At 39.7% G+C, this 58,949-nt stretch overlaps 1 protein-coding gene across 2 annotated transcripts; it reads right to left on the reverse strand.

Annotated features, from left to right (window-relative positions):
- Positions 1-16,231: 16,231 nt before the first annotated feature.
- On the reverse strand, positions 16,232-57,882 carry LOC139743087 (uncharacterized). Of its 2 annotated transcripts, none has more exons than XM_071653595.1 (2): positions 57,578-57,882; positions 16,232-17,622 (listed from the first exon to the last, which is right to left on the reverse strand). In XM_071653595.1, exons 1-2 carry the CDS (start codon positions 57,671-57,673, stop codon positions 16,822-16,824), a joined length of 897 nt encoding a protein of 298 aa, XP_071509696.1. In that variant the 5' UTR covers positions 57,674-57,882; the 3' UTR covers positions 16,232-16,821. The 2 variants fall into 2 exon arrangements, with proteins under 2 accessions (XP_071509696.1, XP_071509697.1); XM_071653596.1 differs by lacking the exon at positions 57,578-57,882 and adding an exon at positions 26,792-26,871.
- Positions 57,883-58,949: the final 1,067 nt, after the last annotated feature.

A 58,949-nucleotide genomic window follows, 5' to 3' on the forward strand; every position in this document is an offset into this window, starting at 1 on the left:
ATTTTCGCGAGATGTTGTTTTCGCAAATCAACGCCGATGCTTACGTTTATGCTCTATTAACAAAGCGCATGGAGACAATTTCGCGTGTTGTTAAATTCGCGATCCAACTGTGATTCGCAAAATTCGCAAAAGTTAAACCCACGTGAAAATAACAGCTTATATATTATTATCATTATCACTCTCACTGATAACCACACACATATGACTATTTGAAAGAGATGAATGACAACTATTAAAATAAATAATGATGATAGTAATATACTGTACACTATTAATTTAGCAAAATTTAAATCCTCTATTTGTGCGTATACACTTGCATCATCAATACACGGCATTTGATAATTAATGATCTAAGAACCAAGAAGGCAATAATGTTGCAACTCAGTTGAAAAAAAAAAAAAAAATCTTCAACACTGCTCTTGCCATTATCACAATAATACTATTGTGCTCATCATTCAGGACTTTCATGATATAAAGAATGGAACCTGAAGGGGTTTATACAATCTAAGTATTGTCGTTTTTCTTTTCTGGCACTATTCCTGCATGAACCAATCACTCATGTGGAACTATAGATACACAATTCCTCTTCCCCATTATTTCTCATTGTGGCATTCATTCAGTAACATTGTCTGCTGAGTTTTCATTTATTTTACTTTAATAGCCACAAAGGCTTTGCATCACTAACTTTTTTCCATGTACATAAATGTATATCTGGGAAAACAAAGGCACAAAAATATGACAGAAACAAAAACCCAGCTTTAAGTGCTTCAAAATAGTTTTTATATGTGAGTTACGTAGGGATAGAAATAAGAAGTAACAAGGAAAAGTAGAAATTACGCGGTGCGTAACATATGTCCCCGCCGGAAGTAGCATTTTGTAACAAAATGTGCAATATAGGTAAAAAATCAAGGTCAAAGGTCAAAGAAGTCAAAGGTCAAAATTCTGTGTAGAAGTTTTGAAGCCCTCACCTAGTGCCATCACATAAAGCAAATGGAATCGAAATTGGGTTAGAAATGGCGAAGGAGTAGCATTTTGTAGCCAATGTACAATATAGGTCAAAAATCAAGGTCAAAGGTCAAAGAAGACAAAGGTCAAAATTCTGTGTAGAAGTTTTGAAGCCCTCACCTAGTGCTATCACATAAAGCAAACGGAATCGAAATCGGGTTAGAAATGGCGAAGGAGTAGCATTCTGTAGCAAAATGCACAATATAGGTCAAAAATCAAGGTCAAAGGTCAAAGAAGTCAAAGGTCAAAATTCTGTGTAGAAGTTTTGAAGCCCTCAACTAGTGCCATCATATAAAGCAAACGGAATCGAAATCGGGTTAAAAATGGCGAAGGAGTAGCATTTCGTAGCAAAATGTACAATATAGGTCAAAAATCAAGGTCAAAGGTCAAAGAAGTCAAAGGTCAAAATTCTGTGTAGAAGTTTTGAAGCCCTCACCTAGTGCCATCACATAAAGCAAACGGAATCGAAATCGGGTTAGAAATGGCGAAGGAGTAGCATTTTGTAGCAAAATGTACAATATAGGTCAAAGGTCAAGGTCAAAGGTCACGACTGAAATTCTGTGTAGAAGTTTCAAAGCTCCCATGTAGTGCTATCATATAAAGCAAACAGAATCAAAATTGGCTCATAAATGACAGAGAAGTAGCAAATTGAAGATTTTGATCACACACGGACGCACACACGGACACACGGACACACGGACGGACGGACAGACGGACGGACGGACACACGGACACACACACGTACGGAGCCCGTTTCATAGTCCCCTGCTCGAACTCGTTCGGCGGGGACAAAAATGTTAATATCATTATAATCAATGTTAAGTATTGATGAATATACAAAATGTGAACAATAGTTATCAAAACAAATTTTCTAGAATAAACCATCAACAGTTATAGTATAGTGAAAAAAATAGTGATATATCCTTATATTTGTGGCTTTATTGCAAACTTTTTCATATGGTAGGACGTTTTGTGATACAAGTGAACTATACATAAATTATTGTACAGTCAACCTCGGATACCTCGAACTCGGATAAGCCAAATATCGCTTACCTCGAAGGCAAAATGAAAGTCCCGATTGTTCCTATGGAGTTTTCGTGTGTTAATATTCGCGTAGCTCGAAAAAACTAACTCGAAGTTCGGTTACCTCGAAGGGAAATCTCATGTCCCGATCTTAATTAACTTATTGTTTTTCCCAGCATGTTGCTCGAATTGAAATTGCAAACATCACTCAGCATTTCCGATGAAGCGCGCGTGGACAGCGAAGACATGTCACAAATCTTTTCACACTCGATTGTAAATATTCTGAGCCCCAGAACGATCGTGCACTCAAAGAAATACCCGGTACACAGCAGACAAGGAAAATCCCCAACACCTACTGTACTTTCGTTTTACACACGTACACGGTATGCATATAGCAGCCGTGCAAACGGAGTGCTTACAATAGCACTACGCTCTGCCCGTCATCTTTCTAGGGGTGCGTTTATAAGATTTTGCGGGCCTAGAATCACTGTTTTGAAACACTGTTTTGAAACACTGTTTCGAAACACTGTTTTGAAACACTGTTTCAAATCACACTTTTGTCAGGAGAGCGTTTATAAGATTTTTTCTCCAAGCGTGTTGGCGGGGCTCTCGCTCTGACTGTGCCATTGCGCAACTCACTCTGCGCAGATTTTCCTCGGCAAAAGGTCAAACAGGGTGCGCGCAAGGCATTGTGACGTCACATAAACAGTGTTTGCGATCGCGGCTGCGTTTATAAGATTTTTGAAACACTGATTCTACAGAAACACTGTTTGTAAACGCACTATTTTGTGCGTTTACAAACACTGTTTCAAAACACTGTTTCAAATCACGGCGAGCGTTTATAAGACTTTTTTTCGAGCTAGAATCACTGTTTGGCCAGAAACAGTGTTTCAAAACACTGTTTCTGGCCAAAAGAAAAATCTTATAAACGCACCCTTTGACCACTCTGTTTTGATTTGCGATCGCGATAGTCATGCCGTGCGCGTACATTTCTTAACCGTCGTGGCGCACCTGCTTAGGTGTTGACAGTTATATCTTTGGCATTAATCACGGTCCACTGTCAAAACATCAATCTCCCGCTAGTGTTTTTTTTTTTTTAACTTTTTTCCTTTCACGAAGTTTGTTTCATTAATTCTCCCCCGAGAACGCAAGCTCTGAATATTTTTTTTTTTCCAGCAATGCGATTATGAAAATAGTGTGGTATATGATCTGGAAGTATATGCCTAGCATAATAAAGAATAGTATAGATATGATTTAACAACAGTTTATTCTGATAAATTTCGAAGTAACGGAATAATACTCTTTTACGATTTTCAGACAAAAAAAAAGAAATCATCATGTAGTTTTCGGTATTTTTTTTTCTTTTCTTTTCTAGCACAATTGTCAAGGCCCCCTAAGATTGTTTCGCTTTTTTTTTAAAGCGAACAATCCTCTTCGGTAAATGTTTATGATTACAGTAATAGCACTGTCCTCAGAAGCCATAGCCGGAATCTGATCTTGCAATATTACTCACTACTCAAGTAGCCCATCCTTCATGTACTGTGCTGCACTTATTCAGGGTTCGACACTTACAGTGGTCCGGGGGCCACCAAAACGCACGTCGGGCCACCAAAAAAAAGTCGGATGTTTGCCTTTACTTTTGGAGATGAACAGCAGTAACAATCGGCCCCGAAAGTTGCTACAATGAATGTCAGATGATTGCTTTTGATTTTGGAAATGAATAACAGTAATATTCGACTCCATACGATACTAAAATAAATGTCGGATGTTTGCTTATACTTTTGGAAATGAATAACGGTAAGATTCAGCTCCGTACGGTGCTTAAATTAATGTCAGATATTTGATTTTGCGTTTGGAAATAAACAAGGATAACATTCGGCTCCGAAAGATACAAAAATAAATGTCAAACGATCCCTTAGACGTTTGGAAATGAATAACAATAGTATACAACTCCGTATGATGTTTGCTTTTATATTCGAAAGTAAATAGCAATAACATTCGGCTCCGGAAGATGCTAAAATAAATTTAGAATGTTTGCTTTGACGTTCGGAAATAATAATAATATTCAACTCCGTACGATGATAATATGAATGCCGGATGTTTGCTTTTACGTTCGAAAGTACATAGCGATAACATTGAGCTCCGGAATAGGCTAAAATGAATGTCGAATGATCCCTTTTACGTTCGGAAATGAATAACAATAACATTCAACTCCGTACGATGATTAAATAAATGTCGGATGTTTGCTTTTACTTTCGAAAGTAAATAGCAAGAATATTCGGCTCCGGAAGATTCCAAAATAAATATCACAGTCATGATTGCTTTTACATTTGGAAGTGAATAGCAGTAACATTCTGCTCCATACGATGCTAAAATAAATGTTGGATATTTGCTATTATACATTTCAAAATTAATAACACTAACATTCAGCTGCGTTTGATGGTAAAATAAATGTCTGATGTCTGCCTTGACGTTCAACAATGAAAAACAGTAACATTCAGCTCCATTCGACGATAAAATGATTGTCACATAATTCATTTCACTTTTGGAAGTGGACAGCAGTAATATTGGGCTCCGTATGATAGTAAAACGAATGTCGGATGTTTGCTTGGAAATTTAGAAATGAATAACAGTAATATTCTGCTCCGTATGATACTGAAATAAATAACTGATTGTTGCTTTTACATTTGGAAATGATTAACGGTATCGTCTGCTGACTGTGAGTGCTGCTGGTAGACACATGGAAGACCGGTGCGTAGCGGTGCGACATTGCCGTCGCTCCCTGTAGCTCTAAACAGTCTTGGTGAGCTACATGTACACCCATAGTTGTGCGAAATTTTAATAGTTTGCAAAGCTAAGACTGTGATTCTTGTGTTGGATATTGTGTAAGAGATGATGACTTAGAGAGAGAAAAGGAGGAAAAACGAATAGTGATCGAGAGGGGTACCTACGCCGACGCGACAATGTACATTCAGCACGCATGTTCTGCAACCCTGTCTTGCACTCGATTACGTACCGGTATTTTCTTTTTGTTTTTATCGTGATAAGTCATTTAATTGTCCACCAGAAAACACTGATGAAAGAAGAACATCGATTTTCATTCAATTCATTCATGTTAAAGTCGATTCAAATCCAATTGACAAGCATACAAACAATAGGTAGGCACTGTAACAGATACCATGTTGAACATCGACAAAAATCGGATAAGTCGAAGAAAATTCGACGTACGCGTACCTCGAACCAATTTCTTCAGTCCCGACGACTTCGAGGTATCCGAGGTTGACTGTATATGTATCAAATGTGATAACTCGGAACATTTTTTTTTCTTAAATCACTGCTCCCAATGGTATACAGTAAGGACCTTGAACACAGCGAGTTACACCATGGAATGAAAAATTCATTTACATTTTATCTGTGTCCCCTGTGCCATTCACACTGTGCTCAGCAAATTGTTGCAAGGATTTCAAGAGAAATGTAAGATCTAAAGATTCTTGCATCATGTTTTTTGTAGTCATTAATGTTGGGATGAAATAATTATCACACCTTCTGAAAGAGCTGAGTAAAGTGGTCTTTCATCAGAAGCGGATCTAGAGGGGGGGGGGGGTGGGGGGGGGGGGGGGGGGTTGCAACCCCCCCCCCAAAAAAAAAAAAAAAAAAAATCCGGGGACCATCTTTTTTTTATCTTATCTTTTTCTTTAAACTTGTAATTTTATTTTTGGCAATGACCTCTATACCAAAAATAGTGGTGTTTTAGATGCAAGAAAACGTCATTTTCACACACAGATTTTCAAAAATTCTCCCTACTTTGGGAGGGGGGGCACCCCCCTCCCACACCCTCCCCCCCCCCCCCCCCCTCCCCCTCGCTCGCTCCGCTCGCTCTGGGCTCGATCGCTACGCTCCCTCGCATACCGCCCCAACCCCCCCCCCCTTTATAAAAAGCTAGATCCGCCCCTGTTCATTATGGTGGAAGAATGAAAATACAAGTACACTGTATGACTTGAAAAGCACTCGGAGAGTGCAGACCTCTGCCAAGCAGTTAATTTTAACCCATACACGCATGCTGAAAATCGCCCAATTTCTCAACACAGAAGCCTTTTGTTTAAATCATCACCTTCTAGCTAAACGGCACCTTGCCCGAGCAGAAAATATGTGCAGCTTTAACTCCTACATGTAAGTTCATTGACCCTATCAGCCTAAAGATAAAAAATCAATAAAAATCAATAAAAATTCCCAGATCAGTATCAAAATTTAATCATCTATTCCTTGTGTCATTATCAGCTTTTCCTGCAAGTTTCATTGAAATCTGTTTACAACTTTTTTGGAGTTATTTGCACTGGTTGTTTGTTTGACAGACAAACAAACAAACCAACGCTGATGGAAACATAACCTTCTTCTTTGGCGGAGGTACAGGTGTAAATATCAAATGTTCTTGGTGGTTAGTCTTGAGGTACAGTAGCTGCTACTCCATGCTAGTTTCACTATTACCTGTACGTGTGTTCTACTACATTGTAGTATGGTTCCACTGGGTGAGATGAGTCATCATAATCACGAAAAGGTTAGTACAGCAGAGACTCCAACCCCAAGCACCTTCTGATCTGGAGATTCTCCCGCCTGAAACCCTTAGCAAACGAGAGACTCCAACTTGATGTGTGCGAAGCGTGAAATTCCCAGGGTTCTAGATGTTTTCTGGTGCTATCTAAGGCTTATTTTTTCAACATACGATAGAAATAAGTAAGAAATCCTTTCCAACGGGAGACACAGAGCCAGGGTGGGAGAAATTAAATCTCAAGCGGGAGAACGGGAGATTTTGCAAAAATGGGTTTTCGGCGGGAGATCTCCCGTCGAAAACGGCAGAGTTAGTCTCTGGTACAGGTAGATCTATAACTGTGAGGGGGTAAACCATAACAATTTTCCATGTTACCAAACACAATTACAAATGCTAATGATGGTCTCATTCTATGCTCTATTAATATGAAGAAAAGATTAGGAATTCCATCATAAGTAGTACATTCATTATCAATACAGCGCGCAAGCCAAGCAATAGAACACCCATGCATGCACAAGCTTGCTCTGAAAATACCATGGCATGCAACTTGCATGGCTTGTGCGCTGTCTGCGCTGGACGCCACGGGACGCTTGAACAAAAGGTGCCCAAAGGCTGGTGGACGGCGGAATTCACAAAGAATGTTAGAACCTGTAATTCTACACAGTGATTAGTCTGCAGACAAATTTGAGTACCTACATGTACCTTCTCTATCAGTGTGGAATAGTAAATTTGGAATATATGCACAAGATCGGGTTAGTTCTGATTTGTAAAATGATGTCAGACTTCAGCTTCATGGGGCTGATTCGTGCATCTAAGTGAGAGCCGCAGAAAAAAGCACCAAAAATTTTGAGTTGGATCAGGCTGATAGATGCAGCAGCCCTGCATTGAGCGAAACTGCTAGCACCTCAGCTTTCGATGGGTCAATGCACATCACTTGATTAAAAAACTCAATTTTTGTAAAAAAGCGCAGACAGAATTTTCTCTCTTTTTCATCTTGGAGAGTGGACATGGTGTGTGTAACAAAAATCACTGTGCGAACAATTTATATATGTCTGATGTGAGATGGATGAGAAGTGAACCGGGGGCCTCATGAGCACCTTGCCAAAAGGGCCTCATGAACATGGCCGGGATACTCATGAGGAGGAGGAATCTTTATGAGCAGGATCTCCCCTCAGGAGCAGTCCTCCCCCCCCCCCCCCCCCCCACAAACCAGGGACACGTGTCTAGACACATGTATAGCCAGTACTGGGCATGCATTCAAGGCCAGAGTAAAGGCAGGGCAGGCAGCACGGTCCCGTTTCATAAAACTTGTGAACAGTAACAACTGCCACAACCTGTTTCTATGACAAATTTGCTCTCAGCCAATCAGAAGCAAGGATTTCAGTAGCTTATAACAACTATCGTAACTTGTTACTGACGAGCCAGTGTGAGTACTTTGGGGCCACACACACATACAATTGTATGTACATTTGTATGCACAGTTAAAGAATGTTTAATACCGTAATTGTAGTACCGGTATTGTACACTACCGTACAAATACAGGGATTGGACTGGAAATCTAACATTTACCCTACATGAAGGAACTGTACGAGTCATCTCTAGCTAGGAACAAAAACCAAATTAACTCCTCGTAATGCCATGACAGATTAACACAGGTGGTCAATGTCGGATGTTTTATACAAAGTGTAAATGTAGGTAAAATAAATTTAAACATGCCATAGACCTAATGTTGATTACCATTATAGTCGCCACTACCTAAAGTCGCCAGACATTCACATCGCATGTAATGTGCGCCGCGATCGGAGATTAGCTGGGGCGATGGATTTTCATCACTCTCAAAAGACATTCCTAATTCATTTTTTTTGTCCATAAAAACACAAATAATTGTAATCCAAATGTACTTTACCATAACAGGTGACAAAACCATTTTTAATGCAAGAATGTTTTCGATTTCGAATGGATTTCAGGTGGCAGATTAAGAAAGTTTTTCAAACGCCATGTTGCACAATGCATCCTACATTGTAGTGTTTGTACAAACACACCCGCAAATATTACGTGGCGCGTTATGGGCGGTGAACTAATTCAGTGCCTATTGTTAGTTCGCCAACCCGGGAGTGCATATGAAATACACGCAAGCTGCGGCTATACGGTAACTGATGTTAGACTCTATTAGGCTCATACAGTTTACCATGATATGCATTTCTCTGCAGCATTGGAGCAGAAAATTACATTAGCTTTCATAGAGTAGAGTTGAAACTAAGGTTAGACAGAAAGATCCGTCTGTCCGGAGGAGTCTTTTATTTTTATGACGTTATCACTCTCCTCCGGAGACATAGGAGGGGATCCATGAAGCCAGACGCAGTCTCCGCAGAACATTCCCCCGACGACCACATACAGACCAATCTTTCGGTCAAAGTTTGGTTAAGACATTATTTAGAGGTCTAGAGTCTTCTTTCTTAGTACGTTTTAGTAGTAATTTACATAGGTAGTCTACTCTCTAGATTAACTATACCGGTAGTAGATTCTAGATCTAACTTAACACTAACAGTTGGTCAGTTGAAAAAATTTAGATAATTTAATTTAATTTTACTTCGATCATGACTTGACAATATACCACAGACAGTCCACATACTCTCCACATAGCATAGACAATGATAGAGTTCTACTACTACTGGCTACTTACAGACTTGACCGAAAGATCGGTCTGTATCTGTATCCCCTCCGTATACAGAGGACAGCGAACGCTGTCTACGGAGGAACGCTGTCTACGGAGGACAGCGTTAATGGCAAAATATAAAAGAGTCCTCCGGACAGACGGATCTTTCTGTCTACTTACAGACTAGCATGACTTAGTTCAGATCTAGACTAACGTTAGACTTTCTACTTCGTTTTGGTAGAGTTGAATGACAGGGTTCAGAATCCACACAGAAAATAACTAACATTAGATTTCAAACAGGATATAAATGGGCAACATCCCACAAATGCAACCTTCATTCAGGGCTCCAATTCCAAAACCACTCAGACCTGTACTGTGCGTCATTTGTATACTAAACTAACAGTTACAGCTGTATTCACATCATCTCGACAAAAACAATGAGCGGCTTCCCAAAGGCCAAGACCATCGCTAAAATACATACCAAGTAGATTTAGTAGTAATGGAAATGTCGTCAGTATGATATCCCCACCACGTACATCGGCTGGCATACACCACAACACGCGTCAACACATTGACGATCGTGTACGATAGAGTTAATGAACGACCACGAACACCAAGTGCCTTTGTTGAAGTTTAGTACATCGATGAGCTGTAATTGAAGCATGCGAACTTTGCGTGTAGAACCCTAACCATCACCACCACTATACCACTACACCTTGCAGACAATGGTCCAGCGATGCGATTAGGTTTCGAGAGAGGGGTGGCGAATTCACGGGAACTGTATATACGATGACGTAACGTTGCCAAGACGGAGAGACACACACATATCACACACTCGGCTCACGAAAGTACCCAGTCTGAGCTGCGAGCCAGAGCACCTGCTGCTGGCGAAGGAATTCGTAGCGAGATGGCGCTATAGAGGTTTTTGTTTTTCTTCAACGTTGAACCAACCATAGGCCCTTCGTTCGTTCTCCTTATCCGCAGAGAGGTGGGTTTTAATAATAATGATAAAAAAATAATAATGATAATAATAATAATAATAATAATGATAATGATAATAATAATAATAATAATAATAATAATAATGATTATAATGATAATAATAATAATGATAATAATAAAAATGATAATAATGATAATGATAATAATAATCATAATCATAGTAACAATGAGAATAATAACAATAATAACAATAATGATAATAATAATAATGATAATAATAATAACAATAATGATAATAATAATAATAACAATAATAATGATAATAATAATAATAATAACAAAAATTGTCCGTTGTACGAAAGACCCGTTGTGTTCGGAATCCAAGTAAACAATCCTATACTTACTTCCGTCAAGGCTGATTTTGATTAGCTCAGTGGTCCTGAAAGGCAGATAATATCAAGTGTTATAATTATTACACCTCTAAAAGGGCAATTTCTGTATGATGATATTACCAGGGAGGTGGAACTCTCTTCCATCTCCCTGATATTACATCGTCATGAGAGTCACTGCACACAAAGTCCCTACAACAGTCACACTTATAGTAATTCATCTTCATCGCATTGCACTTATCAAAGTAAACAGCGAATCGACTGCATGTGGCTGATTCATCTGTACTATGTAGTAATGGTACTTGTGCATGCAAGTCTCCCCCCCCCCCCTCCCTACTCTTGCTTTTTCGTTCTGTCCGTCCCCCCACCTTTTTTTTTCTCTCTCTCTCTCTAAAGTAATACCAGCACATGTTTATATAGTTGTCGGTTTCATATCGCCACTGGTGGAGACGGGTCTCAATGATATCGTGTTACTCATGAGACCAGTTAGACGACAAACAAAATATTGGTTCAACATTTCCTTGAATACAGTTTTCCTAGCCATTTGTATTAATTTTGTAATTAATTCTTTTAAAAAAAATAAATTTTCTCAGCTTTCTTTCTCTCCTTTACCCATGCATTCCAGCTCACTCTCCTCCCAAAAATGGAATAGTTAAAGCTCCTTTTGTTTGTGGAAAAGATGTGTTTTGTTGAGTTCGATTCGGCATCATAGAAAAGGTGTCAGCAAATAATAATAAAAACGATAATGTGAACAATAAATCAATACTCATCAATACTACAAATACACCATTGGTGAATAATCTATCCCTTTTACCGAACTCAAAATCTGTCTGTATTTTTATATGCCATGCTCTCAACTCATACACAGTTGATCGAATTAGTTTGGGTTTTGTCTGATGGTAAACAGGTAAATATGAAATCATTCTATAAATGGAGCCTAGTCAAGTTTAAAACAAGAAAATGTATTTCGTTAGTAAGACTTTTTTTTTGACTCACAATATTGCACCTCAAACAATATGATTATCTAATTAAATCTATAGCCTACTACTGGCAATCAGATTCTACAGAAAACTGTCAAAAATTCTCTTCGAAGGCACAAAGAATTTAGTCAAACTGTTCATCACATTTATCTGAGAGGCTAAATCCTACTCACTGATTTGGGGGTATCAGATCAGTTATTTGGAGAAGTTATACTGAGCTTCAAAATGCATAGTATTGACAGGCGAAATGTTGACTAGCGCCACCTCTTGTCAAAGACTCGTGTATACACATCTGACTTACTATACTCAGTACATACAATGGTGTACTTCACCCTGCGTTTATGTTAATTGTTTGGGGTTTTTTTTTCCATTATTATCTTTTTAATGGTGGCTTGAGTTTTACCAGGAAGATTGTCTATCTGAATTGATTGGGTTTTTCTGGAGGAACATAGCAGGAAAAGAGCTACAGATCTGAATCTTGACCAAAGCCGGGGGAAAAAAAAAATGAAATGCGACTATGTGAAATATGATGTGACCTCTTGCAGTTTATTGCATATCTCTTCCCACCTCCCTGCCGAGATTCATCAATGAAATTCCGACTGTCAGTGTCAAGGAGCCTAACCCTCGCCCGTGGATGACGTCATAAAAGTGTTTCTGTCTTAATTTTGTCTTAATATAAAGTAAATATTTTTTTTATTGTTGGTTGCAGCAATGGTGTATAGGAAGCATTTAAGAGATGAGAGATATTCTGCTTCACATTAGAAAGGCATATTTATGTGTATTGTATATACTAGTATATATATGTAATCATAATCAGCAATGCAATCATTTCTTCACATGTATTATGTTTTAATCAAAGTATGTCGTTATTGGGGAGACAAGACCTCGTATCTGCAATGCCAAATGTTTGGTTGAGCAAAGGGGAGATGGCGGCCGGGGCACCCACATCTAGTGGGATGGCCCTTCCTTTGGCATGCCGTGGTGGCCTTATATTTGGGGTAGAGCAGCTGAAATTGAACGGGACGTCGCTTGACTTATATTTTGTCTGACCAATAGTTTGAGGAAGTCATTTTCACCAAAATTTGAGATATAAGGTCTTGTCGCCCCAGCGACCATAATGGTATTGTGAGTATTGTGATGTATGTTTAGTATAACATAATCTGAATTATAAACGCGGGATGGATGTTTATTCTTCAGTAATCGCAATACGTTGGTATATTTTTAAATATATTTCATGATAAATGGTTGTATATACATGTATATTCATATTTTCATATATTCATATCATCATAATTTGATTTAAAATGTAAATGAAGTGTACACAGTGTAGTATTATTCTCAGTGTAATGATTATTGATATGTATGTAATTCTGATTGTGTTAGGTCTCAATTAACAGTTTTGAAACGCGCTATGAAATGTTTTCCTCTCTCCACCCCTCTCTCTCTTTCTCCTTCTCTCTATCTCTCTCTTTTCTCCAACTTCACACTAGGCCCTGCAACTTTCATGGGCATTACGTGCATTATATAAAGTGAGTAAAATTGTTATGCATCTGATTTCAGTACTGGCGTTGGTTTGATTTGATTTGTTTGTTTTTTGCATGTTTTTGTAATCAAGTATTGTAAGATTTTTTTTTTTGGAATAGATGCACGTGTGGAGGTACATGACATGACCATTTTTACGAAGTTCAATTTCATTGTGCAATATTTTATCGCTGATATTTTTTTTTTCATTGTATCTTTTATTTTTTCTACATATTTCTATGTTTTCACATTTACTCATGTAAAATGTCTGTGATTCAGCCTGCGGGCTGCTATAAATGTTACCAAATAAAAAATACCTTTTCATTATATATATGTATATATATATATATATATATATATATATATATATATATATATATATATATACATATATATATATATATATATATATATATATATATATACATATATATATATATATATATATATATATATATACATATATATATATATATATATATATATATATATATATATTATATACATTCAATATATTTATTCATATACAATACTAATCACACAACAGACAGCATATCGCTCACTTTCTTAAGTTAAAAGGATGGTATAGTTTGGGTTGAGATGGGAGAATTCAAATCTTAACTTTATGTAAGATATTAGAGACCTCTATGAAATATCAAAGCGCATACAATACTATTCTAAGAGGAATCTAGGTTTATCTGATGAAAATAGGACTTTTTGTTTTTTGGATATCTCAGCCATTTCAAGACAAATTTTCATCAAAGAAACGTATAATCCCTCGATTATGCTCTTTTTTCCATAAGTGGTTTTTCATTATCTCACAAAAGAGTTGGAAACCTGAATCCCCGTCTCAACCAAAACTATAGTACTATCCCTGAAATCGTCACTCCCTTTCATTTAAATTCTCTGTCTACTTTTTTCACCCCTCTTTACCTCTCCATTATGCATGACATCATTATCTCCTTTCTCCTTTAATTTGAGGAGAGATAAATCGTCTTATTTCTAATGTATCTGTCAGTATGTCAAAAATGCATAACTATACCTATACCCATGATAATTATGTGCATGCATTAACAATAAGTGAACGCATGTTTATATCTCTTACGAAAATATCCATACATGTATATATTTGTGCGTGTTGTGTCTGCGCGCGTAAAATACTGTAGTCTTCAATTCGGTGTTGCAGCATTATGAGTCTACTACATTATAATACGCATTCATCTGACTCACTTATAATTTGCTTTTAGTTTCTCTCTCTCTCTGCCCCCCCCCCCCTTCTCTCTGATTTAGTCAAAGTAGTGGACAAGAGAAAGCAGCTTCACATTGAGGTTTGCGTATTATTTCGAAGCACAATAATATCGTTTCATACAATGTACACATAAATAAAATAAATGTATAGCTTCATTTTTGGAAACACTTTTACACATACACACAGTGTCAAAAGCTAAATCTGAAGAGAATTTCTTTCGTAGCACTTTACACTGTAGCACTTTACACAATAATCAACAGACCTGCACGATACACCGCACGAGGATCCTGCGTCACTTAAATCACGAAACCTACGAACGAACGGCGGGGAGAGTTAGCCCGCTCTTCATGTAACGTTAAAGATAATTATGATAATCAATGTAGCAGTCATGCAGCGACACTTACAGACAACCTCATTTTTGATTGCCCTTGAATGTCCATCAAACACATGATAGATTTAAATTTTAGGAATGATTTCAAAGATATATATACTCATACGCATGTTAATAAGTGGGTTCGACACTAACTCGACACGTGCTACTAAAATTTTTGAATGTAACACTTTGGTGGTCCGAAAAAGCAATGTAGTGGCTCGAAATGATAGGAAGTATAGAAATTAATGCTGAATAATTTCAGCTGCCGATCGGGCCACAAAAAGATAGCCTTTTAGAGAATTTGGTGGACCAACATCAATTTTTGGTGGCCCCGGGCCACCGCTATAATGTCGACCCATGCGTATATATACATATGTATTGATAATAATTTCATTGAATATGTGGCCAGCACATGCTACAAATAGAAGGCTACATGTTAAGGGCAACAGTTTTCACCTTCAAAAACATTCCCGCGGTTTCGAAGGGAAAATTGGAATGGGCATACGTGACGGAAGAATGAAAGCATACAGTATACGTGTTGTTCAAATCATGAAGCTACAACACATTGCATAGCTCCATGTTTAAATACATGTACAGCATATTCAATTTATTACAAAAAATGTAAGTTTTCATCCCAAAAGTATGTACCTCTTTGGATATGAGGTGATTGGAAAAGGCATTTATTCTATTCAAATAATTCTGAGATATTTAGATTGAAGTAAACTTGATAAATGCTGGTGTCGTTCCGTGCCAAAATGCAGGCGTCGTGTTATAGTTTTTTTCTTCTTCTACTTCTTTTAAACACACACTCTTCGGCTGACATAAAAATATCAGGATGCACATCACGAGACTGACACCCACGAATCCTACAGCCCACTTCACGAGTCATTAGAGCCCATCGGTCATAAAGCCCATGAGTTACACAGCTCATGAGTCATACAGCCCATGAGTTCGACACTAAACAAACAAGGCCCACGAGACTGACACAAAATTAGGCCCCGCGTTGTGTCGAAATCGTGAACTGTTTTTAGCAAGTGTCGAATTCATGGGCCTTATCTATTGTCGAACTCGTGGGCTGTATGACTCGTGGGTGTTGGTCTCGTGGGATGATCCCAAGTATCATCGTCTGACTAACTTGTGAGCAAGAGAAATACGGATGGACGTGCACGTTTTAACTTAGCCTTTTACCGAGGCCCTCTCTCGCTCGGCTGGGCTCGCTTCGCTCGCCCGTTGTAGCCGTCAGATAGCAGTCTTACAGTAAGAGGGCCGTGACAAAAGGTTAGTTTCAATTCGGAACGGAACAGTAGAAGGAGAATGTGGAGCACCATCACACTGAAATTAGAAGAAGAGTATTTACAGGCAAAAATTATCTGTTGTCAAAATTTTTGTTGAGTTGTCCGATAGTATCATAATTTTGATCTTCACTAAACCATAGGTGATGATGATACCGAAAGTTTCATCTCAAAGATAACATATCGTTACTAGTATTTCGACAAAACATCTTTCAAACTTAACTTACAAGACCAATGGTACAGTGCTACCTCTCAACAAATGGGAAAATTAACATTAATTGAACACGATACATAAAACAAAGAAAAATACAAGATGGGTTCGTATATAGCACATCGCTTATTAGCGCGCCTGTGTATGATTCTTCATTTTCAAAAATACCCAAGAGTTTTGATCGTACCCAATCAAAATCTTCTATATAGGACATCGGAATCAACCATTTCTTTCATTCAAAGCAACATATGTTTCTCTCTCCTTTTCTCTCTCTCCTTCCCTCTCACTCTCTTTCTCTCTCTCTCTCTCACACATACTTTTATCTTTCTCTCTTACTTTTTCCCTCTATGCTCTCAATCTATCTCTTGATTTTTGACAAAAATTATGTCATGGGATACGTTTTTAACAAAACAAAAATATACGGTTTATCGTCTAGAACATGAAAATAATCTGTCCTCATTCCTGTAATGTATACAGTCTCGAGAAAAGTTCATCAGTACACTGTAGGCCTACTGAATGCACCCAATTCATCTCCAGTCAAGGGGTTATTGTTCAGGGAATCGTGCACTTTCACTGTCATGCCTAGTAAACTAATAAGTGCCGTATCGATGGAATGAGAGATACCAGCAACTCCTCAGAAGAATCTCACTTCCTGGTCGCTCTCGTTGGCGGCTGGCAAGCGGTAGGCGGGCAGCGAGATTTTGCGCGCTTTACTCCTGTCCTCCATTTTCAAGAAGCCCTTCTTCGGCCTACTCAGACGCAGATCTGCCACCACATCGGCCACCACGTCGTCAACAAAGCGAACGCGATGCTGATGTCCGTTAGTTGGGCTGGTGGACTTGATGACGTTGTTGTTGTTGTTGTGCTTGGCGGGCGATACGACGTCCGAGCCCATCTGGACGGTACAGCGGCGGCCATTTTGCCGCCGGCTGGACATGATCGGCGAGGGCGTCGCGCGTACGGACTCCGCCTCGCTGCTGGTGTCGAGGCTGCTCACGTCGTCGCTCGACTTGGCGCTGCTGCTGTAGCGCTCCTCCTCCGACATCGCCGTCTCCCTGGTGTCACCATGGAGACTGCTGATGAGTTTCTCGTTGGCCCGGTTGAGGGCGCTGATCTGCTTCTCCTGCTTGAGAACCAGCCGCTGCAGCTCGCGGATTTTGCGGTCCTTGTCGCCCATCTGGGTGAGGATCTCCTGTCGCTCCTTCTTCAGGCAACCCTCGAAGTACATGAGATCGGAGATGAGATCGGTGAACTGGCGGTCCTTCTCCTGCGCCTGCGTCATCACTTTGTCCTCGCTCTCTTCGAGCTTAATTTTCCAGCCGGCCAAAAGTTGTCTGGTTCGCGTTTTTTGTAAGTCCATCTGATGGCCCATCTCACCAAGTGTTTGCTGGGCAGACGACAGTTTCTCCCTGAGAAGTTTCACCTCGTTTTCCAACTGCAAACAAAATAATGAAACATAAAACATACGATTAAAAAAAGTTATCAAGAATGTTTGTCTCACAGCTAAAGGTTCAAGCGCTTTTCGTTAAAAACAAATATAAAGAACACTGAATTTAAATCCCACCCTTTAAATGTGATCTTTAAGAGGTCGGGAGGTAAGGGACCAAAAAAAAAATGTTAATACGCCTGCGAACGCTTTACAGTCACCTCAAACTTGGAATAATTTGCCCTCGAAGGCCCTTGTTTTCAGAATTGAAGAGTTCGCGCGTAAAATTACATAGAGAGCACAAATTAATGTGATATTGATTCAGCACCAAGCCTTTAAAACGAATATGCAAGCACACACGCAAATAGCAAACAAGAACCATTTTTTTTCTTTTTCTAGTAAGTATGTCGATACCCCTCGATCAAGCATACATAAGTTATTACATAGCATCGAACAAGAACTATACCTTTTTCCAGGGAATATTTCATACTAATTAGGGCCAAGATTTGTGCTTCCTGCTTTGCATATCGACATCACCTGATCATCCCCTTTGTACAATTTTAACTACGAGATATTGAAATATTTTACAGTGAGAAATACGTTGATCAAAAGGATATTCTATTTCCGAGACAAGTACTACAGTTGTTTTCCTCTGTATGATGTTACAGAGCAAATGGCTCTACTCATAGTGTGCCCTGCACGACAAAACAACTTTCTAACCCGTGGCGCCTCTCTCCAGCAGGCCTGTGTAATCCAACACAAGGGGAAGATCGTTAGTGAAGAAACGGGCAGAGAATGGTCGATGTGTGGAGTGGAATTAAAGTTTCGGACGTCCGTGACACGGTGACCCATCCCTATATAGTTGAGATGGGGTTGACTGGACAAAGATTGTCCAAATAACAAAAGCACCACTGGATCCTTCGTCTCCGAAGTTCAGTCAATACCAAACAACAAGACAAGGATTTTTTTTTTGAACTCATCGTGTAAACGCGAAAAACATTGAAAGAGAGGGGCAGAGATTGAACGGTGACAGAGACAAACAGCTAGGCAGAGATAGATAGATAGATGAGCAAGTCTGTAACCTCCTGGAAGGAAAACAAAGAACGAGCACCCGCGAAGAGATGCCTTCAAACAAAATTCTCGCACGAAGAATCAAATCCTCTTCCAAGTCGTTCAAAAACACATGCCTTGACAGTCTTCCCTTCCAAATCTTTCGTATTCTCTTCGAGGAGAATCAGCGCTGTGGAAACAAAGAGTTCGTCACCGCTGCCTACACTTCAGCCCTCCGGTCTTGCACTCTCGTACTGTCACTAGAAACGTCAGAGTTTCCTTGTGAATGGTCAATGAGAATTCTGCCTTACATTGCTCGTCCTGTTGTTTTTGGTTGATTTTTTTTTTTTGGGGGGGGAGCATGTGTATTACATTTTCCCCTTCAAATTGTTGTTTTCAGAACCATTAGTATCATTCGTAGCGGTGAATAACAATAAAAGAAAGATAGAAAGAAAGAAAGAGAAGAAAAAAGAAGTATCGTGAACGTTCACATTAACTGTAGAATTGTTGTGGTTATATTGTTCGTTTTATTGTTGTTGTTTTGTACTGATTAAAATAGTCTGGGTCAAGTAATGATACATGGCTGAACTATTGTTTACTACCACGCAAGCCCTGCATACATATCTAATTATCATTTGCGCAGTTCCATGTAGATGGATTCAGAACGAACCAGTGAACAAACAAACAAAGACAATAATTTGAAGCTCTACTTCCGTGTACCTCATATACAAATGTATACGTGACCAGTTTGTTACTCTTGACACCAGGAAATAGGTAGATGACAACTATAACAGTTGTATTAACTGGAATCCCGTAAATCGCACGTGCAAGGTTATAATAATAGTAAAAAAAAGTGTTTTCGATATCCGCTCTATCATACGTCTGACGTTAGCCTATTTATACAAATAGCGAGGCTGGTGTCTTTGATTTAAAAAGACAAAAGAAAATTCATTTATCTTTGAAGAAATCCTATATGTATCTACACGTATAAACACACGAACCCCCGCTTCGTGAAAACATCGCGAGGAGTGATTTTTATAATGCATTAAGTTAAGCCCTTTGCCCATCCAATACACGTATAAGAATTTGATTCTGATACATTGTTTTCATGTGCAAGAAACAACAATGATATGTACAGAAATTCCTGCCGAGGACCCTGCAGTGCATGCATGAAATCACTGTTAGAAATACGTCTCACAAACATTGCTTTTGAAGAAAATATTTTTAAAAAGTGTTGTATAATTTCATATTCGACCTGGTAGAATGGGGTCACCCCACGATTCCGACACCACGAGTTATACAACCCACGAGTTCGGCATTGGAAAAAAAGTCAATGAATCGTACACACATGAGTTCCACACTTGGTGAAAACAGCCCATGAGTTCGACATTATAACATGGGGCTTTTCGTGTCAATCTCATTGACCTTGTTTGTTTCATAGTGTCGAATTCATGGACTGTATGACTCGTGGGCTGTATAACTCGTGGGCTGTGTGACTCGTAGACTGTATGATTCGTGGATGTCGAACTCGTGACGTGCACAGCGACCCTACAGTAAAAGTTCCATGTCAACGAAACTATATGCAAGGATATGAATTTGTGCTAAAACTATATTCTTGAGGGACTTCTGTTCCATGCATGTACAGACAGTCAGAAGTGAAGAACAAGACACAGTTCAGAAGTTCATAAGGGAAGTTTTCCTCAAAAATCCTTGGCTGTATTTACACAACGCGGTATTTTCCCATGTATATATTTGCTGTATACCACGAGCATAATGATATGGAGAATTTTGACGTCTGTTTCTCCGTGGATGACTGAACCCGCAACTCGACTGAAGTCACGCTTTGATAGTAGAAATTCTTGCAGAACTTTTATTTGGAGACTCGACTAATCTACGATTCTGATACAGCGGCTGATTAAACACAAATCCAATTCCAAAGGGATATTCCAATAGACAGTAGAAAGGAATTTGTTTGCAAACACATTATAGGGAAAGAGAGAAAGAGGGGGGGGGGGGGGTCGGGAGAGAGGACCGACTGCATTCAAGAAGAAAGCTCTGACTGTGAACTTTCGTGGTCCACCACCCTCGTTTGCCTTCCGCATATTTCTTCCCTGAGGTGTCAATAGCGTTCATCAGTCGTACAAATTTGAGGATTAGATTAAACCAAAATGTATTTCACGTCGCGCTCGATTTATGCCTTTGTGATGTGTATAAGTGCGGCTGTGGTTGGCATATACATCTGGTGTACATGCGTCATTTCTATTTAAAAAAAAAATCGACAGACGAAATGTTATAGTCGCCATTTCAAGCACAATCGCAGAGATGCATCCACAATCTGTACAACATATAGCAATGAATGCTTTAAAGCTTTATTCTGATGATTGCAGACAAAAAGACTCCCGATTTTTCTTTCACGTATAATCAACTGCACCTGACTACGCCTCAAGAGGTTTAAACCGCAGTATATCCTCCTTCTTTCGTGCATAAACACACAATAATTATCATGAATTCAACGGTATATTGAGAATTATGGTATGTTCTATCAAGGTGTGTGATACATCCTTGGTTCTATGTTACTGCGGCCTACGCTCCCACAGACATTGTCACTATTTCATTCACAGGGTATACTGGTCTGCTTAAAGAGAACAAATCACGCCACCCCCACCTCAAACAAAATGAAAAGGAAAAAAAAAGAATAAGCACAAGATGTTGACGAACAGAACAACCAATCCATCGATTTCAAATGTCACTAGGAAGGTCGAACAAGGCATCATCAGTGGAAGTGAGACAGACATTGCAGGAAGCTGGGAATGTCTTTCGACCATTAAGGTTTAGCCTCTCTAAGCTCAGGAAAGAGGATGGTAAAAAGAGAAAGAAAGAAAATAAGTTATTGGGAGGGAGTAACCGAATGTGCCAACCGAGAATGTGCAACAACATTAACCCTCACAGAGCTACTGTACTTTTTTGACACTGTGCGGAGCATTCAGCTTTTATAATTCGAGAATACAATATGATGATAACATGAATACATTGTCGTATTTATGTACGGTGGCTATACATCAGCGTTGCCACTGATCTATGCAGAGGACCCTGTCATTGATATATGCATTGAAAGTATCGTTAATTGTCCAGTAACCATTGATAAACTTGGGTCCGGACAATGTGAAAGCATTTATAGTCCAAAAGTGAAAACACTGGGAGGGACTCAGAACCCAGGTCACTCTGTTTATCCCTTTGCGTATACTTTGAGTGCCAAAATAATGTCACACAAAATCATATAGCGTTGTACACACCGTCAATAGTCTCTGGCATCGAAAGGGCTAAAATCCGGAGTCTTATCAACTTGTATACACTATGGTGCCCTATTAGAAGTTAAGGTTTGTATATCTGACAGTCAAAGAATATGGCGTCCCGACCACCCCTTCCCTCTCGTGAATACATGTCCATAACAGTATAACTTCAAAATACCCCCCAGGATTACGTTCAGTCAATTAAAGAATCAGGAACATCCGTCGTTCCCATATAGAATAATATAGGACAATGACAATGGACTGCACAAAATGGCCCGCACGACATCCTATTCAAGTTCCCGTGCCCAGGGTACATACTATCCCATTTTTATGTGTTTTGTCTTCTTTTTATGCATTATGGTATGGCCGTGGGTGTGCAGTGATTATGATGACGACAGTCAGCTCTTTTGTACACAGCGTTCCATAGATTATGACTTTTGTGAGGAACGGAAGATGCCATTATCCCATCGCATGGCAGATGAGATACAGGTTTTTCGTTAATGGGAAGAATGCTACTATTGTGTCCTCCTCACAGATGCGATTCACTGCTTCAGACATTGAGCGATAAGTTGTTACATTTGTCCTCTTTTTCGATCAGTATGACAGACATCCATTCCTTTTAGCGGAAGTTATCATAGAATAAATATACATTGTAACGAATACATTCGTAGATGATATTATGTCTGGGAAAATGTCAGAGTGTCTGAGAGGGCGCGTTACCTCTCTCCTAGCAAATCACTAATCACGTGATTGATTGTTGGATGGCTTGGTGGGGTGGGATCTCGACACGCACAGTATTGGTGGAGATGAGAATTGGGCTTTTAACTTTTTGTGAGATACCAAGAAAACACTTATGATATAGTACAGAGCATACCATTTTAAGAGGAATTCAAAGTTTATTTGATGAAAGTCGGGTTTGGAATGACTGAAACATCCAAAAACAAAGTAAAACAAAGCGATCGTAACTAAGTGTGGGTCCTACACTTTATCGGAATCGCTTTTTTTTTAAATAATATCTCAGCCATTTCAAAACCAATTTTCGTCAAATAAACATTGAATTCCTCATAGAATTACATGTTCTCTCATATTTCATAAGAGGCTTCTCATTATCTCACCAAAAAAAAAAATGTTAGAAACCCGAAATTAGGTCTCAACCAAAACTATACGATCCCTTTTAGTCTACTGCATGCATGGCGCACGGATGAGTCGGATCACCTAACATTTTGTGTACAAGCAGAATACAGTTGGCAGTGACAGAATGAAATGAATAGAGACAAAAGACTCACGCGGTGAATCATCATATCTTGAGCTTTGTTTAAATCAAAATACGAGCTTTACGGTGCTGTAAATTGATTCATATCTTAATGAGACGGGAGAGAGTTGCTGGTGCCTTTTAAGCATGCAAATAAAGTGTTGTGAACCTATTATTTGCCCAAGGTAACCTCTTCATTGTTAGCACTTCTCTCTTGGAGGACTTTTCCATTATAATTACCCCCTGCTGAAGTGCCAATACCCATTTAAACACCTAGGACCGTAGGTCAAGAGAAATATTATGGTTATAAACTTTGTCCTATAAGGATAAAACGACCTGGACATAATTCGTCGTGGACATGTTAACATCTACAATTTTTTGATTAAAACTGCAGGATTTTTCACAGCGCCGCGGCGCTCCGAACTCACACGCCCAAAAGTGCCATTGCCTGTGATTCCAATTGTGAATGAATTGCACTATTGCACATTTACAGACATTTCAGAGGATGAACAAATCCAGAACAAAGAAGAGGGAATCAGCTAAACGCAATGCGAGAAACAGCTTGATCCGATTTGCTCTATAAAGAAAGTCCCATTACGCAGACTACAGTGAGTGTTTAGGCTTTTCGTCCACTTTTCGGTCACGAAGATTTCATGATTCAAATTGCACTCATCGATCGAGTAGGGCACTTACGTAATGTCCGTTGCTCGACAATTGGTTTTGTCGAACTTCTTCCGTATAACCTCCTACTGTGCCCCTCATCCCCACCCCCATAATTCTATTTCTGCTCCTGAAGATGCCACGTGTAATGTTGTTCTACGGAGGAATGTCGAGATGTGACGAAAACAGATATCAAACGGATTAATCGTGTTTGAACATTGCCCAATTATCTCGATTATCGGTCGGCAAACAGCACAGGACTCTGCAACACGTCTCCTTCCGCAGTTTGATTACAGACACACAACGCAAGGTGCACTCAAAGATTTCAACAAATACAGTATACAATAATTTCTGCTTAACCAAAGTCCATTTTGTCATATCTCATTTACCAGTCTCACAGCGATAACAAAAGGACGGTGCTCAAACAACAATTCAGTATTGTTAAGAGCTGTTCGGCCCTTGAAGTGCAAATAACACTCAACTTCTGCTCTGCTTGGGGATTTCCCTTTAGTCCCACATTCGTACAATCTGTGTTGTATGTTTAACACCATGATGACAGGGATTTGCGAGAAGAGACAATATAATTCCCCACCTTGCTAATCACACCGTCATGGTATCATTGAAATGTTCCGATACCCCAGCAACTGTTGGCGTAAAGGAACATCAAAACACTTTAACCTTTCAGAAGAGGAAGAAGAAGAAAACACAGAACAAAATATGCCACAAATTTACGCGAGGCAATTACATAGGTGGTATGTAGTGACTGATCACTCGAATCATTAATGGTCTTGTTTCCATCCTGGGGACCATGCCTTTATCATCATGTCAGTGACGTGAAGGTACCCAATCACACGCCTTGGTCAAGAAGGACAAAGAGGGTGAAAAATATTCTATCCAGGGGTGTGCGCCTCCACGAACCGAAAATCCCATGTTTCAGAGTTTAGGAGATTATTCAACATACGACATTGTGTTTATACATGTACTGGCCGTCGTCTCTGGTATAGAGCATCCTGCGTGACAAAACATGTTGGCATTCTCATGTGCGCCAGTGACTGATATGGTATAATAAACTTTATGAGATATCACATTGATATGATTGCATGTCAACACGTTTGTTACACCTAAAACGTGATATTCATAGTTCCTCTCCCTTCTGGAATGATGCCGCCTGCACATGATATCGAGATCGCACATTGGAGTTTTTTCCCCTTTTGTATAGGAATACTTTCTTTCCCTGTAATAATACGTATTTATCTCCTACGCGTCAAAGGAGGACCCCATCGTCTTATGCAGCAGATAAATGGGTTCTCATGGTCAGTCAGGATTACGTTGGGTGGTAATAATGGCGAACGTACTTTGTGAAAGGTTGCGCATATACTCTGGCAACACCATCATTACTCTTCTTGACCCGTTTTTGCAAACTATAATAAAAAAACAGAAATGAAACAAAATATACTATAGTACCCAGAGTAGAGACCTCGGAGCACAACTTCACATGACCTACACTGGGCTGGAAACAAACCGATAAACGTTTGTACATGGTGCCAACAGTGTATGTGAGCAAATATTGTCAGACAAAACCCGCAATCAAAATGAATAAACATGCATTAAGTGCGTACTTTATGGCACAAAGTACATAAATTATCTTGTCGTATAAAACGAATAAACATGCATGAAGTGTGTACTTAACGGTGCAAAGTACAAGAATTAAGAATCATCTTGTAGAATATGACTTCGGCAAATGTTGAAATAATATGGCGACGGAAACATTTCCGTCGAACGAATGATCTATTGCATCCGGTGGATCGCAGTCACGCCCAATGCACGTTCTTGCAATCTGATGCTGAGTCTGTATATCTCATGAATGGTTACGCTAACAATTCCTTTGTGCGTAATCAGTTTGAATTCTCGAGGGTACTTTGTTTAGATATCGTTCGCTATGAAATAATTTGGAGAGAGCATTAGTACATTAAAAAAAATGCTCTGGCGCATGTGTGCAAACACTGCTGATTGTCTTTTCAGGATTGTATGAACATTCGCGTACATCGAGTGCTGTGGAAATCAGCAATCTGTCAAAGTCTCATAAAGATGCAATATTGAATCATATTTTGCCTTGACATGCTTTTCTTCTCAAATCCAGAAAGGCAGGGAAGCGGAATGGAACGGGGGTATCATAAATCGATAAAAACACAAATTGATGGAAATGGAGCCGTCTGCATTGGAAGCGGTTCCAAGTTTGTACAACAATGCGCCTATTTCGTCTTTCTTCGATCCACAGTTGAGAGACCGATCAAAAATACTATACCTCGCTAATCACAGCGAGAATATTTACTATACTCCCTCAGTCTATATCTGCCTATATACCGAACGCCATCACCGCCGCGGCGGCAATTTACTCCATTCACGGCGTCGATCTGTATACCGATGATTTGACTGTCTGCGTGCCAGACCTTGGAACGTGTCGAAGATGGCATATCGAGCCGCCAATGGTTCTTTTCTTTCTTATTTTCTTTTCGCAGAAACATCAAAGGCCTTTCTGAAGAATAACGCCACCTGTGTGCCACAGAGGCCAAACACAGTGGAAAATCAATGCTCTTGACGGCTTTCCTATAGCAAGGCTCCTTGGCTGTGGTCTGATGTGCCAACAAACCTTAGAAATGCGTGATTCGCGAATGTCACCCCACGCTTTGAACGAAGGTTTCATGATACGGTTTTCTTTAAACTTGGCTATTTCACGAGAAAGGGAGACTAATTTCAACTGTTCAAAAAAGGCAAGTCGGAAAATCATTATACACCAAAAGGGCGAGTATGAAATCAATCAACAGACAATGTTTGCTTAGAAAAGTGAACACAGTGTAATCTCATGTAAAAAGCAAGGAAAATGCTACTTACTGCAAGCAAGTCTTTTAAAATGAGTCTTACTTACTTTAATTAGGTTCTGTCCAAGATACATCTGTCTATTCCTTGCTCAACGAGCCACATCGTCCAATGTTCAATTGGTGGAACAAACTGCGTACAGCGACCGATAAAATCCCAAAGTTTACCAAAGTCAGGACAACTTAGTCGATGATGTTTAATACTATCACCTCCAAGTACCAAGGTTGATTACAGAGAAGAAAAGCCATGAATCTCGAGAAAAACGATTGGAGCCTGAAAGCAGATAAGTCGCACGGCGAGAAGACAAAGTCCGCAGGTCCGTGCTTCTCGAGGGAATTCGGCGGAGTGATTCGTGCAACAAAAGAGCCGTCACATTTAAACGAGAGCTCATCCGAGAACGAGAAGAAGAAAGGAAGCGACACGAGTAGAGGTGGAAAAAAAAACACACAACAGGAGATAGAAGAAAAAAAAGCCCACACAAAATCGGTCCACGGTCAAACAATGAAGAGCAAGTCAGCAATCCACCATCCCGTAGCGCCACGCTTCCATGAGTCACAACAAAGCGCAATCCAAATACTTTTCAGTGGTTTTCGTTTTATTGTCGTCTGCGTCAATATCTGTGAGTCTAATGATTGTCCCGCGCTCACCCCCTGCCTGCTTTTCTCTCCCTCTCTCCCTCCCTCTCTCTCTCTCTCTCTCTCTCTCTCTCTCTCTCTCTCACTATCTTTCTCTCAAAGATAGAAGCGCCGATCTTCACAAGTTTTCGCTAACAATTAAAACTCGGGGAAAAGATTTAATCACAAGACTCGCTTAACTTCGAAGGTATTTCGCGCGATATTAACAAAATCCCAGGGGAGATAGCAACAGAGAAAGAAAGATCCACTGCTTGTCTGAAAGAGAGTACACATCCGTCATTTCGCAGGGGTAAGATTTGTATAGCTCCATGATTTTGTCGAAATACCTCGTTGCTCGGCGTTGACTTGATAAGTTTGTTTGCTGTGAAAAGTTCGAACGAACGAGACCAACATACCAAAGTCTAGTGTATTGACTTAGGATGGACTTCGTCAAGCGCGTACGCGTACGAGTCCACACTCATGAAACACGCACACATCATACAAGCACACATACAATTTTGTCCTCGAATGTCTGACCACATAAACATTTAATTATTAATAGTGTACGTTTACGCTCACATATAAATACAGTGTAGTTTTTCTCCTCAGTTAAAAAAAAACCCCACCTAAATATGACGCCACTTTCAAAACCTTTTAATTTGCAAACACCCACCTTGATAACCTATCCATTCGTTTGGATTGCTTGTTGTTTGCTTCTTCACTCGTTTTCTATCTTTGTTTTTCCCCAGCGCTTAGAAATATGATATTAAGCGCTTTATAAATGTTAAGTATTATTGTTATTATTATTATTATACGTCTATAAAGGCCGCGTCCAATAGCAGTGTGGCTATATTGATTTCCAAATTTCTTTGTGATTAAGGCGTGATAGGCCTAAACGTACAAGTTGGAACATTTTTATGGTCTCCATTCTGTAGGATTAACGTAAAGAGTAAGCATGACATGCCTGGATTCAAATCAGTGGCTGAAGTCGCGTTCGAAGTTACAGGTGTATTACCGTTAGTTACATCTAAGTTTGATCGCGCGCAGTGCAATCTTTAATCCGTTGATCTTTATACGATTCATCATGGCGCAACTGCAGTGCATTCAAGCGTTCCGAAACCCAAGTACATTTCACACGACATCATCCCCAGCATAGACAAACTAATATTATGTAAGCGGTTTAAACAAGGATGAGTAATCATTAGTGTGCTATTCCGTCTTGTCAGAGCGGCAGAAAAACACGATGAGTCCAGTCGTATAATTAATCGGATTAATCAGGTAATGGGGGGGGGGGGAGGTTTCAGTTTCCAAAATAACGGGTAACAACTTGACGGATTACGTATGTGGTTAAGAGTTTAACAAAAGTAGAGGCGTTAGTCACTCGCCTTAAAGTGTAAAGAACTCCCAAGGAACTAGAAGTAATGGGTTAGTGTGTTACCCCACCTCTATACCGTGTAGAATCCCCGTGACCCAGAAGTAACGGGGAAGTGTATTACCGCAGTGAGAGGTGTTCCGGTGGTTATGCCCCAAAGAGTCATATTCAGGAGTAAATTTTCGAATGCGATTCGGATTACAGAGCTATATATCTAGATAGATAGATAGATACAGAGTCATTAGATATAGGGGTAACATTAAGATTAATGCAGGTAAGCTTGAGGTAACGATAGGTTAGAGTTGGTGTTAGTGATTTAACGTCGGGGTACTGTTGTCAGGTTATCATTATTATCAGACCACCATGGAAGCCAAAATCGAAATGAGTATCGACAGAAGGGATGCAATGAGGGCTGGTAATTCAAGGGATCGACCCCACCCAATATCTACCAGAACAGAATGACATGTCTTTCAACTCATTAAGACTGAATGTTGTATGAATTAGCGACCATTGTGAACTTGCGAAACATATAAAGCAATCAGGCAAAAGATTGTGTTGTGAGACCCCTATAGGGAATTCCCAACAGATAGGCCTATAACAATGATGCTTAATAATGAATAAAGAGTGATAATAACGTCGATCACATGTAGAAGAACACATTAATTTGATGCAGACGACGCCTGTTCATTAAAGATTACCCCTTTCATAATGATGTTACACATTGAGCATACATTATTATTATCATGCATCAGCGAAACAGAGTGTTATACAATGACCTTGCATACTCGTTGTTTTCGAAGACATCGACGGTAAAAGGCTGAAGTACATGCTGGGGCGGCCTGAAAACTTGGTGATTATATTTACACGAGAATGACTATTACCTTCCGGTCGCTTCAAGTGCAGAATATACATCCGAGATAAGGAGATGAAATTACTTTAAACGTACATAGTTCGAGTTTTATAGTCTCTTTTCTAGACGTCCCTGACTAAAGTTGTTAGACTCGTACACAGCATCATTTGTTTTCTTGTCTTTTTTTTCTCGTCTTTTTTTGCCCAGTATGATTTTGTCGCACGATTTTAAAGGAAAAACATATGGGGATAAACACAATAGTCAATCCGGTGCAAGTAACACGCAGAATGCGAAGAATGTGAAAATAATTTAATATTATTTTGATTTAAATATTTGATCTCATATTGCATCTTGAGACAATATCTCGAGACAATACTCTCATATGGACATTCCTCTGGTTTCATCTATTTATCTATCCTTTTGCGTAAGAAACACGGATGAAGGAAGACATTATTTTGCTGTTAAGTCGGCATCATGCCGTAGTCATTGTTAATTCATCAACTTTTCAAGTTCAAAATCAATATTCCAACCCTTAACGCAACACATCGCTGCAGTTTATTCGTCATTTACACGCGAATCTGGGAAATTAGGGCCCTATTCGGAAGGTTCTCCCAATATGCAAATTTCAGAGAATACATGAGTGGAGAATGACATGACTCCCCGTCCTCCGTGAAAATAAAGTGATTCTAGTCTCTACCACCTGCATTCCAATGCCTGCTGTAGATTTTACTTCTTCTTCTTTTTTTCTTTTTCTTTAAGCCAACCAAAACACCAGGGCAATTCTTGTTCTGATATACTCCGGCCAGCGTACAATCATTCATTGTACGGACCCATTCACAAAGGAGTTCTTTTGTTGTTAACAAATTAAAATAGTAATGATGTTTCGTCACTGAAAGGCCAGACATTAAGGTCCGCGATTGTTCGAATGATCAGACTGAAAAAAGTGTGGGGTATATTTAGATTTTTTTTTCTTTCAACACGAGACTATACTCTCTCCCTCTCTCCCTCCCCCTTCTATCTTTCTAATATAATGACGACGTCTTTTTCAAACATATCTGTATAATATATATATTTTACATGTATGTTTGTGAGTGTGTATGCGTAATATATATATATATATATATATATATATATATATATATATATATATATATATATATGTATATATATATATATATATATATATATATATATATGTATATATATATATATATATATATATATATATATATATATATGTATTATGCACACACAGACATGATTTGAGTAAATGTGTGTTTGCATAATGTTGATATCAAAGCCGCAACACACAAGTCAAAATATCCCAATATCATATTGTGTTGCAGCAAGGTCGTCTGAGCAGCAAAGCTGTTAGACTTTGTTTACTTTTTCGCTGAACCGTTTGGTCTTTAATTGCGCCAGTCCATTCACATAAAAAGCAATTTAGACCAGTTGTCCTCGTCCCAGAATTTGATGTACAATAAAAACCCGCCAAATGAAGTGAACACAAAGTTTCTTTTAATGAGAATGAAAGTAATAGTAAAAATGATAATGATCGAGGCACCGAAATATTGCGTTTGATTCATCCCCATGCATTATTATCTCCTATAGAATTCAAATCAGGGACCTTGTTTACTTCCGAAACCATGCACAATGACACCACATTGCAAAAGCTATAATGTGTGTGTGTGTGTGTGTGTGTGTGTGTGTGTGTGTGTGTGCGTGTGTGTGTGTGTGCAGTAGGACACAGGAGGGGTATAAATACTTTTGTTATTTCTTGTGTCAAATATATTTGGTTATCGTATTACTTTGATCAGTTTAGGATTTTGCGTTTGTATACAAATGCAATGTTATTTCGAAACTGGTTTATTTGATTGGTAATAAAAAAAGACCATAGAAAGCATTTGTGTGTGTGTGTGTGTGTGTGTGTGCTACCTGCTATACAAACGCAAACTGCCTAAGATTAACGCACATCGCGTGACAACATCTCCTCCCTTTCTATCCAAGATATGAACTTAGTAAGTATTCGGCAAAAGACGCGATTTGATGCGCTCAGGAGCTAAACTTTCTTATACTAATCTTCGTTGTTGACAATAGTAAATCGTCTTTCTCCAATCTACCTACAGTTTAGTTTAGCTGGTGACCCATCCAGCATTTGAGCGGCAACGGAAAATAACTTGACTGTTGTTCTTTTCTTTCTTGCTCTTTTCCTTCACATGGACCACCTGAATACGCGCAACTAAGCCGTGATGTTTCCATGGTAATGACGCCGTTCTCCCTATCCGCCGTTATTTACAAACTGCACAGGTGTTATGCAAATGATTAATATATGTAATTTATCTCGCTGAGGTTGAAGCCGGCAGCACACATGCAGAATGGGCTAAATTTAACAAAATTATGGTAACTTTACAATCAGAGCATACATTGCAATCAATGGTGACCGTCGGTTAATTTCTTAGGCTTTGATTAGCTATAGAATAGTGTTGTTATCAGTGGCAGATCCAGAGTGGGCGCACCGGGCGCGCGCCCCCTCTTTATTTTTTGTCAAAACAAAAGAAATTAAAAACAATAGCGGGGGTACGTGCGCCCCCCCCCCCCCCCCCCTCCTTTAATTTTGCCATGGCGCCTCCCCTTTACGGAATTCCTGGGTCCACCCCTGGTTATGGTAGTTACCATTGATCGCACAGTTACCAAGAGTTTTGTGCAACGGGGCAATGTTGATTATCACGTATCCACGTTTAATATGGCAAACTAAATATTTTCTCGTAACAAAATGTCACATCTGTATGACAACGTCGGACTTCGGCTTGATTCACTCCACCGGAAAACAAATAAAATTTTCTCTACCGATAAATTTCAGGGTTTTTTTGTAAAGAGAACTGTCGTAAACGTGAGCGTAAAAAGCAGTAAAGAGAGACCACTGTTTGGCAGGGTCTTGCCTCATTTTTGCTGCCAAGATACATTAAATTTACGTAATAATTATGCTTCTCTTCGATGTATAATTCGCGTAAATTTGAGCGGCAACTTGGCACCACGCTTCGCTCATAAACACGCGATCGTGCTGTCATGACACATACCACAATAACATTATGGTGTTCTCTTCGCACCCGAGTAAGAGAGAGAGAGAGAGAAATATTTTTCTTTTCCTTTCACGTTTTAGCGGTTTAGCAAAGATTGCCGCTTTTATATGCCAGGTGCTGAGCTAAGTAAAACGGAGGCTGCACATTATGTATGGGTTGATTATATTACCTTATTTGAGGGGGTGGGTGGGATCCTTGGTGGTTTCATGGCTATTTTGATAATGATAGATTGGTTCGAAACACGGGTAAAGCAACGTGAGACGTATTGTAGCAAGTTTCTATCATTTTATATCTTTTTTCTCTCTGTCTTATAATTTGAAAAACAAACAAATTTCGAGCACAATTGAAATTTGTCACGAAAAGAAAAGGGTGAAAGAGGATTAACCTAAAGTAGATTATACTGATGTTTCCTCTTTAAAAATGAAAATTACATCAATCATGTCAATTACGGTGATAGTGCGTGGTAAATTAATGTGTAGGGAAAAGAAGCAAACAGGGAACGAAAGGGAAGGGCTGAATAAATATGCAAAAGGAAGAAAGATATAAGGAAGGAAGAACGGCACCTGTATTTGAAGAAAGGAAGAGCAGAAATAGGCCTTGAAAAGTAGATGTAAAGAGAAAACAAACATTGTTCCCTTGCTGGTGTCAATTATGAAACGATGCTAACATCAAAAGTACGGGAGAGTTGTAATCCATGCAAAAATGCAAGAAGTATGTGTTTTTGTGTACATGTGTGTGTGTGTGGGAGGGGGGGAGGGGGATTTGACAATCTGAGAAATGCGTGTATTCGGTCTAGACTGGCATCATTATCGATCGCTGGGAATTGATCGATAGCGGCGCTGATGACTTCACAATGCTCCCCTCTCTTTGGTGGAGTTGGTGGTGATGTAAGTACGGGGATACTTCTCCTCCCGACTCGATCCCGCGGAGTTTTTCGTTTCATTTACGATGTGAACTGGGCGTGAAGGGCTAAAACCGTCTTAAATGGCGCTGATAGATTTCCAACACAATGGGAATCGAAAGAGATCTGCTCTTAATTCCTTCATTATGACGATTCGGACTCTTAAGAAAATAAAGCGAAGACGCTGAAATCCCCTCCCTAGACACTTTAAAGGTGTATAAGTACATTGCACCTTTGTATTAACGGACTCTCCACTCTCTGTGATACTTTTGTTCTTTCGTCTGAGTTCATCTAAAGGTGAAATTTGGTATCAGAACATGTCATCTGCTCAAATTCTTGCTGAAACTATAAGAGTTCAGCTGATGGAAAAGGTAGTGTATACCAGTATTCGCTTAACTCCATTTTTATATGATTCCCTTTAACGCCTTCTACTTACCTTAATATGATTATCATTTTCGCTTTTATATTTAAGTTTCTGACGTAACGGTCATACTCCCTGATGTTACCACCACAAAATGGAATACGATCTAGCCTTATTTTCACAAGATATCTGTGCTTTTTGAAGCGAATTGATTCTTTTTTTTTCTGGAGATTCCATGCAATGTGGTAATGTGAATGAACGTATCAACGAATAAACAAACAAACGAAACGACAAACAAATTAGATTGAGGTGTCATTTGTATTCAAAGAAATAAGTAAAAACATCTTCCCCTTAATAGTATCCGTCTACGGGCAAAGATGCTTGAAAGTCCCTATTTAACATTGAATCTACATGTGTTTTTCTCTTCGTTCGAAAACACTGGCATACGGCTAAAACTGTTTCGTAACTAGCGTTGGAGAAGGCTACTTCAACAACAACAACAACAAAAGTAATTATTGTGGCTTATTTCATTATAAATGCAGTGCAATTATGACAAATTTGAAAAACAAATCTGTGCAAACTCGACAGCATACTTATTACAATATCTCAAAATGAGCAATCCTTTTGAATATTCTTAACTCCATTCTCACTGCAGTTCTGTCATTATTACTCAGGTACCTCGGAGTCCAACGAATAACAGCTCTTGAAAGTTGCTTTAACTGTGTAACATAATGCTTGTGGAGAGATCTCAATGAGTATTTCAAAAAATGGGGGCAAAAGATTTTTGTCCATGCCCTCTGACATGGATCTAATGGCTGCGCGTCCTTGCGTCCATCCGACCAGGTAATGTACAATGGTACTTATCCTTCTTTTTTTTAATCTGAAAAGGAAGGGAAAAAAACAGCAATTCTGCGTTGCGCATTACAGTTACAGTCGTATTCTGCGGGCTTGGAATTCCGATCTCAACAGGAAGGTCGTAGCTTTATCTGTCCGATTAAATATATGAAAAAGAACAATCGAGGACTGTACTAGGATGATTATTCTTCTTTTCTATAAGACCTGTGGTGTTAACTCCGCATTTCTATACAGGACGGCCGTCACAACCAGTCAGCTATTACAAATGTTTTCAATAGGGCACCATGCTTTTACACGCAGGGTGACACGTGTGGGTTATTTGCTTGATCCTTGTACCCCAAAAAAAAAAAAAAAGAATTAAAAAAAAAGACTCTCATTTCCCATGAACGAGGAAAAGATAGCATTGCACGTGGGAAAGCATGTGCAATGAGTATAGCTTTATCTCCTTTTCTTTTCTGCCCATGTAAAACAAACATGCAAACATTCAATATGTACTCAGGTTCTTTCACCGTGAAAGCTATCTGATAAAACGTACATGTATGCAATCATGTTCTCGCAGCAGCTGAATTTCTCTTCATAGAGGCCTACTTATGTTTAATCTATCATATATATATATATATTGTTAATCATCACCACAACATTTTTGATAAGAGTGATTGAGTAAACCTTCATATCAAGACTAATTGAGATGTTTACTCCTTTATTTTCGTTGGGTCTATCTGTGGGGGAAAAAAAGTAGTGGCCTACTTGTGATAACTCCGTTAAAATCACTACAACATTTTTTATAAGAATGATGAGTAAACATTCATATCAAGACTTAAATCATTGATAATTATGTTCATTTTGCTGGGTCCACACATTTACGTGTTATCCCAATTGCTGTGGAAAAACTAGAGGCCTGCGTGTTGATAACTCTTAAAAAAAAAATCATAATGTAATAAAATTTTTGTTGAGAGTGATAAGTAAGCCTTCATATCAAGACTTAAAACATTGACACGCTCATGCTTTTATTTTCCGTTCATATACCTACTTAACTTGAGGTCACGATGTCTCGACCTCACACAAAAGTCAACAATTCGCTTGCAGACATTGTGGACTAATGTCCTTTTTTAGCATGAACATGAGAGGATAATACTCTTCAAGAGTTGTGATTTTAGAATTTGAATGATTCAGCAATGGTTACTTTGTATAGAGGAAGGGTTATACGGATTGTTAAAATTATTGACAATGTAATACAACATTTTTTTTTTATATGCACAAACCGATGGGAGACTTGCACGGCGATGACATTGTCTTATTAATTTGCCTTTTTAACCGATATCACCCTTTCCCGCGAAAACTTAAAAAAACCCAGAAAACATCCTGAGCTTTCTATTCTGTTTGTTTCAAATGCGAACTTCTCTTTAAAGGAAAGTTATAGGCCCTAATTGCTCTGACGGCACCATATTGACAGAAGTTGATACATTCAATCTAATTCGAATTAGTAGATCGATAGCATGTTTTGACTGCGTCAATCAATCCGATATCGGTTGCATATTCTGGTAATCAACTGACCACATCAGTCCTCAAGGACAGTTGCTTTATTGTACAAAAGGGGAAAAATCGAAGAAACTCCATGAAAAGACCCATCAAAGACTCTAAATCCCTCTCACTTGGAGACGTTTTCTGACCACCGCCATAAATTCAGGCTGGTACAGCAACCATCAAAATACGAGCGTAAACTCAGTACAGTCCGACCTCTGTTCTCCGGCCATGTCGGGAGCGGCGCCCGTCCGGATAAGCGATTCGGCCGGATGTTGGAGAAACAACGTTTATGTAGGTCCTACATACATTTACATGTACCTATGGAGCCAGTGGAACTATAGGTAGTTAGCGTACACAGCAACATTGGTGTTATCTTTTCTAGCCTCTATATCATTGTCCAGGTGTTTTTTTTAAAGATAATTGAAACACTTAAATGTATAATTCATGAAATTTTTTCTGATTAGAATATCATAAGAACATCGTATGAGTTTTGTACGAGTTTTAGTTGGGTTTAAAATCACTTTTTTTTTATTCGTCTTCACTGCGTGACCACGTCCGGATTAAAGAGAAGTCTACGTCCGGATAAGAAAATTTAATGACCAGAATGATAATCGAGGTCAGACTGCATTGTACAGAAAGAGAGAGAAAGATAGAGAAAGATAGAGAGAGAGAAAGAAAACATAAGTAGAACAAGAGAGGGCGCTATCCAGAATGCGTCACTTGCTACTGCTGATCGAAAGTTCGCCTTCGACACACGGGGACTATGATGTAAACAGGGAGGTCCCACCTCTCTGATGTGTACGACTGACTGATACGATAATGATTTTTATTACAAGCAATACTATCATCACCACTATTACGAATCTCTGTTACGATTACTACTACCTGGTAATATAAAATGAAAACAACAATGAATATGATGACATAGATTATAATGCTTATAAAAGTAAATGGCATGAAGTTATAGGCGAAGAGAAATGATTATCGATTATTATGTGCGGGCGGGGCAACTGGGGCGGGTAATTTTTTATGATTACGGTGAGCCGATTCTTCGAAATTATGGCTCGTGGGGCGGTAGTAAAGGATTGTTCCAGATATCGAACACTGTGGCGTAAACGAATGTCAGTAAATTTAACTTATGGCAGAAGAAGAAAGTAGGAGATTACTTGCGGGAAAGCTTTCTATAGTATCTCTTTCCAAGAAGTGGCTTAAAATCCGGGAATCACTTTAATATCGATTTGAAGGGTTCGGACTTGCCCGTTTGCTTGTTGGTTTTTGTATTGATAGATCGCAGCTCACGCACGCGCGGCAGTTTTTACTTCAAAATCTCCTTCTATTTTTCATACCACTTCCATTTGACTTTTATGGTTATTTTAGCTTTGGTTTTTGTTTTCGTCCAAGTACAAAGTCATCTTCCCCTCCCTGTCCTCAATTTCCTCACATCTAGCAAAAGCCGTATGAGTCATAATCACTTTAAGCAGACTTCTAATTATCTCAAGCTCGCTATTAAGTACGATGATATACACAAAGTTTTGCAAGTCGTCTGTTTTGATCAGCGGCAAGAGAGCGTTGGGTTTGTCCGACATTCCGCGTAACCCCTGACGACGCACTCGGCCTAAAGTGCAGTATATACAGGGCGGGTCCTGGCGAAATAAGAATACTTTTTTGGCAACAGCGAGGACGAACGAGAACAACGCGAAAAGAATAACACAGACGAAAAGTAAGTAGACTTTGCGGGAAGAACGAGAAAACAGGACGTGTAAGCCAGTGCGCAAACAGATTAAAGAGGACGCGAAGGAAAACTAGCTGTGACTACGAGCTTGCTTTGGTAACAATCACAGTCCCGGTGACTCTCTCTTCCCGATTCTTTACAGTGCTCTGGACTACAAAGAACCAGTCCTGATGAGTACGCATATCATCGCAAGCAGTAATTATCTATACGTATAGAGAGAAAACTGAAGTACAAACACAAACGCATGTACACACCCATACATTATACATACATAAATTGAATTACAGAATTATTCGTAAACATAACTGACGCTTTTTGCAAAGTCGCTGACAAGACATATCAGCACTGACTGGCAATGTCATAGAAAGCATATCTCTGACATGATATTGTGTTACCAAAACAAATTAAGAGTATAATATCATGCAGCAATTATACTGATGTCGGCCATTAGCACAGATACAAATATACTGATAAAAAAAACCAAAACACCAAACCTCTAAGTGCATGAATAGCAATGCATGAATGCATTATCAATTAATGGAGGTACTGATTTATCCAGGTAGTATTCAGTTAAGAGCGACGTAATTTTTTCCTCCACCAAATCAGATGTGCTGATGACGAAGCGTCCAGGATCGAACGTGAAACCGTTCTCGGAATTAAACAGTAAGTCTAGATGCACCGATCTAATCATTGTTTCTTATGAAATCAATGCATGCTCACTAGGTAAGCGAAGGTATTAAATGCTAGAGGCATTACCCAGACCAGTGTTTATGCCTCCCAAAAGATCAGATATTGGTCTACACCATCAAAATAAAAGCCCGAAGTGTCACGGCAGCCACCGAGCACGTAATCAGAAAGAACCACGCTCTTACCTGAATCCATATCTCACGTAAATGATAGAACTGTTGCAATTAGAGAACAAAAATGACGTTAGAAGTTGTAAATATTTTGCTGAGAGGGCACGAGCGAATCGACGTCGAGACGCGGAGTGAAGCACCAGTTTATAATTGCTCGCGAGGAAAAGAAGACGCTTCTGTAGAGACACAACATATTTATATACAGAAAAAAACGGGTAGGGTCATGTCTACTGGGAGAAAGTCAAACGCGATGATGCTCATAAATATATGGCACTGGCCACGAGCCAGACCAGCACGTGGCATTTGTAACGCAGTGTACAAGTCCCGGAATCACAGTTTGTTCTATAGGTTTTATGACACCAGTTTCCTTATACTCCAGTAGATCGCTTTGGTTTTATGTTACCTGCTGTACAACAAGGGAAAAGAAAGAAACAAAATGAAAGAAAACAATGGGGAAGAAAGTGGGGCTTTCATGTCGCATACTAGGAACAACCAGTCCTTTTGAAAGTTCGCTAAGAAAGGGGAGGAAAAAACAAACAAACAGGACGACTGATTTCGGATATCAGATGTCACCACTGAAACAAAGTTGACCCCAACAAGGATGCAAATAGTGCGGGACCTTCTGTGATAAACACCTTTGACGCCAGCCCGATGCTCGACTACCAGTAGGTAATAAAAGTCATATACGTCTCACACGTCGTGATAACGGAACTTTAAACACTCGTAACCCAGAATACTACGCAGCGTATGAATTTGACCACACTCCATTAATCCTTGCCATCTCCCTCCCAGATTGCTACAATTAATTCAGTGACCAAGAGCTGGGCAGCTCTTGGTTGCTAAGGACGAGTTTATAAAAGACCACGTAAACAGAGAATCGAGAATACCTTTTAGAAATAGGTTTAACAAAATGGCTATTATGTATTTTAATAATTCTTTATTTACAAAGTAGATACTCAAACATTACATGTTTTTTTAATCTTTTCGAAACGTTATCCGTTTCTTATACATCTGACGAGGAATGTGAGCTTTAAATTTGCCTTTGAAATTTCAGGACTGAAGCATATTAAATACGACTCGAAAACGGGATGGGCAAAACTCTGAATCTTTCGCATGCAAAACATTCGTGTCTTGTTTTGTTTTGTTTTGTTCTTTTTTAAATATTACCTTACGCCTCTGTGCAGGAATTATCACTGATTTCTACAGCGCAGGGATCAATGGGGAGAGATGACATACTGTAGTTATACAGTGTCGGCTACTTTATCGGGATGTTACGTAACTTCAGGTCACATGAGGGCGCTCTTTCAGACTCACTGGAGGACCTGAGCCCTGAATAAGATTACTAATTGTACAGCTTATCGCACAAAAAGGTGACGGAAATGTATTACCAAGGAGATATCAGACACAACTCCTTGGTCAAAGCTGTGGTATTACACTTCTAGCGCGGTGTGTCCCCAGCGTCTGGCCGATTTTGCCAGTGATTTTACTTCAGCTCGCATTTCACGCACGTGAAGTTTTTCAACGACGATTTTAGTACGGTCTTTTAAGGCAAAATATTGATGTCTGTCATCGAGAGCCCCGCTGCGAACTTTCCTGGTGCAATACCAGCATGGACCGATTCAATTTCACGGATCCCGTCCCTGTCGTCTGCGTAAACCTTGACGGGATGACAAGAACCATTGTTATGATTGTCATGCAAGAAGCAGTGATCCTTTCGAATGCCATGCAATGAAATTTGTCGCACAGGGCCAGGAACACGGCTCTGCTAAGTTGCCGATTGCATTAGATGTAAGCGAGGTACAGTAGATGTAAGCGAGGCTGCGCTCATAATAGTTTAATAGTGCATAATGATATTATGCTAAAGGATACGCGAATATGATATTTCATTGTGCTATAAATGAGATACTGGAAAGGCATGCTCTCATGATATTTAGATAATTTACAGCAAATCGTCGAGCAGGATTCTTAAAATCAGTGTTGCCGAGGAAATGTTGAGTTTGGGTTTGGATTCATTTTACTTCTCCAATCAAGAAAAAAAAAAGGTGATTGGACGACAACAAGAACGCAATTTCCCTCTGGACTGAAAACCTAAATTCAAATTACAATAAGAAACATGTTTGCTTGTTGTTTTGTTTCTTTACTCCTGACTGTTTCTATGGCAACTTGATACTACAGATAAAATATCGACAACAAATACAAAACTTTTCGTTCACGACAGTAGACAGAGACTAACGGACTATATTTTGCCAACCCAGAACTCACAACGCCATCAAAGACGATTAGATAGTTACTTGTTTGGTCTGATTCAAAATGATTGCAGCCCAGCTTCGCAGTGTGATAGAGAATCCAGTAACCGTGATGCGGCCTCAGATAAGGTTGAACATGTCTGAAATAAACTGTTATAACCAGATATCTAAATTCATGGCGAAAGTGGTGCACTCGTTTTCATGCTGATCAATAATTATCTTCCTCACTTCATAACCCAAGATCCATACATCAGCAGAAGAGATCATGTACTCAAGCTCACCATCCCCGTAGCATGATTCTAATAAATTCTCATTTTATCCCCGAACCACTCGCATCTGGGACCAGTTGCCAACCATGGCAGTTTAATACTGCCCCCACAGTACCTGCCTTCCAAGAGGCGGCCCTTCCTGTCATCAGAGGGCTGAAACCTCCTGTGGGTTCTATGTTGCTGTAAATCTTACAGAGTTTTTAGTGTGCACGTCACTATTTTCATTGTAAATCTGCTACAACTGCACCATCACCTACTATCACAGCGCATCCCATCCCACTTTAGTTCGGAAAGAGCTGCTTCAAGGATCATCTCATCAAGGTTCAAGGTTCAAGGTTCCCATCTCACTGGTTGACCCCTGTAAAGAGGTATTCACACGTGCTGGTGATACTTCACGAAAACATAGTCTGGGAGTAGCCGACTCGATATCGCGCAAGAATATCGAGCATCTAGTTCTGCTGCTATTCTGAAGTACCTGGGCCCTGTTTTATGAAGGGTTAAAATTGATTATATAGTTGATTTCAATCATAAGTCTATGGCGGCCTGTGTGTTGAGGAAATTTAGAATCTATTATATCTTTTGATACAACGGGACCCTGGTGTTGTAAGTAAAACCAGGCGCGATCTCTGTCGACGCATCCGACGACCACACGGCCCAGCGTCATCTTGCGGTTTTCGCTTGGACTAAAGAGCGCCAACTAGCGGCGACACCCACCCTTGTCACAGAGCTGATAGTTTGGTTTCTCATGCTTTATACAAGTGCATGAAAGAATCTACTGCATGCTCTTTGTCCTTTAGAATTGTGGAAACCACAGTAACAAAAGCATTTGTCTCAGTCAACCTGGCAGACGACATGCTACATGAAAACGAACACTGATCTGTACTGATCTCTCTTGTGAAAGGAACCCTTTTGTTCGGCAGTGACATTGCAGTTAGCAGTTGTAGTACACTGTACAATCCTGAATACGTCAGTAACATTGAAGTTCTCATGAGCGAGGATACACGTGATTAGGGCAACGCGTGCACTCTTCTCAGAAAGCTATTGTTTTAGAACGTCATTGCGGATAAAACGCTTCATAAACTTTGATTAGGAGAATTAAGTTTTTATGCGGGTACAACAAAACTTAGTAAACAGAGTACGGCGTGCTGAGTGATGATAAACTACACTCAATACTTTGATGACGAATACGGCGAATGTCAAACACCACCATTAAGTGGATTTCCACACCAAGTTCATGTTAGTATTACTGAATAGAATAAAATTATGCGTCTTTATGTTATGATTGTATCATTAGTTCACGTCTATCAGTGTTAGTGTCATTATTTCACTTCGGTTAGTGAATTACATTAACAGAACTGAAAGATAATGACAATTGCATTCAATCCAGTATGGTTTCGCTGTGATACGGTGCTCCATTTTGTACATTAGTTGTCTTTAAGAATAAAGTGACAAGAATTCGTCATTGTCTGAGAATCGTGAAAAATGAAAGCTATGCTTGAGCCTATACTCAGACCTGCGATGAAAATCAAAATGATCCATTGATTCATGAAAACATCTCAGAAGTGACGTTGCTTTGGATACTGAGAGACAAATGAATAATTATAGTTACATAATCTCCATCAAGACCTTTCGTGAGACGCTTAAAGTACAACTGCACATTAATTAAAGTTAGCTTCGATAATATTATGAAGAAAGAAGAAGAGTGTAAAATCAGGCGAAAATCGTGGTGGACGTTTCATCAGAACCGAATATAAAAAAGGTTGATATATAAATTTCACATTATTCTCGCCGAAAATTGATTCTGTTGGGCGCAGTGACACACACATAAACTAGACGTCGCCACCTCCTCAAATTTGCAGATGTGCTCGTTCCTAGCATCAGAATGTTGCCAAACATGTGGGACTTTATACTACTTTGTTATGGGGGTGTGGTTGCTCCCCATTATATCATTTCACTATTTTGCTATACTTCCAGAGTCGGGCGTCTTCCACGCCGTTGTAATTGCTTTGTGTTGGTCACTGTTGTTTATAATCCTTCTCAAGCAGGATGCGCAAGCGAAGGACATGATCTAACAAAGATTAAATTCGTCACACAATTCTTTTTCAAAGTTTGCAAATTGTTTGGGTTAACAAAGTCCTTGACTCATCGAGCGAGAGCGTTTAGCTAATGCTATTGTCATGGAGCGTGACTCAAGAAACAAGAAACGTCTTTTAAGGCCAAAGCTTAAGGCGTTTAGTGAGTCTAGGTCAAAACGATTACGTAAAATCCAAGGGCTAACATTCGATCAAGGTTGATCAGACTTCGTGTAAGATATCTCTGTTGTGTTGGACTGACTGGACGGAACCCGAAGAGCAACTTTGTCTTCTCGGTGTAGTGTTCAGGGTGTACCATAATCATAATTTGTAAGAGCACTACAGGACCTAACTTATCATTCTAACCATGTATGTACCATGCGTAGGTCTTCGCGTTTTCACATTATAGACATATACCTTTATCTCCCAATGAATTGTCTTTTAGTTCTTTCGTGATGGTTAATATAGCAATTCTCTAAAGTAAGCCAAAATGTGACAATAATATCACATCGATTTATCTATATGAGAGACATCACCACGTCTTTGTAATCATACGATATTGTATGTATATACTTAACATCGTGATCTTCTGAACGTTGAGATTTTATGTCTTATCTTGTCAGAAAAATGACATCTGAAACGGAAGTGGGTGCATTCTTTCATCTTCCACAAACTAAGTTTGGGTTCAAAGGTACAACGTGAACACATTTCTTCTGTTTTCGTATTGTCTACGCGTCAAATAAGTTTTTTTTCGGAATAATGGAGTATTTGCCATACAATTTTTTTCTTCAGCGAAAACAACAAATCATTGTAATGTTCTCATAAGGTAGATCACATACACAAACACACAGACACATATACACACAGAGGGAAGGGGGGGGGGGAGGGAGTAAACGTGATAATGAAAGGCTCTGCCGCAAAATTTCCTCTCTACTCGGTTGCAGTTACTGTGTACATCAAAGTCGCTTGGGTCCACGAGATGTTTGCATCTTACACTCGTCTAGCCCAGAGGAAAGGTGTCAGCGACCATTGGTTGTCATAGCAACATGCTGCGATGAGTCAGGGCAAATATATAGGAGGACCTTTCAAGACTACGTTTCCGAGGGAAAGTTTTTTTTTTCTTTTATCATTGCCGTTGGGGAATAGGAAGAGGGTGTTTTGCGTCAAAGAGAAGATGTCACCACTGCTGCTTTTTTCATGATGATGATGATGATGATGATGATGATGATGATGATGATGATGACGATGATGATGATGATGATGAGGAGGAGGAGGAAGAGGATGATGATGATCGAAGAATAACTGCGCACACGATAAATTTTGAACCCTGGGACTCACTGGAAACATTTGATATTCTCTTTCTCACCCCCCCCCCCCCCACCCTTCTCTCTTTTTATTACGAGGAGAAATTGTATACGTAGCTTTACAGCGCGGGCACGCTTTCAACAGATCACGAGTACACGAACGCAGCCCTGGATGGCAAGGATGACAGTGGTGACAGACATACCTGCAATGTTGGGGAAAATCGCCCCCCCCCCCCCCCCTCCGTGAAGTACATTAACTATTTTACTACATCTACAAACTTGAACAACAGGGCAGTAAAAGTGTTTTAAGGGTTCAATACAATGATTATGATGGTAGTTGCCATACCGATCGGACAAGGACGCATGGAACGGTATGAAAAAATAAAAATAAAAAGGAGAGAATGGATGTATCACGTGATGAGGGAGCAGAAATTGAACGGAATGGTGACACCAGGGTTCATATGGTGTCACGAGGTACAAAGACACAATACTGAAAACAAACTCGGCAACCCCAGGGGGAAAAGTCACAATTATACGGTTTTGTCGACCGACAAGTGCCCGTCGGTACGTTTCAATGGGCAAAATGAGTGAGAGTGATATAGTGGCCGTATGGAACCAGTAAGGAATCCTCACCATTCTGGTTCTTTTTTCTCTCCTTCTTTCTTTCTTTTATTTTTGGGATGGGGATTTCACACACCACTGGACCGTCGCAGGCATTTTAATCCTCGCGTGAAGAAGAGACGATTGCCCGCCATGTTGCTAGTATAAACTTGTCAATAGCTTGCCTGCCCACTGCGCACAAACCTGCATCTTAAATTAAGCGCTGTAATTTCAATGTCTGTTAGTTCGCCCAGGGGGCATTTCATGAAGCAGTTTGGTCGGATATTTTTCTGACAAACTGTTACAAGCTATCGAAATCCTTGCATGTCATTGGCTGGGGGCAAATTTTTCTGACAACTTTGTCGGACAAAATGCTTCATGAAATGCTCCCCTGGAATTTGATCAGACTCATTAGTTCGTGAATGCAGGAACCAAGTTCTGTGTTACATCGATGACGGACATCAGTTGGCTATTGATAGATCGAACATTTTCTGCCTATCAATTTTATTTTGTATTTGTTTGTTAGTTAATTTTACAGCGCCATGTTAACACCATTATTATTATAAACACTTATAGGGGAATTCCGGGCCACATACAAGTTATTCTGAAAAGAAAGAGGACAATTTTACAAGCACGACAGTAAAAGTTTGATTAAAAAAAAAACTAACGCAGATACGCAATTATGAATTTGTGCTAATTTTTCCAAAGCAGTTCTCGAGCACTTTATATGAATATGCATATGAAAGGGCTGATGATGAAATCACCTCACAATTTTCCATTCATCTTGCACACACAAAATATGATAAAAAGTTTCCGCCATAAAAGTGTAAAACATAACGTCATTCTTGGCTGAATAATCTCAGAGTAATGATTAGTTAGATATACATATTAGGATTTGAAACTGGGGTATAAATGCATTAGAACAAAAAAAAAAAATGACGAAAAACTGAGTTCGAAAGTCAGATGATAATCTCAGAAAAAAAAAGAGAAACATAGAAAGGGAAACAAATTCATGTCCAATACTATTCCTGACAATAAATCTCCAATCCGACACCGGTTGGTATCACAATGAAAGGGCAACCGTCGCCAAACCTGCTTTTTTTTTTTCACTGATTCTGTTTGGAAAAACCCCAAATAGTCGAGCGTAGCGTCGCAACTAAGTGAAAATTTTCAAAACGATATCAAAACTTGGCAAAAATTGGAGGTGTACGATTGTTGTTCTCGCTGGCGTCAAAATGATACTGTACTTGAACAAGCTTCAGCTTCAAAATCACCATCTCTTGCGTGTATAGGCATGAACATGCATATACACTAAAAAAAAAATCAAAATAATTAGCCCTCTTCAATGGTCAGCAGCCACTTCGACCAACGCCCCGTGGAGAAGAGTGACCACTGGACACAGGGATAAGTGGACAATGGAAGTAAGCGCCTCTTGACTCAAGATGGACGGTCAATCGATGACCCCAATCCACCACGCCCCTGAGAGCAATGACCCAAACATTTTGCAGGCCAATGGGGAAGGTGCAACGTACATGTACATCTTGACCATGACAGCTAGCGCTATGCTAAGCCGTAATAAACATTGAGAGGAGTTACCCTATCAAACCCAAGCACATTGACTGTTATTTGAATGCATGATGATGTAAACTGAAAATCACTGGATTACAACGGAAACGGATTTATAAGATACAGCATTGATTATCCAGACATGCTGGAAATATCAAGTCAAATAAATTTTCTACACGAGAACTGCTGTTGTAGTGGGGGGGGGGGACATAAGGCTGCTATCATAGTATTAAAATACTATCTAATAGTGTTGCTGTAAAAAAAAAAACATCTACAGTAATAGCTACAATAGCGTAATTGCTTCAAGGTTTGTTTTTTATTTTGCTTTTTCTAAATTATGTTGGCACTAAATCTGAGGCCATTCAATATAGTTACTATATTAAACTACCACCACCGCGTATTATATTGCTTCTACAGTACGCATAAAAAGATGTTAAGTAGATGTTTTCTATAACCCTTTGTTTGCTTTGAGTGTTGATTGGCGTAGAAAACATCATAGCATGATACACACTGTCCAACGTCCCTGGCACAGAAATGGTTAAGTAAGGGTGGCGGGGTTCTGAACAAGCACTGACCTATGGAAGGGTCTCGTGGTTCTTCCTCGTATTACCCCAGCACTGCGAGGTATCCTGAGTGAAGAGGGTCGTGATTGAACATCTTGTCCACGGATTTACAAACAGAGCCAGGACGCGAACTTGGGCTCTCCTATTTAAAGAATCTACAGCAGTAACCACTAAACCACGAAGTTCTGTTGTCGCTTCTTTTTTTTTCTTTTTTCTTTTTTACAATAGAGTGTCTGACGTGAGCACAGCGTTGATCACTAAGCCGGATTTCACCCAGCCCTTAAATGGCAAAACATGAAGTTGGATTTGCCCTTGCTAAAAAGGTTGCGGCCGTTCCAGCCACTGGACCTCAACTGAATGTTATCCTCTGTAATCGCGTTTATCGATCGATAAGGCCATCATGACCCATGATTATGGCCCTTATGGTGAGTTTTCCGGCGACCCTTTGGCGTGTCAATGAACTTTGCTGTCCGGCGATCATTTGCCGCTAATGAACGAGGACGCACCGCGGCTAATCAGCGCTCACGCCATGCCCTCCTGCCACGGCTGTATGGATTGATGATCGGATTTGCCGGGCTTTTCAGCTGCTATGGACTCCGCTGTCCCATTGTTATGGGATGCTGTTGGCACTTGACTTGACGCGGACGTTTATTAGCTGTCTTTGATGTCCTTATTACGGGGACTTGACGGTTCTCGGCGCAAGAAGAATGTCTCAACTCGTGCGAAGCGGCAGAAAGTTCCATCCTCCCTGTGTTCGTACGTCACAACTTTAACTAAAGCGCAACGTCATTATCCCGCTTCTTATCAAACTATGTATATCAGAGAAATATGGAAGGGACTGCTGTGTGTTCTTTTGTAAATTGTGTCATTGTTGGGTGAATAATAGTTCGAAATGAACATATAAAAAGGCATAATCAGACTACATTATCGGTGATTATGGTCTATGAACAAGCACATGTATTTAGAATCATGAGAAGTCTTAGCTTGCTATTCATATTGATGAGTCTTGTGTTATTTGTGTCTTCCACAAGCTCTCATATTGTGTCATGAAGATGCTTGACCCAAAACACAAATAGAGATCCCTCCCCCATTTACCACTTTGTCATGCATGCTAAAACCAGACGACGCAAACAATCCTATACCATGGTAACGAATCCGAGAGTTCGTAGGTAGCGATGATCTACTCAAGATGAGAACTTACTCGTATCTGTGTGTTTCCCATCCAATATGTAAGGTGCGGAAACCCTCTGAAATTATGACAGTAAAGTCAGAGTGCTTGAATTCGGAGTGAAAGTCAACACACCTCAGCCACACACACACACACACACACACACACGATTTCAGTTTGTCTGCAGTAATATCCGGTCACACACCTATACATCGCACGACGATGTCGCACGAACATTTCCGAAGTGCATATTTTGTTTCGAATTTTTGACGACAAGTTCACATTTATCAACTTTGCTTCAAGTTCAATTATCAGGGGGGCATTTCACGAAGCGTTTTGGTCGGATATTTTTCTGACAAACTGTTACAAGCTATCGAAATCCTTGCGTCTGACTGGCTGAGAGCAAATTGGTCCGACAACTATGTCGGACAAAATGTTTCATGAAATGCCCCCCCCCCCCCCCCCCCCCCGGTCTTAAACGGAGGCCACTTCGGAAAATGGTGTAACAGAGCAGTCATATATATCTTGAACTTATTCGGTTTTATCCTAATTAGATTCTCTATTGCGAAATTCATGCTACCATCCCACCTGGTATGGACTCTTCATACGATGTAACATCATGAGTTTAACTACCACTCGTTTTGTGTCAGCAAACGATCTCACGAATTTCAACAAAATATCGATCAGCTCGCTTATACAGAGATCGAGGAAATCGGTGTAACATGTTGTAATCCCGCCCGACGATTAAGTTACCTCTTTGCAGTATTGTTCAGAGAGTTACAATCGGGTATTTTGTGCCCGATTAACTGGTTGTAAGCCAGCATAACATCCTAGTAACCCGAAGACGACAAAATGTAAATAAGTTTTATTAGCTATTAGGCCAAGTTACAAACAACAAGTTGCCAGTGTTGCGACAGAACGAGGAATTCAAGACAATGATAATGTAAATAAAGGGACTTTTATTTCACCAGCGCGAGAGTGAAAGGAAAAACAATGAATGAAAGTCCTCGCGGGGTGCAATAGATACTCTTTGAAAGTAAACAACAAAGAAAAGAATACAGCTCCCAGCGGGACAGACAATCGATACTATCGCTTTCCTCTACAAGAAAGGGAAAAGAATCCATTCTGAAAAGTACGTTTCACTTGACCGGCTAAAACTAACACCGTAGGCTCCGATACCAAGCCTCGTAACAGATGAGATTACCTGGGGGCATTTTCGAAAGAGATTCTGATTCGTTCGACAATGGCTGAGGTATTGTATTCAGTGTCATTGTTGGGACCTACATTCCTGTAATCGACACATTGGATGTGGAATCTACCAGCTACTTGTCCGGAAGGCCAAACCTTGTCCCTTGCTCGAGGGAACATTCTTTGGAATAAAATGTGTGAAGGTAATGGTCACTCCACTTTGGGGGTACATGTATTGTTCACGAACGTCAACCCACTCTGAAGCTATACTTTGTGTGCTGTATGTCCCACCCTTGGATTTAGGCTAATGTATTAAGTCGGATGTCCGGGGGGGGGGGTGGTAAGCAGGACACTGTTGATATTTACATTTCCCACTGTCATCGGGTCGAATGCATGACTTTAATTTGGCCATAAATGTCCTGCATACATGCATATTATGAGAATCGAGACCGGCGGCGGGATGATGATAAGTATGAACGAACACGCGCGGGGTCTCCGAACGAGACTAAGTTTTCGTTTGCCGATCGTTAACTCGTTCCTTATTTCGTAATCGCTTGATCGCGAGGTATGTAGCGGGGATAATAGCCCAGAAATGGAACATAATTGAGCTTGTTAACCGTGTACTCAGCGATGTCACTTGCGGAGGAAATGACAAGGACGCCATCGCGAAAGAAAAGAAAATGACAATGGAATAGTCATGACAAAGCTAAGAAGCAAGAAAAAAAAAACACACACACACAGACACACGGCTTTACTCTATAGTGTGGTGGAAATGTGTACATCCTCTCTATATACACACATAACAACTTTCAGACGGTAAATATTTGATCTGTTCCGGGCCCGGCAGACGAGAATGGAAAGCTTGATCTATTGCCCGTTTTTCAAATATGACGCCCGCGCGGGTTGTTGAAAATACCCCCCAAATTAACTACGCCGTTCCGACGAAACAATACAGAGTGGTTTGCACACAGCGAAGAACATCCATCACAGGGAGACGAAAAGTGCAACGGAACCTTCTTTTCGACTACAAACTAAACAGGACTTGCACATCGAGTGAATGTATTAACCTTTCGGATGTTCGACTGCAGCTCTTTCTGCATGGAACAACGCATTAACATATAAAGCGTATGCTTCCAAAATGAACATGACTTATGTGAAAAGAAAAAAACGAAAACGTCGTACCACACAAATAGTGCAAACGCAATATAACAACTGTGTATTCATTGCACTATACGACACAATGGTTTTATCATTCACGAAGAAATGCGATCACATTTCGGTATAAAAAGAAAATATTACGAAATATAAATGCAACATTTTTTATTCTATAACTATATCCTATAACATAGGCCAAACGTTTCCATGTCACTTCGTTTTAAATTGAAATTAGTGTTCAAAGTTCGAAAATTTGGCAGGGTCTGTCGTTCTGTGAAAAATTCAGTCTCACACACACATACACACAAAAATATAACTTATATTACATACAATGTATATATATATATATATATATATATATATATGCATGTGTGTATATACCACGCGCTTATTCGTTTGTCTTTCACACTATTTTAGAATTATAGACGTCTTTACGATATAATCGGTGTTTGTTATATCAAATTTCTATATTAAGTGTCTTATATTTCTTGCACACGACACATACACAAATTTTCGAAGCGTTTTTTCCTGGATCAATTTTCATGCTCAGTGGTACACGTAATTTGGAAGTAACAAGTCTTTGTTGGCGCACATGGTATGGGATTACTTTTACGCAGCCAATTAGAAAAAAAAATTATAATAATAAAAGACCTATCCGAACCATAATTACTCCAGTATGCTTATTTTTTTCTTTTGCTATTTATGGAGTGAATACAAAACTTTCAACTTTTGATTCACTTCGCATTTACTCTCCATGAAGAAGAAGGAGGAGGAGGAAGAGGAGGAAGATGAGGAGGAGGAGAAGAAGAAGAAGGAGAAGAAGAAAAAGAAAAAGAAGAAGAAGATGAAGTCGATATTAACCCACAGAGGGTAAAACATGACACAGACAATTCATCCCAGGAGGTAATATTCATCCGAAAATCATGCTCGAGCAGCAAGAATAAACGTATGCGCAGTGTGGAGTTACCGTATGTGTACACTCGCTCGCCAGCCAGCCCACCAATCCGAAATGTCATAAGGTTGCCCGGTGGAAGAATTCTGATATCGCCATGGAAACGGGCAAAGATTAATGCACGTGATGTATAAGACATCGCATTGATAGCTCGCTCGAAGGCACTTAATGATGACAAATTACAAGGGGGGGGGGGGAATAACGCCAATTCTCAAGTGTCCATTCCACATGATGTTTTGAAACTCGTTATAATATCTGCCAAAACTGTAAAGTGTTAATGTTTTCAAATGGAAATACTAATGACAAAAAGCGCTCCATCATAATCATGGATGACATTACGAGATTATTCAACACGGTTCATTTTTTTACATCATTAAACACGTTTGATGAAACACCCTTTCAATCCCTGTCACCTGAAGTTATAAGGGGACAAGGAAAGGGGCATACATCTGCTGCTGATAAATCGTTAATCAATGAGGCATCTCACATTGCAATCTACTGCATACAGTATACTACATTGTAGTCAACCTAATCCTTTACTTACATTAATCGGATATGTGACAAATGAATTAGATAAATTTTAGGTGTAATTGTGAAAAATGTCACGTCAAAAATCTACTTTGTATATTTTTCACACGGACAGCTCGTCATAACGTCAAGATAAAAAAAAAAAACATACACTTGTACAATGTATAAGTGCAGGGACATAAAACTACACTGCGTATATATGAATCCTTTCCCCGAATCTGCATTTTATACAGTATAAATCAGGACAAACTCTCGCATTTCATATTACTGCAAAACAACTACGAGCAGAACAAAGTATCATTTTACATTAGGTTGTTGTTTTACGTCTGGAGACACTGGGAGGTGTACGAATGTTCCATCAAACAGCAAATGATCGTTCCAGCGTACACAGTGTGCGCAAGAGACCAAATTGACCACATCATTGAATAATTATATATAATGCATACATGTACCAGAATTCGGTTTCCGCCACTTGGAGCCTAAATTCGAGAGCGGTAAAAGCATGTCGTTAGCAATTCAATATAATTATGTTTGGGGAAAAAATGGGCAGCCGGTCATGCGAGAATTCAGACAGAAAATGAAGAAGGGCAATCCATCCGTTTTTCTTCAGTTATATATTCCAGTTGTATTGTATCATTGTTATTTTTTTTAATTTTATACGGTGAATAAATAAACAAACAAACAAAATGAAGAAGAAGACAAAAACCACGAAGAAACCCCAAATGTGGGAATCAAAAGATAGTCACGTTTTCCAGACATTTGAGTCCCGTCTGCCTGTGCTTAATATGATATACAACTGTATTAATAAATGGATGTATATGGGGAGGTACAAAGGGACTACAAAACATCTATATGATAAGAACTAGTATACAATAGGTAATATAAGGATCAATTTATAGAACTCTGGGAAAATCAGCACCGTATCGGCAACACACCGTACATGTAATTATACTTTGGACAGCACCTACTCTCTTTAGCAATAATTTTCTCTCTTTAGCAATAATTTTCTCCCTTTATTGCGTTGTGTGTTTCTCGCTTACGTGCTTAAATTTTGTTTCCCATGAAATGACACAGAATCCGATTCATGTTTAGATTGTGGGAAGAAAACCAAACCAAAAAATATGACAGAGAAAAAAAAAACTCACTAACAATCCATAAACAGTATATAAAATCATGCCTCGTCAACCATTACCTCCCTCAGCTATCACCTTTTATTATGTGATGACCCATACCTCAAATATTGGGGCCAAAATATGCACGTTTGGCGTGAGAATGTGGTCATCAACTGCCAAATATTTTCACCACAACGGAACGAATTTACCCACGTCACATCTCCACATAGAATCCTTTGTAAATCTAATGATTCTCATGCATGTCGAATGTATATTTGTTAAAGAAAAAGATCAAGCGTGTGCCCACTGTCTGTTGACACTGTTTAAAATTCGTCCGAACGTAAATTTTTTCCTTTCTTTTCGCAGCCTGTTTTACATTGTTACATTGTTAAAAAAAGATAAATCTAGACGAACTTAGCTGAAGAGGAACATAAGGCAGAACGCATTACGATACGGTAGTTGGTAGACCGTGGAGTGACAACGATGAATACAGGGACGACGCTGGCACGCTTGGCTACCCTAGAGATAATTTTTTTCGGTCATTGATCTAACTTTGAACTCCTGTTGTTGTTTTTTTTTTATGATCTGAGCCAGTAACAGCCTACATTAGACGGCATAGATCGACATATCGTCCGTATTTCTGTCACGAAAACGTCAAGTATTGTGTTGTGGTGAAAACTAATCAAGATGATATACATCGCCGATAATTCATTTGCTGATGTATATACTAATCCAGTCACCTATATAGCACCTAAGTGTATACCTGCAGTTTGATCGATTCTGATTAGTCCCAATTGGTCATAATATAAATCTTCCCTTAACTACATAACGTTTGCTCATAATCCTGTTTTACGCCAATATCAACCTCTTTTCCTCCACCGTATACCATGCTATATGGAGGAAGACCGATTTGGCTCAATGATAATCATAACTCATCCGCCAAGCGGCCGGCCGGAGGGGACAGCTGGTCCGTAATTTGCTTCCCTTTCACCATCCCAGACAATGACCTAATAACAGCAGTGCAGTTAATTGAAAGGGCGATAAATGTTGATATTGCCCCGGGGAAGTGAGAACACAATATTTGTGAATAAATGATATCGTGTTCTATCACTTTGTAAACACGCAGTACTACAAAACTTAAAGATCATCTCGCCCAGCGTATACTGTTATATCAGGCTCTCTTCCCTGGATACACTGTAAAAACATCGGTGTTAGATTTAACACCACGGGTGTTAAATCTAACACCGATCAAACTTCAATAAAGGACCACACCCACAGGTGTTAAAAATGCACTGTGATGGTGTTGAAAAGTGTTCACCTGACACTTCGTGGTGTTAATTTGACACTGTACCTGGTGTTATTTTGACACTGTACTGGTGTTAATTCAAAAATGACACCACATGGTGTTGATTTGATATTTGTTGGCGTTAATATCAGTGGTTTAACACCCGTCCAGCTTCAATAAGAGACCACACCAGCTGGTGTTACTTTGGTGTAAATTTATTTCACATTTTTTCAAAAATCTAGTATCTTAATGTAAAATTCTTGATCGTCTTGTTTAAATTAAAAATCAACAAGAAGTGCAGTTACTAAGAAACTCTTCAAAAAACAGTTTAAAATTTGGAAATGACACCCGGAGGTGTTAATTTAACACCACAAATGAGCACCGAAAATTTAACACCCGCTCGGTGTTTACTATTTAACACCGGACTTTTTGCAGTGTATATTAGATAGTTTCTGGGATTTGTCCCGGTATTTTGTTTTCACTTTTCATTTTTCCTAACCTTTATCAAATGTTTCACCATTGCCATCATTTTTTATACAGTTGTGTTTGTCAACCCTTCAAGAGAAATTAAAGTAAACTGATAAAACACCATTCGGCGCATCGAGGTTTTTAAGCTCCTGTATAATAGTGATTAACTCCGGTGGAGTACATGTTATACATTAGGTGATTCTGTGGGACAAGCACTACAAACTTATACACATGTTGTATTTGACTCGCCTGGTTTTAAAGTACATGTATACCTGGCTAGCTAGCAACATGTGATAAGAATGCATCGTAACGCATCGGCTTTGGTCTATCCACCAGCCATTCATTCGCGGGGGTATACAATGACAAGCGCTGTGTACGGCTGGCTGCGTCTCAATCACAGATGCAACACTAGCAATGCTTGCTTTCAGACTCAAACCCACAAGCCATCAACGCTTTCAAACCACAACAAATTCCGGCTTTGAAAAGTCCTTTTCTCATCCACTCCTGAAAAGCCGATTCTGCATGTTCGACATTGTGTGAGTTAAACACTGCCCGCAAGCTTGTATTCGGGTTTTTGAACTTGTCGCTCGCTGTGCTGTACGCAGGGGAGCGAATCGGCACACATAATACACGGCAGTGACTTTTGACCCGTTGCGACCACCCTAAATTCTTCAATCTAATTTTCGTTCCCATGTTCTCTGAAAGGCAGTGATTGATGTCCATATCAGCCCCGACAAAATATTCATTAACCATGGTCCACACGTTTAGCAAACTATTGGACGACAAAATAAAGACCTTCCGCAGCTATATCGATTGACGATGGTGAATTCCAGCTCTTGAGATCGATAGAAGAACGCTATGCCAAACTGGGTCAAGATTATAATAGTACAGCATGCGGAGAATATCCAGGAGCGCTCCCGCCCCGAGCGAGGTGGTGATATCATAACCGAAAATTATGACGTCCCATGACGACACAAACAAATCGAAGTCTCCGGTATCAATTTGCCTGGGGGATATTTACAATAAGCCTTCCCGAGAAAAGAAAGTATGATAGTATACTCCGATCCCTATCCCCCCCCCCCCCCCCCATCACCCCTCGAAAAAATAATGGCAATACATCTAGTCAATGCTTAGATTTGGCGATGTAAACATATCTCTTTTCAATTTTCCTGAAATTTACAGTCGTTTGGTACTATAGTGTATATCTTGTTCGACAATGCTCTCTCACACACAAGATGGATGTTGCGTTTGATGTAAGATTTGCGACCTTCTCTTAAAGTTGTACATCCTATACCTCTGAAAATTTACCATCCACCCTCTTGTTGTATAAGACTGAAAATTTTTGCTTCTTCGTGTTTACCTCACTTCGTGTGACAGCCCATTGACAACCTTATTCTTTCCAGACTAAAGATGTAGTTTTGGACGAACCATTACAAAATCATAGACCAATAAATTGTTGTTATCTGTGACATTGGTCGTTAACTTAATCCAGACAGATTCCAAGGTATGATGCAAATGAGGCTTAAATTCTCGACTACAGGAGTAAAACAACATCGTTTGTCAAACAGCGGGGGAGGAAATCGTAGACATAATAACTAGTATCTAGTCTAGATGTAGACATTAAACTATGATTAACCACTTCACGCACACACGTAAAACAATGTATGATGTAATTCATTAGCGATTCAGTCCTAGAACTGTAGCAACGGTCTAACATGGACGCTGCGCCTTGGCACATAGGCACTAACGTTCCATGACGATATTCCATTCAATTCAATTCAATTCATTGAATTCATAAGAGCAATACAGCCATTATTTTGTACAATAGTCAAATGTCGAGGAAACCACGAAAAAGCCAGTGGCTTGAAGATTGTGATTCCCTATGCATTATCATTATCTGACAAGAAAATTGGTTCTGGTAGCAGTTTCAAATAGAGCAACTACAATTGTGACAAGCGAGATTGTGGAAAGCTGACAGATCATCGTTCTGGTATGCTGAGTGGCCATAATTTTAGTGAGCTTTCACATAAAACCATGCCTGCAGCCGACCGACGAGGCGAAGTTCGTGTGATACCTATTAACGTAATCGTCAATGACATTAAGAACTTTCTTTTGGCAGCGTGATACATGAAGTGCGAAATCGCAAAGTATCCTTACCATATGGAATGGAATGAATTGGAGAAGGAGCAGCTAGGAGAAAAGAGGAAACCAACCTGTTGTCTGGTCTTCTCGGGCTTGTCGCCCCTGTATCTCCCAACCACATCTGCGTCGGGGGAATGCATGATTATTGGCTGACTGGTGTCCTTCATAGTGTGCCTCTGCCGCCGAAGCTCCCCGGTACAGCGACCGCTTCAGTACCCCTCCTCTCCTCGTCTTCACGGAGAAGACTCCGCGTGGAAAACGTAAACTCCTCAGAAATCAGAGTAAAGTTGTATTTGTGTCTGATCGCTGAGAAAAGTGGAAGTGGACTACCGAAAATCCTTGAAAAGTGTTTATTCCCGACGTCATCTGACCCTCATGTTAGGTTTCAGCGGAAATCCAGAAGATGTGAGATCCTTGGCGCACAGTAACGTTGGTTGAAAGCGGTGGCGTCCGCATACAAAAAAAAGGGAAAGATCTGTTTCACCCTCTCTCCTCAGTGGTAGATCGTTCTCATCTTCTTTGAATATTCTTATTCCTGTATCATCCGAAATTGACTCAAGTTAACCAAGAAAGCACCTACCAAATGCTTCACAAATAGAACAGCCAACGTTTATAATCTGTGAGCACTGCGCTCTGCTATCTGTGGCTGCAACCACCGGCTAAAAGTGTGGATAGCACTTTTTCTTTCTGTCGAGCGCCGCGAAGTGTGCCGTGAATATAATGCGGCGAACCGTTCGCTGCGCGCACACAACACACACACACACACCACACAATAATACAACACCACACACACATGCACAAACACACAGTGTGACTCTGCGAGAAAAAAACTCACGCAAATTATCGGGCTGCATCAGAATCGCGCTCGCTCATTATTTCGACAAGGAAAGTTGTATCTCTCTTTTGTTTGTAGCTTAACAGCCGCGTGGTGACAACCATAAGCGATTTCGTGTACTGTCATGACTGTGCCAAAAGAAACAGAAGAAAAAGAACAAGAAAGAAAGATCGCATCAAAGAGAAGTCCGGGGCATTGTTTGCAGACTTACAGATTCCCTGAGCTCGGGACACGGTGCAGCAATTTTTGCGGGTTTACTCTAAGTAATCGGATATGAAAGGCTTAGCTCTACAAACGTTTTGGGAATCGGTTGCAGCAAAATCCAGCCCCAGGTCAAAGCTGGATTAAGTATGATATGGCGTTACGGAATGTTGTACAATCACATAAAGTACATTTCACCCAGGAAATGACATAACTTGACTATAATCCGTCTTCTCTCCATCGTAATATATCATACCAGCTGCGTGTTGTGCAATTAGTTGATTGGTAAACTGGAGTAATTAAAAAAACACTTCAGAACAGACTATATTTTTAGATGATATAATGTGCAAATAAAAATATTGGTATTGGTATGGTGTTTACCAAGTCTAAATGATTATCTATCAAAT

Source organism: Diadema antillarum, unplaced genomic scaffold (assembly GCF_040938485.1).
Source record: "Diadema antillarum isolate AM-2024a unplaced genomic scaffold, OU_Dant_1.0 seq00001046_RagTag, whole genome shotgun sequence".
Taxonomy (NCBI): Eukaryota; Metazoa; Echinodermata; class Echinoidea; order Diadematoida; family Diadematidae; genus Diadema; species Diadema antillarum.

Coding starts and splice junctions, on each gene's coding strand:
- LOC139743087 (XM_071653595.1), bottom strand. CDS start 57,673: ATGAAGGACACCAGTCAGCCAATAATCATGCATTCCCCCGACGCAGAT. Junction 17,623..57,577: donor CCGAGAAGACCAGACAACAG/GTTGGTTTCCTC, acceptor TTTTGTTTGCAG/TTGGAAAACGAGGTGAAACT.